The following is a 53,555-nucleotide window of genomic DNA, read 5'->3' as shown; positions in this document are numbered from 1 at the left end:
CCCCGTTAAATTTGGAGTTACAAAGAGAGATTAATTACCTTTGATAATATAAGTCATCTTTTTTCTAATTTTTTTCATATATATCATAAAAGAAACTATAAAAAAAAAAACAAATAAACAATCCAACCCAAAAAATATATACTCACGTAATGAAAAACTTCTTTCTTTGGTGAATAATTTTTCTTTTCTTATTTTTTCAGCTTCCTAACCAAAAAAATTAAATAAAAAAAATCTGTATATCAACAAAAAATAAAAAATATAATAATCTTTTTTTTTTAGCAAAAGATGCTTATAACATTTCATTCATAATCAACTGACTTATATATGTCAGTACATCAATAAAAATATTAGAACTAATTAGAGATGTAGCTATCCTTATAAAAACATGAGCTACCTCATTTTTTTGTTGTGGTAAAATATAATAATCTTTATAAAAAAAATACAATAGAACCCAAAAAACGCGGGCAAAGGCAGTCTATGATTGATAATAACAAACAAATAAAAACAACTGTATATAACAAACTCAACCTAAATTTTAGAATTTTATATATAAAACTCAAACTCTTATTCCATAAATTTCAGTTCAAGTAGGACTTAGAGAAGCGATAATCAACTTTGGATTCTTTACTACGCCATCTCTCTCATTCAATTGATGTAACTCTACTTTTTTTGTGTTGCGTTATCACTTCATTCATCATGATAGATGCAACATAACACTACAACAAAACTGCTCTGGAGCGTCGGTCAAAATTAGACGCTAAATGGCAAAAAACGGACTCTAACAGGTTTTAGCGTCAGCTTAGCATCCATGTCGTGGTAGACGCTTAAACGCTCGAAGTTAGACAGTTGCGTCCAGCAGACGCTATTTGGCATCCGTTCAATTAGACGCTACATTGAAGCTAGTAACATGTATATATGGCAGACGCTAGTAGCTTCGGTTATTGCGTGACGCTACAGATATATATCAGTCTCATAAAGTGTCACCTGTAGAGTCCACTTGACAGACGCTAACTGTAGCGTCTGCCCCTGATGGATGCTATGCGTTGGTTTTAGAATTATGTAGCATCACCTAACAATTAGCTAAGCTGACGCTTTTGTAATTTTTTTTTTTTTTTTTAGCTAATGGAAAGTCACCTAACAATTACTATTCATGCATTTAAAATATAAATTCTTATCCAAGACCAACTATATATATATATATATATATATATATATAACCATATAAAATGTCAACATAAAAGGTCTATATATCCATAAAAATAACCCACAAAATATATAACCCACCAAAATATATAACCCATCAAAGCAACCCTTAAACTTCCATCAAAATAACCCTCAAAGTCTACAACCATCAAAGTAACCCTTAAGCTTACCATCAAAATAACCCACAAATCTACAACCATCAAAATAACCCATAAAATCTACAACTATCAAAATCAAGCATCTTCCTCGTCATCAACCGATTGATCATCTAATTCATCATCATAATGAGGATGAGAACTATGACGAGAATGACCACTACAAGAGCCTGACTCCAAAGCCATCATGCGTCTACTAAATTCTTCAAACTTCATTTCCAAGTTTTGTGTCCGGTCTTGAGCTTTAGCAGCATCGTCTTCAGCTTTAGCAGCTCTCGCATTTGCCGCAGCAGCCGCAGCTCTAGCAGCTTCAGCATCTGCACGTGCTGCAGCAGCCTCGGCTCTAGCAGCCTCAATGAGTTGGTTATCATGTTCCCTAATGTGAGTTTCCTCTGCCTCATAAGTCAAGTGTGTGACACCATGAATAAGGTTTACAGCCAAGTGCCCAGTTCCATAACACCTTCCCCGAGACTTACCCCCAGAAACATCTTTCCATAAATGAATTCTCTGCGATCCATCAACCTCTTGAGTTTCACCAGTAACAACACCGTCAATTTGTGTCATTTTAGCAAGACGATCATGATATTCAGCCTGTAAATGAAAATATGATACTAACATCAATAAATCACAAGAGAATGTATTCAGATATAATGAGAGTACTCATTTGGTATATTGTCTTTATTTCTACTATGTATTTAGATTAATAATAACAACTTGAACTCTATATCAGTACAGAAATCACAATAGATACTTAAGTAGTTATATTGCAAGTTAAGTCTTAAGCTAGCTTTTATAGGTAAATACTTAAGTAGTTATTACTTATTAGTACAAAAACATTTATTTACTTATATCTTTGGAGCTCACCATAAATAACTATTGAAATTTTGGGGTGAGACACTATAATATTAGTACAGAAACAGGTCCTGATATAGGACAGCAACATGATATAACACATAACATAATCAACATCCAAGCTTAAGGAAAACAGTCCTTGATGTTTCTTCAAAAATAAAGAATACTACATGACAGATGATTAAACTATAAATAGAGAATCATATCTAAGAAAAACATGTATGGTTTGGTCATGCACATTTCAGGAGGAAGATTGTACGGTGTAACTATTATCGGCCAACATGAATATGGAGAACTAGAGGCTTGAGTGTAAGGTGTAAACCCATCAGAACATAAACCTAATCTTACATTTCTTGATTCGAGAGCAAAATCAGGATAAACTTCATCGAAGTGTTTCCATGCTTTTCCATCAGATGGATGACGCAAAATGTTTGGATCGCTTATGTTATTACGATGCCATCTCATTTGAGATGCAGATTCCTTCGAGGAATACAATCTTTGTAATCTAGGAATAATTGGAAAATAGAACATTCTCTTCTCCGGCACATCTTTGTGGTTTCCCATTCCTTTCCTTCGAGGAACATACCTAGGAGCTTGACAAACTCTACACTCGGTTAAATATATATCTTCTTTATAATATAATAAGCATCCATTTACACAACAATCAATCTTCTCAACCTCCAACCCTAATGTAGACACCAACTTCGTTGCTTGGTAACGATTTTGGGGTAAGCATTGTTTTGTTGGACAAACGTCAACAAGCATTTGAGCAAAATGATCTATGCATTTTTGAGGGACATGCCAATTAGACATAGCAGCCAAAAGCTTAACAGAAATTGATAATTTGGATTCCGAAGCTCCTTCATAAATGGGTTGGTTTGCAGAGATCAATTTGTTGTAAAATTGTTGAGGTTTTTCATTGGGTACATTAGTGTCACCATCTGTCTCATTTTCCATATTAGCATTCACATTGGGGACATTGGAAAATGGCCTAAAAGCATCATAAATCATCTCATTCATTGCTTCAAATTGATCTTCATCGCCATCATCCTCACCACCACTGTCTACGTCTTGATCCTCTTCTCCATGTTCAGTCCATATATAATAGTTTGGCAGAAAACCAAATTGGTACAAGTGATGTCTGACCTCATTAGTCGTCTTCAAGTCAATGCACTTGCATTTTATACAAGGACATCTTATCTCTCCATGGTTTAAAAATTGCGGTTGTTCCATAGCCTTGCTAACGAACTCTGCAACTCCACTAAGAAAGCTATCTTTCAAACCAAACCTATTAGGATTTATTCTATCATACATCCAACTACGATCCATTTTCTACATGAAAAACATCAAATTATGAACTATGACAAAACTAGTTGAGTACCTCTACCTTCGCACAAGGCTCAAAATTTAAAAACTACTTACCAAATGGATCCACATAACTAATGTATTAAACAAGTCATGGATGGAATTTGCTATTTTAAGATTAAAGCATGAACACAAAACTATTGTATCAAGTCATCAGCTAACAACGGAATCACATAGGAAATAAACCTCAGATGTAAGTACACCACAAAAATTATTAGACTATGAAACCATTGCATCAACTCATAAGCTAACAACAGAATCACATAGGAAATAAACTTCAAATGAAAGTAGACTACAAAAATTATTAGACTACGAAACTATTGCATCAACTCATAAGATAACAACAAAACCACATAGGAAATAAACTTCAAATGAAAGTAAACTACAAAAATAAATTTCAGATGAAATAAACTTCTAGTAATGTTCAAATTGTGTTGCTGAAACTCCAAGTTTTCGGACAAAAATTATTAATTTTGTTGTTCTGGATAGTACTAGTGTTATCTTGTGAAAATGGTTATTAACCTGAGTTTGAATTAATCAGGAGGTTGTTCTAGTTTGACCTTAATTTTATAGCTACTGCACTAGTTTCAAATAAGAAACAAGCTCAAGAGGAACATGGCAGTTTGAAAATTTAAATTGGATTGTTAGCGTTTTGAAAATTAAAAGGATGTGAAATTAGTAATTAAATGCTCAATGAAGGGTGGTCTTTGGAACTGTATATGTCATCTGTTATCGCTATCCTAACAAACTCCTCAATGAAATGGTTTTTTCACTTAAGAGATTGGGACCACTAGTGCAGGCAAGAAAATTGAGGGGACACAAGTAAGGGTTTGAAAATTAAAGGGACTTGGTTAGATATGGTTTTGGAAATTTAGGTAATAACACTGTCAGGACATACATATAATGATAATAAAAAATGCATGTTTAGATCAGTTTAGGTGAATTAATTTTAGTTAAAAGTAAGTTTTAGGTAAAATTATTTATACTAAGATACATTCACATGAAAGTGAACAATATATTTGAGTGTAAAAGTCACATTTAGAGACAAAAACTATAAATACTAGTTTGAAGATAGAATCAAATTCTAATCACTGTTAGAGACACTAAACATATCAAAAATCAATTATAAGTCCTAAAGAATCACTTTTGGCTCTCCCAAGGGACTTAATTGACCATTACAACTTACTGTTTCTCTGAATTTTCGGTGACATAATTTCACTATAATTTCCATTGATCAAAAGTATGATTTTTCCTCCTTTCATATTTTACGGTTACATTGTCTTTAGTAGTCTCTTGATAATTTCATTGATCACAATTAAAAAACCTACAACTAAAAGGTTACATAATTTCACTATAATCTTCCATTCAGTGAAATTACTATAAGTGAATCCAAACATGAACTAACTCAAAATTAAAAGACAAGAGATTAAGGAACACACTTGTTAGAACATGAAGTGCAGAAATTAACACAAACAATGTTGTCCAAAACTTGCACAACAAAAAACAGTTTCAATTAAACAAAAATGAACAAAATCGATTCAAAAAATAAAAATGAAAATTGAATTAACGAAATCAAAAACCCTAACTGAGAAAAATTAACAAGTCTCTATATATGTGTGAATGAGCAATACTCAACTTGGTAGTGTGACTGTGAGAGCTGAAGAAGAGATGAAGTTACTTACCTTGGAACCGCGAGAACGACGAATAACGGCAAAGAGATTGACGTTCTTGCACTACTAGAAAACACAATTTTAGCCTCCAAAACTAGCGTCGGCCCCCGACACCGACGCTAATAGAGTCGGCCTAGAGTCAGATTTTCTCACGCTAACCAATTAAAATTCATTGTTTATTATTTTAAAACATTAGCGTCGGCCTCACCGACTCTATAGAACAAAATGACTGATGCTGGGTGTTCAAAAAATTGGTAGAGTCGGCTCATCCGATGCTATTACTTTTACTTGAAAAATATTAATTCTATATTTCCTCTTTTTCTCTCTATTTTTTTTATTTTTCAGCAAAAACCTTTCCAAATTCTCTCATTCATTCATCATTCTCACGTTTCTCTCTTCTTTTTACCTCACTCACAATAAAAACCCTATTTTTTTTTTCTTCACTCACCAAACCCTCACTCGTTTGTAAATCTGAATCCCTAAACCCATCAATCAGAATCCTCTTTCTCTCCGTTCATCGTTCTGAGAATCACCAAACCCATCCATGGAATCCCTCACTCGTATTCGCTTGTAACCCTCGTTCCTCTTTCCCCTCAAATGTCACCAATGATTCTGAGAACCACTTTTGAAATAGCGATTCTCAAACATCAGCTCTTGTCAGATCCCATCGATTTGAGAGGTTCTCAAACATGTCTCACTCACCGACGAAAAGGTTTCTCAAAGGTTCATTTTCTATTGTGGTGAGTTAGTTCTCTTTAATAACTCTTATGCAAATAAATTTAGCCTTTGATTAATTTTACTTTAATCTGTTAAAATATATTTCAGTTTTTATAAAAAAATTAAAACTTCATATGATTTTTCTGAGGATTTAGCGGAATTCTTTTGAGTAGAAGCACATTGTTAGAGCATGTGATTTTTCTGAATTAGAACTGACTATTGTTTCTGTCACTATATACGTTACTGATTTTTGTTAGTGTTCATTTTGGCTGATGGTATAAACTTAGTAATTAAATAAACACAATGGTCCTTCCTGCAAAAAGAGAAAGTAAAAACAATCAAAGTGATAATAGTGTTTTTCATGTTACCATTGGCCGAATTCATCTCAAGGACTACTATGTGTTTTAATTAAATGAAATGAAAGACTACTATGTGTTAAATGAAACATAGACTACCATGTGTTTTAATTAAATGAAATGAAAGACTACCATGTGTTTTAATTAAATGAAATGAAAGACTACCATGTAATTTTTGGCCCTTGGTTGGGGATAATGTCATGAACCATTGACAAATTAAGATTTCAAGAAGGTAATGTCTAAGGTGGCCTTTTCATGGTTCAATACTAATGGTGTCTGAAAATATCTTGAAACACTCTTTTAGTTTTGTTTGTGATTAGCAAATTTATAGAGTGTTGCTTCTATTATGACCCCAATGGTTTGAAGAATCATTGATGCAACACATGATGTACATGTGGTTGCAAAAGAGTGACTGCCATGTTTTACATGCTCAAGGTTGAGGTTTATCAACCATATTCTCCTCAAGCTTTTTCAATCATTACGTGATGGTTTTGATAATATGGTAAATTAATTAAAGCTTTCTAATTTCATTATTGAGTTCATCATGGGTTTGGTTGAATTGGTTAATTGATTTGAGATGTTAGTTTTAAATTGGGTTCATTATCTTATTTTTTTAGTTTCAGTAAATTAGTGCTCTTGGGCTTTCCATCAATAGGTCTTACTAATATACAGCAGCCCCTAGAAACATACCACATAAGGTGGTTTTTAATTCTTATGTAAGCTGTATTTTAGATATTTGATATGTGCAGCATTATTTTGGTACTTCTAAGTTAATTCATATTCCATTTGGTTGAAGGCATTGAATTCTGCTTGTGTGGAAAGCTATTTGTGAGCTTTGGAAGTAAGTCAGATGCTTCACTTGTGAATACTAGATTTGTTTTTAATTATGCTTTACTTGTGAACACTAAATTTGTTATCATAACTCATATAAAGTCTAGTTTTCCATTTGGGTAGTTGTACTTCAATGGCTCTCTCTTTGGATTTTGCTAATTATGTAGAGTCATTTGTTGTTCATTTGTTGAAGAATCAAGAGATGAATCAATTGTTCTTCGTTATTGATTCGATTATATTTTTATCATAGCTAAAATCAAAATCATTATTTGCTTTTAGATCTTTTGACAAAGGACTATATAACTCCGATCAGAAGTTCACCGTCGCCTCTTACAGCACCACTGGAGTGGTAAGTTCTTTAAGTTTGCATTAATCAATATTATATTCGTATATGTATAATAATATATGTATATGTATATGTACACATGTTAATTTTGCATTATTAGAATGACATATGTTTTGACAAAGGCACATAGTTCATCTCATAATAAATAACAAAGTCTTTCTCATAGGAATTGATCAACTTTTTGGGTTTTACTATATAGGATATAAAAGAAGTGAAGAGGATCCTATTTTGCTTCAGTTATCTCATTGGTTACTTCATCTCATTGTTTGGATACACAAAGAATTGAACCATTAATTGATTTCTATCTCTATAATCAATTACAATCTTTTTGTTTGAATTTCTTGCTGTGATTGTTAAATTGAATGTAGCTTATAAACTGTTGTTCTTTGAAAGATCAAACTGTGTGACTCTTAGTTCATAGACAGAGTATTTTGGTAGCTTTGGTCTCTATTGGTTTCAGGAATTGCTTGTGTGTAACTGGTCTAGGAGACATTCTCTTTTTATTTTGCTAATTATTACTACCATATTTTTCCCACTTCACTAGTTCCTTATTTTTTTTTCTTTTGTAAATGTCATTCATTGTCATTTAAATGTTGATAATTATTGACTTATGTTATAATTAAGCAGAGAATAAAAATCTCAAAGATGAAACATCCTCTAAAGCAACCCTAGATAATGTTTGTTTCAGCTAGTTTTATATTAATATATCTCATTTTGGCTTGTTCAAAACAAAAAAAAAATTTGTTTCAGCTAATGAGGTTTATACCTAGCCTGTTTTTTTGAATTACTTTTAATTCCATTTATCATTGTCTTTGCTATATCAGTGTTGATTAACTCTGCTTTTGTTTTTTTAAAAACCGTTTTACCAGTCAATTGAATTCATAAGATATTGTCAAGAGTGTATGCACTCATACTCAAGATGCTACTCCTTTGATTCTCGGACAAGATTTTAGTGGGTCTACTACGCACGTAAGCTGGCTTTCATTTGTTTTATGATTGTTCAGCCCCTAGGATTTCTAAGCTTCTATGATTGTTCAACCCCTAGTATATCTTTTTCTTCTTTCATTTTTGCTTTGAGTATCGATGCCCATCCTAATTATGGTTTAAAATTAGTTCTCTATTTTCTATAAATTATCATTCACTTGTTATCAGCTAATTTATTTGACTGCGTATAATTAGGAAAGTGATCAAATATACAAGGAGCTAGGATTTGCGGACAGAATCACACTCATATAGCAGTGGAAAATAATGTTTGTGTACTGTCATTGGTAAAACTTTTCAATTTTTCTTCATTCCCTCATATTTTAATGATTTATATTCTTATTTCATCTCGGTTCTATTCTCTGTTCTACTTGGTTGAGTGTGTTGCTTGTTTAGATATCTTGTAAGATTCATAATTGATTAAGTGCTAGTCTACTATGTTGGAATTCTTGGTCATAGAAACAAAGCATCACTACTAATGTATGCTTTTTGTTTTATGTGTTGTTTTTTCTCTAGCTCTTTTCCTGTGTATTTGTTTCTGGTTTTCTGTTTTTTTAGGTGCAGGCTTATGGCGTTTTTCCCTTAGTGTATCCATCTGTTTGGGATTATTGCTGCTACTGGTGCTAGTTTAATTTTTGCTTTGACACTTTATTGGTGTTTTGTTGTAGCTAGCTGGGTGTTTTTAAGTTCTTTCTTCTAGTGTTTTGTAGTCCTTTAATGTTTCTTTGGTTGGGCTTTGGTCTTGTAATGGTAACGTTTTAGTACACCTTGTATTCTTAGGTCAAGACTTCTCATCTCTAGGTAAAAAGTTATTGTGGTCAAGACTTTGAAGATCTTGTTCACAAATGTTTCTTGTTTCTCAATTATTTCATTATGGCTACTATCTTTGAGATGTCATGCATGGGATGATATCCCGTAATCGTAACAAATGTCTATCTAGCATGATGGGAATGCAGGTACTGGATGCAATTGAGTTAATGCCATTTTATTTTATAAGATAGTATTAATTTATTTTGAATGATCTATTAAACCGGTGTATTTAAAGTTTTCCTAGATTCATAGGCATATTGGTCCAAGGATGCAGTATGAGTTATACTAATGACATTATTTTTGTCGCATTTCTAAGTTATCAATTGTATAAATACAATTGTGTTCTTGGCTTTCTTTTATGCCTTTGATTCTTTATCTTTGGTTTTGATGACCTTAATGAGTACATTGGTAGAGATTTTATGATTGTTATCTTTGGTTTTGATATTTTAATGAATATATTGGTAGAGATTTTATGGTTGTGAGAAATTATGGTCGAAAACTATGAAAGATAATAATTTTTTGATGTATTTTTAGAAATACAGGATAGGTTCCTTTCTAGGATGAGTTTTTTAAATTAAAAAATAAAAAACAAAAGCGTCTGCTTTAGCGGACGCTATATAATTCAGAAACTAAAATATAGCATCTATTTAGAGCAGACGCTACATTTAGTGTCTGTCAAGCGGACTCTAAGGGTGACGTTTTATAACACCAATATATATGTGTAGCGTCACCCAAAAATCGAAGCTACTAGCGTCTGCCTCATATACATGTCACTAGCTTCCGCTTAGCATCTAACGGGACGGACGCCAAATAGCGTCTGCTGGACGCAACTGTCTAGCTTCGGGCATTTAAGTGTCTGCCACGATGTAGACGCTAAGCTGACGCTAAGTACCTTGTAGCGTCCGCTTTTTGCCATTTAGCGTCTCTTTTTGGCTGACGCTCCAAAGCAGTTTTCTTGTAGTGTTGACGGAGGATTGTTCTTCGATGGCGGAATGAACGACGGATGGAGAAGGCGGAGGATTATTCTTTGACGGCAGAGTGAACGGTGGATTAGGGTTAAGAAACCATGTTTGCTTATCTCTGTATCTCTTTCGTTTTAGCAATTTGGGATTTGGGAAGAAAAGAAAAATTGTTTTAAGACATATATGATATAATAATAAATATAATGATTATAATATTGCTGATCAGTGGGAAAATGAAAAAACAAAGTGGGAAAATGAAAAATTGGGAAAATTTTGGCGCTTAACAATTAGTTTTTTTTATTTAATTTATTATATTGATCATTAGAGTCCGTCTGTGTAGACTCTATAAATTTATTAAAAAAATATAAAATGTTTGAGTCCCATTTAATAGACGCTAAGATGGGTTCGTTCTTTATTTTTCCTTAGCGTCTTCATAGTGTCTCTGAAAGTAGACGCTACCTATAATCATTAAATTAAAATAAATATTTATAATAGAAATTGCTTAGCGTCTATCTAGCAGACTCAAATGGGACACTTGTAGCGTCTGTGTCGTGGCCGACGCTACACTTTTTGATGCTACAAAGCAGTTTTGTTGTAGTGTAATATGTCACGTTATTATAATTTTGCACTTTACAATGTACTAACGATGTATGCGTCAACCATTAAGTTAACCTCTTCAAAATCTTTTCAGTGAGCGATGATTGTTTGACCGACACTTTCACCATGAGCTTTCATCGTCGAGGTTGACCCGTCCATTATTAATAATAGAAGTTAAAATGTGTGGTGAATCGAAGCTCTAATAACACTTGTTGGAAAAAATATCACCATAATAACCTAATACAAGGCCAACAGGTGATCATACTTTTCTGACACTATAATAACTAGCATAATACCCGTGCGTACCCACGGGTCTCGGCGTTGCCGCGTTATTTTTTTTAACGTACGACGAATATTGTATAGTACGAAATTAGTCCCGTTATAAAATTATTCACCATTGCAAAGATTGTTGTTGATCTGGTGTATGATAACTATAGAGTAAGGTAAGATTATTTGTGATAATAAGATCGAAAATTATATTTCTATCATTTTGAAACATATCGAAAACTATTTTACTATTTTAGGCATCATATATATATATATATATATATATATATATATATATATATATATATATATATATATATATATATATATATATATATATATGTGTATATTTATCAAAAACTTGTTTCTCCGTGTATATAATCGTTAACTTAAATTTTTATCAACAACATTTTATTATGTGTATAGTAGTTATTTTAAAAAAATTATTGATGACGACTTGTCACGTATATATAATAGTTATTTCAAAAAATATTATGGTCGATATTTTGTCTAGTGTATATCAGTTATTCATAAAAATTCATATTTAATTCATTCCTCAATAAAAAAATTAACATTTTGCAAAAGAGATTTCTATAATATAAAAATTAAAAATTCTATTTTAATTCATATTTAAGTATTAAAGATGACCGTGGAAAAAATTAAAAAAATTCAAGGCAAAAAATATATAAAAATTCATATTTAATTCATCCCTTATTAAAATATTGTTAGAAAGACTTGTATAATTTAATATACATGACAACAGAAAAAAGATTAAAATTTCAAATGATACACATGAGTTGATTGTTGCTCGAGAGATTTCAATAATTTACTAAACATGACACTAAAAATTGAAATTTCGAATAATACACATGAGTTGACTTAAAAGCATATGGAACAAAAGTTGTGATGAAAATTATTTGAAGGATTGAAATTTTCTGAAAAAAATCATAGGGACTAAAGACGAAATTTTAGACATCTATTTCTAGATATTTGACCTACTCAATTTTTAATACAATAATACCATATAATTATTACTACTTTCTGCAGAACTTTCAATTCAACATTTTCCACTTGATATTTATGACACCAATACTTTATAAATATACTATGAGTATAAATATAAGTTTCATAGTAATTATCAAAAAATAGACACCTTTATTCATATATGAGTAAAAAGATAGGTCACATAGTGAACCTCTAAAAAAAATTACGTCCTCATAATAATCACACAAAAAAATTAGATCATCGTATTAATATGAGTATAAATATGAGTAGAAACATATGTCTCATAGAAATCACAAAACTAATTAGGTCGTCGTATTATTATGAGTATATATAGGTCCCATATAAATAGTAGAAATAAAATGTAAAGTAATTTGTAGTAGAGTATAATGATTATAATAATATTATTTTATTAAAATTTGGTATAAAAGACACAATTGCCCTTATTAAATGAGGTGTCAAAAATGAAAAAAAAATACAAAAGGATAGAAAAGACATTTCATATGTATGTTCTTTTAATATGTTTATATATTACTAGCATAATACCTATGCGTAGTGGCGTTGCCGCGATATTTTTTAATGATAGGACGAATATTGTATAGTAATTAGTCTCGTTATAAAATTATTTAATCATTGTCTGGTATATATAGAGTAAGGTAAGATAACTTTTGATCATATGATCAAAAACTATTTTTCTAATATCATTTTGAAACAAATGGGTTAGTAATATGGGTTCATACTGACTTGCAGTTATTTTAGGTATCGTTGATAAATATATATCTTGTATGTTTTAATGCTCGTTTATTTGAATTACAAATAATACTAAATATTAAAGTTGACAAATTTGATGAAAAAATATTTTTGTTTATAATTAAAAAATTTATATTATTTACTTAAATTTTGCACCAGAATAACTTATTTTCCGGGTATAGCAGTTATTTAAATTTTTCATCAACAAAACTTTGTTTCCCGTATATAGCAGTTATTTAAAATTTTCATTAGCAACAACTTGTTTCCATGTGTATAATAGTTATTTTAAAAAAAATTATTATGACAACTTGTCCCATATATATAATAGTTATTTTAAAAAAATTATTAGCGAAATTTTATCTAGCGTATATTAGTTATTCATAAAAATTCATATTTATTTCGTCCCTCAATAAAAAATTAACCTTTTGCAAGATATATTTCTATAATGTATTAAAGATGACCGTGAAAAAAATTCAAAATTTTTAAGCGCAAAAATATAAATATTCATATTTAATTCAACCCTTTTTAAAATAAGTTAAACTGTTGTTAGAAAGATTTCTATAATTTACTAAACATAACAACGGAAAAAAATATTAAAATTTCGAATGATACACATATTTTGATTGTTGCTAGAGAGATTTCTATAATATATTAAACATCATGGTGGAAAACATTCAAAATTCCGAATGATACGCATGAGTTGACTTAAAAGCTAGCATTAAATAAAAGTTGTGACGAAAATTATTTGGAAGATTGAAATTTGCTAATAAAATTCATAAGGACGAATGGCGAAATTTCAGATAGAGACCATATACATCAGTTTTCTAATGAATCTAAAAAGTTATTTTTTTGCTTATAATAGTGACAGGCAGGAGTACAATTTTTAACAATAGTACCATCTAATTATTAATACTTTTAAAACACTTAATTCAACATTTTTTACTTAGTATTTATGACACCACTATTTTATAAATGTACTATAAGTATAAATATAATTTTTGTAGAAATCATAAAAAAAAAAATACAACTTTATTCATATATGAGTAAAAAGATAGGTCTCATAGGATTCACCAAAAAAATTAGGTCATCGTATTAATATGAGTATATATAAATGTAGTTCTCATAGAAATTATCAAAAAATATATAACTTTATTAATATATGAGTAAAAATACAGATCCCATATAAATAGTAGAAATAAAATGTAAAAATAATGTATAATAGAGTATAATGATTTTAATAATATTATTTTATTAAATGTATTATAATAATATTATTTTAATAAAATTTAGTGAAAAAAACAAAAATTATCCTAATCTATTAATGTGTCAAAAAATAAAAAGGGGTAGAATGATAATTTTATTAGTATGTTCTTTCTTTTTCTTTTTTTCACCACTAGTTTAATATAGTTTGGGGGTCAGTTCTAGCATCAATTGATTTCAGTTCCTCCCGATCGCAATTGCGGGATCGAACCGCAGTCCTTCTTACCAAAGTTCAGCATCAATTACCAATGAAGCAACCGGTTATTAGTATGTTGTTTTACTAAATGTATATGATTACATGACTTGTTGTTGTTACTGTGTAACTGGAGCTAGACGTAAGGGGACTGCCTTATCAAAGTCAACAACTTGATTTGGATTTCAAAGTATTTTGTCCACGTTACGTATCAATGCTCTTAAAATAGCTCTAGCTTCAATTCCTACAAACATATTCCCTTCAATCTTTTTTATAAGAAACATTTTAAAAAAATTACACAGATTAAGAAAATACATTTTACATAGTTATTTTCATTTAATACTCTTATAAATTTAACTATATTCAATTTATACCCTTATTTAATTACTCTTAATTCAACTAACTTACTTATTTTTAATATTTTCTCTCATAATAAATAAAGGCATAAGTGAAATTAAAAATTTAAAACATTTGAAACAAACCAAATTTTTTAAACAAAATATTTCTTATAAAAAGTACCGGAAACAGTATTATCCACAACATTTGCCAAATTATTGTAAAAAAAAGAAACAACAACATTTGCCAAATTATCGACACTAGTTTACTTTTTGATGACATTTCCATTATTTTTTCTTTATTTTTTATTTTGAGTAAATATGCCGAACTTGGTCTATGAATATTTGTATAGATAGTGTAGTTTCAAAAACATTGCATTTTTTCAATCAAGATATTAGACTTATGGTTAAGCATTTGGATCCTCGGCAGCGGTGATACCTGCTGCCATTCCTGTTGCAGTTTGTGCACAGTTGGATTATGGCATGCTCCATCTTTCCTTCAATAGCGCATCTAACCGTAGGTTGTGCTAGTGTTTTTTTTTTTTTTTTTTTAATTTTTTTATGTTCAATATTATATTTTTATATTAATTATAAATTCTTTTTTAGTATCTCATTTGATAGTAATTTTTTGGACTAAATTAATAAACTGTATTTTTGCGAATTATCTTCCTAGTATACCCTAATTTTGATCTACCAATAAATTATTTTTTTTGGTCAAGTAGCCTAATGACTAGAAAATCCACCTAAAGGTGAATAAGTGGAGTGTCCTGGGTTCGAACTCAGACTCCTGCACATATAGTGTGATGTCCCTACCAACTGAGCTAAGCTCACGGGAACAAAAATTTTTTTATTTTTATGCACACACTTTCTCTTTTCAAATAAATTTAATATATTATATACAGAAAAAAAATTAATATGTTATGTACAAAAAAAAAATTTAGTTTTCCAAATATATAACATTAACTAGTTTTATTGAAAAATATAAGAGTAATTGACAATGGCTATAATCAACAAATCGTAGATAGATTGTCAAGGAAAATTGGAGTTCGATAGTGGGAAAAAAAAATTTATCAGACTTTATTTACTCAACGGATGGACTCTGAATAACTAGGTCTCATTCTCCTGAGAACAAAAAGGTTAATAAAAAATACTTTGCATTTTTAAAAATAAATAAATGATATTTAAGAAAGGGTTTAAAACTTTCCTAATAAAGAATGATTCAGATTAATTAATCCTGATATTTAGTGAGTCCACCGGATCATTGCTTGTTAGACATGTTTATCCATTAGGGGGTGCTATCATATAAAACCGTAAAAATTTCCATCTAAATTAACAAACTTGTTGATTAAAAAAAAAAAGTTTGTCGAAATGTTGGAAACATAAATTTTAAGTTAAACAACCAATAGTTAATTGGTACGATGATGATTGACGTTGGACTTTGTATGAAAGACCACATTTCGATTCCCCATAATAGCGATCGGAAGAGCTGAAATTATTTGATGGTAGAACTGACCTTCAAATCAAATTAAACGATTTAATGAGCCGGATATTGATCGTAAAAAATTAAAAATTAAAAAAATTTGGAAGTTAAAAACATATTGGTACAAATAACAAATGGCAATCTGTCAGATAAAGATTCCAATGTGTCATTCCAAAACAAAAAAAACATATTAAGATAGGAATAGAAAACAAACACTTAAGTGTATCAATCTAATTAAAGAAGAAAAAAATTGGATAGATATGAACATTACAAAAAAAACCTCTATAAACACACTCTCTACATGCTTAGTTTCAAACCAAAAAAGAAAGAAAAAAAGAAAGAAAAAAAGAAATTCTCTTTCACTCAAATTCAAGATGTTAACAAAATCCATTCAATCATTGTTTCTTCTTCTCATTATTTTCATCTCTTCATCACAACATGCAAATGCATATCCATTATCAACACAATCAAGATGGATCATAGATGAATCAACAAATGAAAGAGTGAAACTTGTTTGTGGAAATTGGGCAGGTCATCTTCAACCAATGATCCCTGAAGGACTTGATAGAAGACCTTTAAAGGAACTTGTTGGTGAGCTTGTCAAGAACAAATTCAATTGTGTTAGATTAACTTATGCAATTTATATGTGGACAAGATATGAACATGATATTGTGAATGTTACTTTTAGTCATTTGGATGCACCTGAAGTTGTGGATGGTATTACTAAGTATAATCCTTCAATTTTGAAAATGACTCATATTGAAGCTTTTGATGCTGTTGTGAATGAACTTGGTAATCAGAATGTTAAAGTTTTGCTTGATAATCATGTTAGTGAACCTAAATGGTGTTGTCATGATGATGATGAGAATGGATTCTTTTTTGATAGACATTTTGATCCTCAAGAATGGATTCAAGGACTTACTTTGGCAGCGCAACACTTTAAGGCACATCATGCTGTATGTATATTACTTTCTTTCTACTTCTTCCTTTTTATACCTTTCTTGAGTTTTAGAATTCAAAGATTATCATTACTATTACTTTATTAATTAATACATTATTATTTTCACTTTATTAATTATTAGTATAAAAATTGTTGACAGCCCTGTTTAGTTCCAAGATAAATTGATTAAATGAGAGTTTTTGTGGTATTAACCCTCTGCTCAGGGGAAGGGGCTCTGGTAATCCAGAGTTTGCCTGTGAGGTTAGGAAAACCTAGCCAAAAATTGTTTCTAAACTCGGGTTCTCCTGAACGATCCGTCCTAGGAGAAACTCATTAACCACTTTTGTTGATAGAAATTCATCCCCTGAAGTGAATAAGTGGGGAATCCAGGGTTCGAACCCCAACCCTTACATATATAATGTGATGTCTGTACCAATTGAGTTATGCTCACGGAGACGCGTCCTTTCTAAATAGTATTTGTGTGGTTTAGGGTTTTGGAAATATATAATCAGTCCTTTTGATTATACCATTAGCCCTTTTATTAATGCTGAAAAAGATGATTCACTAATTGATAACTACTGGTTTTTAACAAGCAAGAAAAATTGATTAAATAAGAGATCAGATAAGCTTTTGTTGTGAACCAGACTTTCAATATTCAATAGAAGCTTTAGAATTGGAACAATATCAATTCGAAAAAATGGGGGTTAGAGACGAACTTTGCTACCGATAACTATATATTTGTTATGTAGTACCGAGATTTCATATTTTGAAGGTATGTCTGGTGTCCGACACTGATCTGGCACAGAAACATGTAGTTTTATTTGATTATTCTCTTTTGTTAAAATTATTATCAGTGTTGATGTGTAAGTGTTAGTGTCATCTTCGTGTTTGTCTCAATGGTTCATACTATATTAAAAACCCTTCTTGTTTTTGTTTTCTTATTATTACAGTATAAAGCTAAATCGAATGTAACTTAAATTCATAACATAACTTTGATTGGTTTCTATTCAATAACAGATTGTGGCAATGAGTTTGAGGAATGAATTGCATGGTCCACGCCAAAATCTAAAAGATTGGTACAAGTACATGAGCCAAGCAGCACTAGCAATCCATAAAGCAAATCCAAATGTACTTGTGGTTATCTCAGGTTTAAACTATGACACTGAGTTACAATTTTTAAGGAAAAAACCAATGAACATAAACTTGGGACAAAAAATGGTGTTTGAGACACATTTGTACTCATGGTCTGGAATTGGAACACTCAAATTGAAAGAGATTTGGTCTAAGCAACCATTGAATAGAATTTGTGCAAATAGCATTAGAGGTTTAGATCAAAGAGCTGGATTTCTTACTACTGGTGTGAATGCAGTTCCTTTGATCATGACTGAGTTTGGATTTGATCAAACAGGCTCTACAGTTGAAGATAATAGGTTCTTGACATGCCTTCAAACATATCTTGTTGGAAGAGATTTTGATTTTGGTTTGTGGGCTTTTCATGGTAGTTATTATGTTAGAGAAGATAAAGTTCAACTTGATGAGACTTTTGGTCTTGTTGATGCTACTTGGCATAAGCTTAGATATCCTAATTTCACTGATAAGTTCCAACTTTTGCAAAGGAAGAATCAAGGTAAGCATTCTTAGACTTTTCTTAAAAAAAAGTTCAATTATTTACATTGTGTTGAGCACAAATGAAGCACAGACACCGGACACGACACTGACATAGACATGTCGTCACCGGTAAGAACTTGAAAAAATGAACTAATTGAACGTAATTACATGTATAAGTGTCGTGTCGGTACTACAGAGAGCACGAGTCCCATCTAGTGTTTTAAATAGCGGTTGCAGTAATGGTTGTGGTCATGTCGTGATCTTTGATATTGTGAAGAATCATAGTCAAATGTTGCGACTCAAAACTTTATTTCGAACCCTGGTCCCATGCACTAGTTTAAAATTTTTAAAAAAGAAATGGAGATGCAAGAAATTATTTGATATTATTGTAGCACTGAAGACTTTTTTACAACCGTTTTCAATAGCATTTGAACTTTGTCACTTGAAATTATAAGGTCAAACGCTTACTACTAAAGTTGACGGGTCCTTTGAAATAATAGATACAATAGAGTACTAATTTTCCTTGTGTATTTTTCATGCAGATCCTACATCCAAACTCTCCAATTCATATATCATGTACCACCCTCTTACTGGTAAATGTGCACAAGTGAATAATAACAATCAACTTGAAATTGGAAGCTGTGAGAATCAAAAGAGATGGACTTATGATGGTTCAAAACTCCTTTTGAGTGACACTAAGAAGTGCTTAACTGCTTCCGGCGAAGGGCTTCCGGTTTCTGTTTCCGATGCTTGCCATAGAAGCAACAGTTCATGGAGAACTGCATCACTTTCTAAGCTCCACTTGGCTACTTTTGATCAATATGGCAAACAACTTTGCTTGCATATGGATTCAAATTCATCTGTTGTTGTCACTTCAAAATGTATCTGCATCAATGATGATTCTCTTTGTCTTGATGATCCTCAAAGCCAATGGTTCCAACTTGTTGCTACCAATGTTTAATTTGAGTTATGAATTGGTTGAAAGAAAATTTATCTTTATTGTTCTTTTTTATTGAATAGATCTATCAATGTATAGTGTTGAAATTTGAGGAATTTAGGTGAAACAATAGGAGAAAATAATAAGGAACAATAAAATATTATTGATAATGATGCAAAAAACCCTAATTACAATATTTACATTATTTACATGAATAAAATAGTATGACTACCTTGGTATTTATAACCAAGTGAATAAATTTAAATCTAAACTAAATCCCTTTATTATAGGGCTAAGAATAAACAAACCAAATAATATTATAATATTATAATAAACAAACCAAATCGAGATATTTTCTCAACAAATAATATTATTATATTTTCTATTCTAACATATAGCTTTTATTATTATGTTTATGTTTCAAGAAATTCAATCATATAATAAATTAATACATTTCTTTTTCTATTTCCAATTTATAATAGAGCTACTGAATTTATCAGATTATGTACAATGTTTGCATTTTGTATTGGGATTCAAATTTTGAATTTAATCTTGCATTGGAACCATGATTATCCAAAAGACACAACAATTATAGTCTCTCCTTAAAAGATCCTCATTAACTTTTATATGATTATTAAAGAGTTGTAAAATTTTGTATGATACAGGGTTCATTGGAATTTGGAAAACAACTTATTGAATGAATTGCATAATGATATTTTACAATGGAAATATCACAAAGGCTAAATTACACTTTTGGTCCCCTAACTTTCACAAATTTGCGATTTTGGTTCCCTAACTTGTCTCTGGCACCATAGCAATTATGCTCTTTGAAAATTGCAGCATCCATGTTGCACCTCACAAAACCTTGAGCTAATGCCCCTGTTGTCGTGTTGCCTCTTCCGCTATCATACATGCTCGTTTAATCTGTGAGGTGCATAACGTCCTTATTCAGTTGTGTCGCTTTTGCTAGCGGTACCAATGGTTGTATTTACACATCGTCCCAAAGCTTCTCATGATTCCTCTTCCAAATAATCCAAAGAGAGATAGCCCTATTTATCACTTGGTCATGTGTGAATGTGAGTAAATCTAGCAATTTTAAAAAAATGACACAAACCTATCCACTTCGTACACACACTCTACAATTAAGAACCAAAGTCTTGTTGCTTCTCATATTTCTTGAGCCATTGCACATCCAAAAAAATATAACCCAATCATTTTCATAATTACTTTGTATCAATGAATACAATTCTCGGAACAGTTTACTCCCTCATTTTGAAGCCTTTGTTAGTCATTAAACATCCTTTTTTTTGCTTGCCATAAAACCTTCATTTTTTGAGGAATCTTTAGTCCCCAAATTTTTAGTGAAATTAGGGTATCTTTGAACAACCTATGCTGGTATTCATCGGAGTTCTTACCAGCATGATCCACCTTCAAGAGATCCGTATTGTAACAGAATTTGTGGACTCACAACGAATCGGTGAAGATTGTGCGCAGTGGTAACGCCATTCCCTTGGTGATTCCAAAGAAGAAAATTCTTCTCACTAAGCTTGATTGTTAGAGAATGCGTAAGTCCAGATTTGAATGATTCCTTCATTATAGTTGGTAAATTCAAGGACGAGATTGATTTTTTATTCTTAATTCCTACGGTGGATTGTGCATCTTCCATGGATGAGGAATAAGAAGCTTAATGCATAAGCGAAAAAATGAGCCTAGAAGCTCTTTGATACCATGTTAGAAATCCTTAAACTGAATATTGAGTGTTTCTTTCATTGACGAAATTGATACAAACTTGATTCAGTTATAATGGTCAAAGGTTCCTAAATATAGAACTTCTTCCCTCTAACTAACTGAAAGTGCCACATCAGCACTGCCTAACTAACTCTACCACATCAGCACTGAGCCTAACTAACTTCCTAGCTCATAGATACAATATTTATACATTGAGATTGAGGCTATACTAATGTGTATACAATAAGTATACTCTAATAGGAAGGAAAACAAAATTTCCCCACTTGTTTGGCACTTTGGCTTTGGTTGATCAAGACTTCTATTTTCCTTTAATAACCTGAATGAAAATAAAACATGGTTAGTCATCTATATAAAATATAGAATCTGTTTGTTAAATCACGAAAAATGGAAAAGATAGGTTAAGAAATTCGAACGAGGAAGTGTTTGATAATGTTCACTCTTATGTGAAGGAAGCTTAGCAAAATATCCATAACATTAAAACACAGATTCAAAATGTTGGTCATAATGATAACCTTATTATGAGTAGGGAAAAGTTAGCTCAATGCAACTTAGACAAAGCCCTTATTTCCATAGCATAGCCAAAATCAAAACCACAAACACAGCTCATCTAATCTCTCAAACACAAGAATGAAGTGATATCTGAACCTATTCAGTTAGCACATCATGTTGTGGGCTACTTTAAAAATATTTTTTTGTACTAACATTGTTTTGCAGAACCAGTTGCTTGTCGAAGAAGTTACTCCTAATATGATCAGTGAGTGACAATGTCTATTCTTTGATAACTTTGTTGCCATCGTCTTAATAAAGATAGTATACTAGGTCTTGATTGTGAATATATGCGTTGACATGAACATTGTGATTTTGATGATTAATAAAAGATGTTTACGAATGACAAAGATGTAAAAAGCAGAAAAGAATAAGCCTCAATTTTATGAGATTTGGGTTTTTGTTGTTTATATTAGGACTTTTGTAAGTGGTTAAAAAGCTCTCTTAAAAATATATCATACACTCATAGTGTTTTTTACTCCCTTCATGAAAATTGGTTTTTTTTATAAGAAACTTTGACCAATTTTCAAATGTTTTAAATGTTCAATTTCACTTATGCCCTTATTTATTATGAGAGAGAATTTAAAAATAGTTGAAAAAAGAGTAATTAAATAAGGGTATACATGCAATAAGTTTAAATTTATAAGAGTATTATATGAAATAACTATGTTAAATGTGTTTCCTTGGTCTGTGTGATTTTTTCAAAATGTTCCTTATAAAAAGGACCGGAGGGAATATTTTACATGTAATTTTGCTGAAAATTATTTTGCCGTAATTTTTTGGGAATTGCATAATTATTTTTTCACTTAAAATATACTCTCTCCGTTCCTTTTTATAAGGAACACTTTGAAAAAATCACACAGATCAAGGAAACACATTTAACATAGCTATTTTCTTTTTTTGATAACTTTAACATAGCTATTTTCATTTAATACTCTTATAAATTTAAATTTATTTCATGTATACCCTTATTTAATTACTCTTTATTCAACTAACTTACTTATTTTTAAATTCTCTCTCATAATAAATAAGGGCATAAGTGAAATTGAATATTTAAAATATTTGAAAATTGGTCAAATTTTCTTATAAAAAAGACCAATTTTTTTGCCCTAAGTGTTCCTTATAAAAATGACCGGAGGGAGTATTTAGCATGCATTGAGAATTGCAATATACTCTTGACATTTTTTTTTCGGACTAATCCCACAAATCTTATAGAATTTAAATGGATAGTAAATTAAATTCTCCCTAAAAATTTTAATTGTGCTGCAATATATTCTTGTCATCTTTACCCTAACCAAAATGTTTTATATACTATAATCAATTGAGTTATGCATGAATAGATTCTTTTTTTTAAAACCAAAGTATCCTCCACGCACAACTGCAGAGACTAATTCTCTCGAGGTAACCGAGATCCATTTAAGGGGTTGACCTCTCTCAATAAATGTTTTTTCATACGCACCGGCCGGGCTCTCTCAATATATGTTTCTCCATACGGACCGAACGGGCTCTCTCAATAAATGTTTCTCCATACGCACCAACCGGGGATCAAATCAAAGACCAAATGATTAAGAGAACTAAGTATCTACCATGGTTGAAAATATTTTATATAATCAATTGATGGAAATTGAAAGCTTCCGTATTAATCGATTATGGATCTATATCTTTGCATTCCGCGTGTTTATATAATCTTTCTTTCAATTATATATAGATGGCATAACGGGTAGTTTTTCTTTGGTACACCTCATTTTTTTATTTTTTATTTTGGCATAGTCTAAAGGCTAGAAATTTCATTTTTAATGGTCAATGAATAATATAGTGGCATAGTAGTGTCATTTTATGTAGTTTGTGAAATCTCCAAATGATTTCATGCAGCAACAGCCACATTGTATTGCAGCAACCACAATGACCACAATCGCAATAACCGAACCGTTACCGCAATTTAAAACCATGATCCCAAGGTTTTCAAGAGAAATTATATGTTTTGGTTTAGGTTTTCAAGAGAAGTGGTAGCTCTTGGTTTAGAGCCTCTTACATAAGCGGGTGATAAAAGCTTATATAAGTATAACTTTCCAAGTGTTCTTCTTTATCCCTTTGATCTCTTTTATTTTACTTGCAAGTTATTTTCATTTTATTTATTTGTTTTTGTGAACTTTATTTATACTTTCTTATTTTATTTAAACTTATTTATAAGTGCTTATTTTTTATTGATTTTAAAGTACAAAATTTACCACTCTCGTGTATGTTTGGACTTTGGAGACATATGTTCAACACAGACTCCTAAGAATTGGAGTAGCTCAATTCTACAACTATCTTTTATCAAATCTCTCAAAAAATGAAATCTTAGAAGCAAGTTACAGACATATTATATATACATATTTGAGTTAGTAGCACGTTGTTACTCCTCTTTTTTAGAAAAAAAATTAAAATAAAAAAAAATACAAATGATAATATAAACACATAATTAAAGATAGCATTTTTTATTTTTATTTTTTAATTAAAGACATAGTAGCAAGAGAGGATACTTGAGTCCCTTAACCATTTGGTCCTGGGTTCGATCCTCCGCCGGTGTGTATGGAGAAGCATTTGTTGGAAGATGTCAATCCCTTAAATAAATCTCAGTTACCTCAAGGGAATTAGTCTCTGCAGTTGCGCGCGGAGAATATCTTTGGTTTACCGAAAATAAAGACATAGAAGCAAGAGACACAATTTCATTAAGAGCAGTAGAAGACATACCGGATGCAAGACCAAGCCTTTAAAATAAGCATGCTTTAGAGCAGCTTCGGCAGTAATCCTCTTGTTTGGGTCTAGGCAAAGCATTGTCTGTGGTGCATAATAAACCGACGTAAAAGAAAGAATTGCAAATGAGGCAAAGATAGGAAAAAACATTAAAAACTTGTAATGATCAAATAATTTGGTCCATAAAAAAAAATAACGTTTACATGATATCTAATTCTCCTTCAATGAAAATATATAAGCAATTTGAACTTAGGGTTCTAAAAGCATTCATTTTCAATTAGGGTACGTTATCGCATAGAAAGGGATCATGATTTTAAATTACAGTTACAGTCGTAGATCTAGTTGCATTAACGGTCATTGCGATTACGGTTGTTGTGGTTAATGCGACACACATTTCAACTATTGTGACGTGGAATGATTCTTAACTTTCACAAACTGTATCAAGTGGCACTACCATACCACTATACTATTTATCAACTATGGAAGAGATGAGATGTGGAGTCTCAAATTGTTCCGTAATAATTGGGAGGTGCTTGAAATACAAGGTTAAATGAATGTTAAAAGTAGTAAGATTTTTCATTATATTTGAAGTATTTGGGGATTTGAGAGATTCTTAAATTTTAACTTTTCATGAGAAAATTTAAACTAACATGTCTAAAATTGTCTGATGCAATTCCATATGTGGTTACGCTGCAGTCAAATATGTTATTAAAGATCACACCACAATTGCAGTACAATGCAGTTACGATAGCTACCGCATGACCGGCAATATTGCAGCAGCAATTGAAATTGGGGACTTTAATTTAAGAGCTTGGGGGTATTATTACAGCACCCTCACAAAAAGGGTTTGGCTAATGGGATGTACTAAACCTAAGGATCTTCAAATAAAAGTTAGAGAGAAAATGTGACTCACCGTTAGAAGATTAAGACCAGTTGGATCAAGATCATAAAACATTGTTGATAGGTCCTACACAATTGTAGAGAGGAACAAAGCATAGTTAGAATAATAGGAAAACTAGTAAAAATTAACTCGTATATTTGAAAATGAGAATTGGTACCACTGGTTCATATTTGGGATAGGTTGTAATGTTAGTACACAATTTAGTGATCCCAGGCCACGTTTCCTCTGTTGGGGTACCGAACATACTTCATAAATAGAAAAAAAAATGCTTTGTTGGTTAGATTCAAATGAAATAAAAAATCAATTGCTAGTTGGTCCAGTGGTGATTGGTGCTGGACTTGGTAGGGAGGACCACAGTTCGATCCCACGCAACTGCGATCGGAGGGACTGGAACCACTTATGCCAGAACTGACCTCCGAATCAGATTAGACGGTCCAGTTGACCGGATACTTGTGGTGAAAATCCAAATAAGAAAAAAAAAACAAAAAAGTGAAATAAATTGTTGTCTGAAATTACCTGAAAAACATTTCTAATTCATCCATCCAATATTTTCCTTCGAGTAATGGTTTTTCAAGTAACATCTCACCAAATATACAGCCCACTGACCAAATATCAATTGGAGTTGAATATTTACCACATCCAAACAATATTTCAGGTGCTCTATAACACAAAGTTGCTACCTGTGATAATAGTATAAGATATTTCTGAGCTTTTGAATAACTTTGCAAAAATCTATGTTAAAACCAAAACTAGATGTGATAATTCAGGGATTAACATAGATTTGGTTTTAACATAGATTTTTATCACATCTATTTCTAATACAAATTGACTTCTAAATGAATGTCCCAAATTGCAAAAAAATCTTATAAATGATCCCAAATTGCAATGTCAACTCATAAATTTGCAATGCAATTAGTATTCAAAATTAAATTTTAATAATTATAACTATGCACTAAAAAAATCCAATGGCTATGTACCAAAAAAAAAAATTAAATCCAATGACTTTTCATTTCGTTGTGTATCAAAAAAACAATGCACTAAGGGTCCGTTTGTTACATATTAAAAAATAGTGATTTTGATGCAAAATAATTTAGAGATTAGTTTTTAGAGATTTTTAGAAAAGTTGAATTTAATTTGTGTTTGTTTATTATAATAAAAATCACTTTTTTAAAATAAAATAATCTTTAGTTTGTTTGAATACAACTTATAAAAGTGATTTTTTTAATTACATATAACTTTCTGTAACAAACAGATACAAAATAATTAAAAGTGATTAATTTTATAAAAAAAATAATTTTTTTTTAAAATAAACTATAACAAACTGCCTCTAAAAAAAATAGATTACTGACTGTAGGAAAAAACATTAATTACCTTCCTAGTATACATCATGTCAGGATCTCCTAACTCTCTAGCCAAACCAAAATCAGCCAATTTGATTATCTTTTCAGAACGATCGATTAGAAGATTTGTTGGTTTCAAATCTCTGTGAATAATCTCATGACAATGGCAATATTCCACTGCAGACAGAATCTGATACATAAAACTCTGTAATAACACCAAAATTAATTAAAAATGAATATTCAAGAAACAATTACTTACTATATAATTGGAGAAAAACCTAACTTACCTTTATATTGATGGGATCATTAAAAGATGAACATGAACCATAGCGTTGATTCTCTTTAATGTATTGAGAAAGATTACAATCAAGATACTCAAAAACAAGGCTTACAAATCTTGTGCCATTGTTATTGGTTACATCCAATAATCTATACATAACACAAACGTAATTAAAATGAAAACTAACCTAATTAAAACTATATGAAAATTTGAATTTGAATTATTACCTAACAATGTTTGGATGGTTTAATTCTTTAAGAAACGAGACCTCTCTGATGATGGCAGCAGGAACAGCATCACCACTATTATGAATAAAAATTTGTTTGACGGCTACAACGCTATTATCTTCGACATTACGACATTGAAAAACTCTACCGAAACCTCCTTCACCAAGCATTTCAAGAAACTCAAAATTATCTAACGGTTGGATTTCATCAAAGAAATTGCGCCTTCTATTACGTCTACAAAACTTGCATGATATGATGCGTACGAACCTAATCAGTAATCAGTCCACCGCCGGTAAGAAATTCAATTAAATTAACTAAATGGATCGGGTGTTTGATGGGAGAATTATTAGAACTTACAGTGAATCGGAGTAGCTTGAATTGTGATCTCTCAACATTCTTCAAGATTTTGAAGCTTGCTTGTGCTTTGATGAGAAAGAGTGAATGAGGATTTGAGAAAGAGTGAGTTGGCTTCTATCAGTAACAAAATTTATGATGCATAAAATGCAACTAGACCTATCGCCCTAATTGACATAAAATCATTTGAATTTACATGCATCCAATAATATATTGACACATATATAATTATGTATTGTGTTAAAAGTGTCACATTCATTATATGATGTAGCAACATATCATTGATGGATGAATGTATGTTTAAAATAATTTTACACTAACAGTGCACAGAAAATCAAACTCAGATCATTTTATAGAAAATCAACACAATACTCAAATTCACAATCAACCATACACAAAAATCATAAAATTAAATCTAAAATTAGCCACACTGGTAAATCATATTATAAAATGTTATAAAAATAGTTCCTTGTAATTCTTTCTATTATCATTACTTCTTAACATTTAAATATTCTATTATTAATTCATAACATAAATCTTACGTGCATGAGTGTATGGAGGAAAACTCTTACCTTAGATGCTTCCTCCCACCAACATTGATTCTATATATCCTACAATGTTCAACCGCACGATCGAATGCTTAAAATATTTAAAAGAATAATAATTTTTAGTATAAGAAAGAGAATTGCACTAAAAGAGTGGTTGGTATAAATGAGAGATAGCGTAAGTTTTTTTTGTGAGTTTCTGTTGTTCTATTTGGCAAAAAGGAAAGCTGCAAACTTGTAGAATATGTGAAGTGTGGTTAATTAACGTATGAAAGTTGAGAGAAATAGTTGGCACAAAGAGTGGGGGTTTTTCTTGACTTTGTTTGCTCAGACTGATCTGATAAGAGAATTATATAGTTAGTTCCTCTTTTTAAGGAGTAGTTGTGCACATATATAGTGAAAGAGGGCGGGAGGTCGATTAATTTTTTAAAATATTATTTTATCATCGATATCTGATTTAATGGACCGTTTAATTTGGTTCGGAGGTCAGTCCATAGTCCTTAAGGATTGGTGAGGTTGATTAATTTCTACAGACCAAGTTATACTCCAAGCACACAAAGAAGTCGGATTGTGACGAGAACAACAAAACGATGCCTATGCAGCAAACTGAAGCCACCACGACCGTGTTGTTGTGGCAGACACATGTACCAAAGGCCAAAGACAACCAATTTCTCACCATGCGAAGTCCCTGAGAGCTAGAGCTGTCAAATGGGCTGGCTCGGTCCAGCCGGCCCGATCCGGTGGGCCACACTATATACATGGGCTAGCCCTACCCAGCCTAAGGGCTACACATTTATGAGCCCGGCCCAGTCCGTATGGGCCATGTTGGCTAATGGGACGGTCCGGCCCATTTCGTTTTATTTTTTTTCCATTTATTCGATCTTTTTATACATGATTTTGATACATTAGTTCCTCATAATTATCAATTTTATTGAGATATAATTATATGTAAGTGTAAATAATTTTTACATCAGTGCTAAATATCAATTAAACTCAAGTTTGATTCTTATAAAAGAAATTAAATCAAATTAATAAATTATAAACTTAATTTTTTTAAAAGGTTTTAGGTAAATATGACCCTTCTTATTATGCTTAGATATTTAACTATAGTTTTTAAAATAACTTTTTTAATTAGATTATAATTTTTTATGTTATTACTTGATATTATTTTATAAAAATAACATAATTTTTTCGATAATGGGTCGGTCCGAAGCCCGGTGGGCTAGCTCATAGCCCAGCCTATTTGCATTTGGGCTAATGGGTTTGGACCAAAAAGGTCTGGTTTCATTTGGGTTAGATTTTTTTAGGCTCGATCTACCCAAACACGTGGGCTAATGGGCCGACCCATTAGTCCGGTCCATTTTTTACAGCTCTACTGAGAGCCAACACGGTCAATGTCATGGGTGTACAGCCGTGGCAGCTCCAGACCAAATAAACTCTCCTTTAACTCGAAACACCTTACCCATGCCTCATCCAAACCATATAAACCTCCAAAGAAAAATAGTAATCCTCATTCATCATTTACATACATTCTTTCTTAAGAACCATCTACTAATTTATAACCCTCACTTTTGGCTAGATTATTAACCATTAAACACCACCCTAAAACGAAAAAGGAAACCCAATGCTTCAGAGCAAAATTCATCGTTTGATTAAAATGTAGGGCCTGTGCCTTTTAATATTCAGTCCTCTATTACTGATTGTATAAATTGAAGGGAATTACTATTGTCACTCTACTGGTTTCCAGGCACACACTACGAAATTATTAAAATACCTCCGTTCGTTACTTAAGTAGTGGATTCTACGTAGAAGAGTTTTTTTCTCAAAAAATTAATTTTTAAAACGTCCGCTACTTAAGTAGAGGATTTTGTCTACTACTTAAGTAGATAACTGGTAAAAATCTTGGTAGGGTGTTTTTTCCTCAAAATTTCACAAATTCGCTACTTAAGTAGTTAATGTTATAAAAAATAGAAGTTTTCATGCTACGGGGTATTTTTTTTCTCAAATTCCACATTTTTATAACTCAGCTACTTAAGTAGAAGATTTTGCCCGCTACTTAAGTGGAGGGTTAATAAAAATTTTGGTAGGGTGTTTTTACCTCAAAATTTCTCATTTTTATAATGTCCGCTACTTAGATAACGGAAGGGTAAAATGAAAGACGTATAGGACGCACGAGTAACCGATAGATGGCAAAAGTAATTCTCTAAATTTAAAGTAGCTTTTAATTATCTATAAAATTATAGTAGCATTCCTTTAGTTACTAAACAAATTTATCTAATTTGACATATTCTATAAACTAAAAAGTAATCCAAATCGGAGGTAATTCTAAAACCAATTAACATATATAATCTGAATCAACAAAGTATTATGACTTCATTGAGTGATTTCAATAATTTTAGATGAGATGGGTATAAAATAATTTAATTAGTATAAAAAATCTCTGATAGAAGGCAAAACTAGCGGTAAGTATATATAAATATTCCTTCCATTTCAAAATAAATGTCACATTTGCAAAAATAATTTATCTCTAATAAATTCTCACTTTAAGTTGTAATATTAATTGTTAATTTATTCACCAATGGTACCTCTAATTAATATTGTGTCACTCTCAAATTATTATTTTTTATATTATATTTATATTTATGATAAAGAAAATACATCAATAGGAGTATTTTATAAATTATTAATTTTTTATATTAATCATTTAGTTTTTTACGAAATTTTAACTCTTTTGTTTTTGAAACAACGAAATTTTAACTCTATGTACATTTCAACGACCAATTATATTAATCTATATGCATTTATTTTGACCGTTTAATCTCACAAGCAGAAATGACAGCAATAACCAATCGTTAGTTAATCTAGTGGTGAATCGGGTGATTGACGCTGAACTTGGTAGGGAGAACCACAATTCGATCTCTCACAACTGCGATCGAGAGGAAATTTGAACCATTTGATGTCAGAACCGACTTCCGAATCAGATTAGACGGTCTAGTTGACATCAAACAAAACACATTACCAAATATTCATGATTATTAACATTTTTTCAAAACTTTCCTAATTAGTATTAAGATTGTGCACCGATTAATTACTAATTAGTCAAGTTTTAATTTTTCTATATTAAAATAGTATACTACTAGTACTAGTTTCTCAAAAAAAAAAAGTATACTACTAGTAGTCTAGTAGTTTAGTGTGTATATAATAAACAGATGATAAAATTTTGCCATGAATCGCATTTTCCTTTTAAAGTTACATGCATGCATATGAACAAACTAGGACATATATATACAGTAAATAAAAGGACGTACTGTAAAACATTGCTGATATCAATATCAATATAATATACACGTGAGGGTGTGATATATTATATCTCTCAAATCCCAATATTTGTAGGTGTGGACGAAAATAATAAAGTCAAGAAAATGAAATGCTATCAGAATTAGGGAATGGCAGTTGGCCTTTTTAGTTTTGTTAGCTCGAGGACATTATATTATGGGCCTCTTTTTTTTTTCTTTTTTTTTTTTTTTTAAATTTCTATATTGAAATCATCTATAGATATATGTACCCTCTCTCACAATTTCTTTGTCAATTCTTGTATAATCCAAAACTCATTTTCTTGCTCACACATGGTAGTGGGTTCCACTATGTACCCACATCCTTCAAACACTAATATATATAGTGTTACACTATATTAAGACAATGATGTCAACATTTGGATGTATTAGATTTGAAAACTACATCTAATGATACATTATATTATTAGAGTAAATCATATTTAGACACAAAAAGTTGACATCATTATATAGAATTAAATATATAAAAATACAATCCATTCAAGTGTTGACTTGATTAAAAAATATGTAAAGAAGAAAAAAATTTACCGCCATAAATAATTTTGCATGGGAAATAAAAATTAATTTTAGTAAATACATATTACATGTAATTTTATTTCATTAATTTATTATATAAATACTCTCAAGGAGTTATATATAACATACATACCATTTTAAAATTTCAATCCGAACTATGAGTGACTTTGATGGGATTGTCCTGAAATACAACTTTGATGGCTTTAGCAATTAATTATGATGGCCTTTTAGGTGGTCCATCAATTATTTATTCTAAATTCTAATATCTAAACAGAAAAATGTTTGGCATAACATTTTGCAATAGCTAAAATTAAATTTTACGAAGTTGGCTATATGTTTGTGTATATTTAGGAAATTCAAAATGGACTATACTATAAAATCATGTGACTTAGGTGTTTGCTTACGTACTTAATTTCTTGGCTATCTCTTTTATCCTTATTAATTTGAATTATTTTTCATTTGACTCATTATCTTTAATTTGAGTACACCTTACTCAGTCTTCTATTCTATCTCAAAATAAATATCGCAATTTACCACTTTACACAGATAAAAAAAAAATGAAAATAAAGACTTTATTCAATTACACATTATATAATTATATACTCCGTCATTAACTCTTAGGCCCGAAGTTTTTGTACACGGTCCGTGTTCTTGAAGTTGAAATTATTATTATTATTATTATTATTATTATTATTATTATTATTTAATGGTAAAAAGTGATTGCTTAGTGTGTATGACTCGTTGGTTTTTTTAGAGTGGTTAAATTATAAAAAAAATTCATAGAATTTATTACTAATTATTACTCCTTCCGTCCCAAAACTTTAGTCTTTTTGGAGTTTTGCACGAAGATTAAAAATGATAAGTAAAGTCATTTTAATCTTACTTTATTAAGAAGGAGAAAATATATTTAATTAATGTTTTAACTCTTGTAAGGGTACAAATGGTAAAGTATCATTAAATGTGCATTGATTTCTTAAAATGACTAAAGTTTTGGGACAAAACTGAAATGGTAAAAAGACTAAAGATTTGGGACGGAGGGAGTACTAAAGAAGTAATAACCTACTCATCGCTTCCCATTATCTGGATATAAAGAACCCTTTTTAATACATATTTTATCATATTCGATAAATAAATTCTTGTCAAGATGAATATTACATGATTCATCTCTTTGATTGATATTGCGTTGATATTGTTTAGAATAAGTAATATAACATTCAAAATCCATTGATCCGATAAACAAGTACCTTTTTTTATTTAGGATGATAAATGACCTAATTAACTCAGTGCACTCAATTGAAAATATATATCGAGAAGAATAAGTTTAAAAGTACAAAATCATATCACTAGTGTTTCATCAGAAGGTGATCGATAGGTCTTGAATTCCTATCTTTTATATTATAAGCTTGTATACACAAGCAAACCCTAAACGCTAATTTGTTTTTCATGTTTTCACTCCATTTTATCTTGCATTTTTATTAAAAAATAATACAATTTTATCTTGACTAGGATTCGAACCTGCAACCCTTCAGTGCAAAACAATATTTCCAACCACTATGACAAGTATACCAATCGTGATTAAAATTATGTGCAATAATTAATAAGCACCATCAATTTTAAAATTATATCATATCACTTTTTTTATAAGCATATCAAAATTATTGTTGACTATATTATTCATCACGAAATATTTTTATGTCTTTCCTGATCAATGTTTTTTTTTCTACCGGATCATAAATTTAGAGAATAATTATCATGTGAGATTTGGAAAGTTATTACCACGTGTAATTTGGAAAGTTATTATCAAACTCAATTTTGCTAAATCAATTTTTTTTGCAATACAACCAAACACAATCATGGTCATGTCACTAATCACATCCATTATTTTGATTTTAACATTGCAGATTTAATATTAACCGATGATCAATTGATACAATATGCACTAGCAGACCAATTGTGATTTAAATTATGTACACAAAGTGTTAAGCTCCATCAACTTTCATAGGAAAGATTTCATATGACAATTAAGCACCATCAATTTTCATTGCACAATTTAAACAATTAAAAACCGATAATCTCTTATCTCTTATATTATAAGATTGCTAACATAAGTTAACCCTAAACCAAATTTTATCTCCTCTCATTTTCTCTTTCGTTTTATTGCAGCTTTATATTCAAAAAATACATATTTATCTACGATAGGAATCGAACATGCATCCCTTACTTACAATAAAACATTTCAACCGCTAAAACATGTGGTTCAATTATAAAAGAATTTAGGAATCCTAATATGTTAACTCTGTTTTCAATAAATTTTTAATCACAATTTTTATTTATTTATGGATGTCTACTTAAGTTTATGTTCTTGATTGTGTCTTTAATATTTTTTTTTACCTTTAATTATCATCAATTTTTTAACCTTTAATTATCAGCAATTTTTTTTAATAAGTAAATAAAACGATGGGGTTCCAAAATTATTTAAAAAATATATAAAATAAAAATATAAAATAAGCACATAAACAAATATAGAATAATTAGTCTATAAAATTCCTTATAATACTGTTATTGAAAATGCTCTTATAATTTTTGTATTTTATTTTTTATTGTTACATATTACAGCTAATTAGACTCATGCACCGCATGGGTCAAAGTTCTAGTTAGAGTTGTAAGTTGCAATAGTTGTGGAACTGTCAAATTTAGTGAATTTCTTTTCGCACCTTCTCACGTGCCTCTTGTGTATATATATATATACTACATATTTATTTATTACTTTCGCTAATTAAGATGTAAATATTTTCATCGTATTCACATTTTAAGTAGCAGATGAGTTAAAAAACAATCTAGAAAATATGGTGAATTAAATGTTGTTGGATTGATATTCGTTATTTAAGTAGCAAAGTTTGTTCGCAAGTTAACACGTAGATAGGAATAAATTGGTAATTTTACCGTGAGTGTATTTTGTAAAGAGTTTAATTGTTGTGCACCGTCGGTGTAAATTTTTTTTACACATACATCCAATGACGCGTTGCCACATCATTTAATGAATGTGACATATCATGTGTTTTTAATGACCATACATGATGTGTCTGTATATTATTGGACGCATGTGCAAAATATCTTTACACCGACGGTGCATATAAATTAAATTCTTCTGTAAAACATATTAGGAGGCACAAAAAAAATCACTTAAATTTTATATATAGTAGGAGGCACACAAAAAAGTTTCTTAAATTTAAAGAAGATAAATGCTGTATTGTATGTATCTCACTAAATTTAACGGTCCCTATATATGATTGTGGATGAAGGCCAAATCATGCAATTGAGTGAATATAAAACCTTATTTGTCAATTGAAAGCAATTGATTGAACATGAAATTAAATTGATTGAATATGAGTAGGTACACTAGAAGCCTCCAAAAGAGATTTTTATCCATACATTCATGCTGATCGGTAAGATCCTCATATATATTATTAACATGATTAGGAAATATAATGTTTGTGTGTGTATGTTGAGAAGGGACATGAATTAAGAGTCATTCAAAATTAATAAAATAGAATCAGTGCACAAATATTAATTTAACTAATAAAAACATCAAAATTGTTAGGTTAAATGTTGTAACACCGATTTAAATTCTAACTCCTTTATTTATGTGTTTAAAATTCAGGCAGTTAATATCATTTCGTCTATTTATTATTAAAAAAACAAACAAAAAGAAAAACAAAATCACACCTATGTATCTTCCAGAGTTGAGAGTATTGTTTACAAAGTAACTGGTTCATCCATATATATGCTCAAAATTCTTTTAACTTATTTGGATTAGATTTAACTACTCTCTGTGTCCATATATATATATATATATATATATATATATATATATATATATATATATATATATATATATATATATATATATATATATATATATATATTAAGAAAAATTGATATAGTGACCAACAATGAATTTCTTCAAGGGGGTCTTGGTCTTCTTATGTATGTGGTCAGAAGTTCGATTTTTGGCTCATGCGTATAGAGAAAATTCGGTTGGGACGGGAGATCCAGCCTTTGTACCCCACAAGCTCCCGACGGAGATTAGTAGATTTTCGTATTAATATATGAGTATAAATATAGGTATCACAAAAAATAGTAAAAAACTGAAAACTTTATTAATAAGAGTAAAAACATATGCCTCGCAGAAATCCCACAAAAAATTAGATCCTTGTATTAATATATGAGTATAAATATATGCCATGTAGAAATTATGAAGAATGGACAACTTTATTAATATATGATTAAAAATATAAATCTCGTAGAAATCAGAAAAACAATAGGTTCTCCCATTAATATCTGAGTATAAATTTAGGTCCTACATAAATTATTAAAGATCAAGAAACCACCTTAAGAAAATATTAAAATATTAAAATTAGTTATTAAAATATCTGACCAATGTATTGATGACACAAAATATTAAAATATTAAAATGAAAGTAACCACCTCAAGAAAAATATTAAAATATTGAAATTAGTTATTAACTTTCAAATATGACACAAAATACCCTTGAAAATGATTGTGTCAAAAAATGAAAAGGGGAAAATTGGTGATTTCATATGTGTATCTTCTTTTTTCCTTCAAAAAAAAAACTATCATCTTTTCGTATATTGTAGATGTGTCATTATATTAATTCGTCGGTCATAATTATTAATTTTATGCGGATTTCTATATGTTATTTATTTTAATTTTTCTACTAACTTTTTTTAATAAAGACACAAAATACCCTTGAAAATGATTATGTGTCAAAAAATGAAATATGGGCAAATTGGTGATTTCATATGTATCTTCTTTTAATATATTGTAGATACCACCATAAAAATTATAAATTAAACAAATTCAAAAATTATTTCCTTTTACAAAGTGATAATTTTTTATAAATAAAATCACTTTATAACTCATAAATAATTTTACTACTTTATTTATATTCAAAAAAAATACATTTTGTTATTTTCTTCAAAAAATTTATTTGAAAAGAAAGAATTAATTTATAAAATTAATTTGTAATTTTGATTATAAAACACTATCAGTTTTTTTTAGATCATCAAAACACTATCAATTTTGTTATTCATTTTATTTGTTGTGTAAATGTTAATTTTATTTATTAATTATCTCTTAATTTTTTAGTTACACTATCAATTTTATATGTTAATCAATTTCAATGTTGCGGAATATATATGACATTTTTTTTGTTAGTTACACAAATGAATAACTATTTTTGATGTTGTTAACATTATTTACAATTTGAATAAATGATGTGTTGAATATGTTATTGTGTTGTTGGAGTTTGTTTGAAATCTCACATTGCTTAGGTTCCCGGACGCTTAAGTGTATAAATATGTGAGGGCAACCTCACCCTTTGAGCTAGCTTTTGGAAATGAGATCCAAACATATTTAACATGGTATCAGAGCCGGGTTAAGGACTGCAATATGGGTTGACCCAGGACCACGCTAGGCGTGAGGGTGGGTGTTGAATATGTTGTTGTGTTGTTGGAGTTTGTTTGAAGTCCTACATTGCTTAGGTTCCCGGACGGTTAAGTGTATAAATATGTGAGGACAACCTCACCCTTTGAACTAGCTTTTGGGTATGAGATCCAAATATATTTAACATGATGTTAAAAAAAATTATGATTAGAGGTCCATTTTTAATATTTGCCCTGCACCTCGAAAATCTCGGAATCGGCCCTAATGAATAGAGCACAAGTGCACAACACAAGCTATGTCACACACACACACACAAAAATCCAGCATAAACCTCCAATTGTATCACATCATTATCATTATCAATTATCATCATTCATTACTTATAGGCAACTTATATGAACATGAAACCAAGCCTTCTTACAGCAAAAACGCCAAATATCTTACAAAATCCCAACCCTTGTTTCACTGTCAAATAATGCTCATAAAAAAACTCATGTCATAATCTTATTGGTTCACCTTATGAAAAGAAGAAAATTCCACAACTTGAGCATTAAATGATGCCAACTATATTTCCAACAAATTCTGAATGCTCATTAAATGCATTTCAGACATATCACAACCATCCATCCATACCTCTCACATTCATCAGTTTCAATATGTACCGCGTGACTAACGCAAGATTATCATGCCCAAAAGGAATTTACTAAAACCTCCACCACCCCTGAGTACTCGTTTAAGATTATATATATCATCATAAATTAAAATTAGTTAGGTAGGGATTTGGTAGGAAGAATCACGGTTTTGATTTCTCGCAATTGTGATTGGAGGGTTTGAAATTACTTGAAGACATAACTGATCCCATATCAGATTACGATCCAGTGGACCGGATATTGGTTGTGAAAACTAACAAAAGTTAGTCATGCAAATCATTTATTGAAAAGAAATTTTTTTATATGTAGATAAAATGATAAGTCATTGTAATTTCTTCTTTAGGCAGACTTATCACGATTCTGTGATTACACCCTCTTTACTCAACCACCGCAAAATGAGTCTTTCTGCCACTTTGTACTCATTGTGGCTTCCAAGATGAATCATTCCTTCATTGCATTCGGTACTGTGAGTTTTATTGTAGCCTATGAAACCACATTGGTTTTAAATATGGATTTCTTCTCAAATATGGATGTGTGCGATTGGCTCAAGTTTGGTGTACAGGTTCACGGGCTCTCACTTTCTCGGCTGGTGATCTGGTGGTTTTGTAGACAACGCAACCTGATGTGCTTGAACAAATGAGACTTGGTCCTTATGTCGGGTCTCCTTTAACATCCGAGCTATAGTCGAAACCATTCATAAATTGCTTCTCCATCGTTTCTAAAGACGAGTTAGTTAATAGATATATCAAGTGGAACAATAATAACTATTCTTGTGACATTCTTAATGTGGACAAAAGTTGTCTCAGTCCTCCTATTCGTTCTAGATTTTGCTGCATTATTAAACACACATTTGGCCACTATCTTGCAGACTTCTCTAGCTTCATTCAAGGGCTATATGACATTTTGCTCGCTGAATTGTAGTATGTATGCTATCTACAAGGGTCTCTTGAGGGCCTAAGACATGAATATTGATGAACGTATCTGCTACTTTGATTCTTTACACCGTACATGTTAACCTCATCAAAGGTTCTTAAGTTAAGTATCATATTCATGTTGTGTTGATTCAAGACATATATGAGCTAGCTTCTCTCTCAAACCAATGTTTTTCTTTGCTAAACTAGAAGCCTCCTTAGATGCCGGCTTCTTGACTCATGTTTTTTATTAGAAACGACGCAATGGGAATTTTCTTTCTTCGTGAATAGTTTTTCTTTTTAATTTCTTTTTCTTTTTTTTTTGGCTTCGTTGATAAACAAAAAGAAACATGAGTCAAGAAGTCAAAATTTGAATCCCGATCATGGAATCTGATATGATAATTTCAGCATTTTTATTGGTTGAGATAAAATTTGTGAACAACTATGTTTTGTATTTTAAAAAATAAATTACATAAATTTCAAGACTATTTAACTTAATAAGTTTTTTAACTCATGTCATAGGAGCATCTTAAAAAAAATTAAGTATACTATAAGATACAACCGAAAGAAAAACAATTGCAAAGACTAATTTCTCATTTATATTAAGTTATAAAAGGTGTTCTATATGATTATGAGAAGCATAAGATGAAAGTGTTTAGGAGCGTCAACTTAATAGAATATCTACTCAATCTTTAATATTATTCAGGTACTCTTAATTAAATTATAAAAAAAAATTGTTAATAAACCATAAATTTTTAAAATATGACAAAATAACTCGCCTTACCATAATTAAAATCATTTATTTGAAAATTAGTTTTAAGCGTAAAAAAAAATAATCATTCTATAAAAAATAGCATCATCTTATTTCTCATTTTTTTAAAACCTCCTATTGATAAATAAATAAAATTTTAATAGGTAACTTCAAAAATGCTACTTGACAATAAAAAAAAATCTCCTAAAGATAATTCTATTAAAAAAATTAACAAATAAAACTTAAATTTTAAAAAATGGCAGATATCTACACATAAACGTGCAAGCTAAAATTTAAATTAATTTAAATATAAATATAACAATTAGATAAATATTAGTATTATCAACAAAAACCTACTAACAAAACCTTATTAATTGTAATAATAATAACAATAAAACTTTCTCATTCCACTATTCCTTTTCATGTTTTTCAGACTAGGGGAAGAACAAACATGAGTCAATACCCGAACCACAATCCTTGCCTTGTGTTAAGGAACCTAACCCGACCCGATCCGACAATTCTAGATACCCTTACCACCATGCAAGGAACTTTTTTCCCATGAATGGTTCGTTCTTGACTCAAACACACCCCAATAACGCGCGCACGCGCCACCAATTACAAGTTTTTTCACTACAAAATATTTTTAATAATAATAATAATAACAAAAAAAGTGAAATAATGTCACGTGATGAACACACGTGACTCTTAACTTTCACATTGAAGTGCAGCTTTGATTTTCTGAACGGTGCAAGAAATGAGATTGTTAACCGTTTCAACTGACTCGACAGTGAGTTTTGCTGTTGGAAGACTATTCACAAGGATTTGAAACGCTACGGTTAAAAGCGAACCGCTGACTCGTGCCTCACCTCCGTTTGCAGTGGCGTCCCCATTCTCGGAACCACGGGATCCAGGTCCATCGGGGACAACGGCAAACCCAGATGGTAGTAATGCCACGTAAGCTGAATCGCCACCATTCATCACAACATGCATGGCTGGAATATCGACTGGTGCGTAGACTACAAGCGACCCTGCCTCGTCTATGCATGTTTCTTGTAGTATCAACATGCTACTCTGGTTCGAATTCATCGCCTACAAAATAAATAAAAAACATAAATTAACAAATTTTAAGTCGTACATGAAGTGATAAATACTGGTATTGAAATTCATACACAATAAAATTCCAAATAAATTCAGGTGAATGGTTCAACTTGATAATATCTATTTTACTAGTTAAACTATGTATACGTTTGGCATCGCTGAAACTATACCAGACTCATGATAATTTACATAATTTTGTAAAAACCACGGAACGTAACTTTTGAAAAATTATAGAACACGGTGATTTTGATAGATCCTCAGTGATACCAAACATAGGCTACGACTAAAAGAATATTAATAAAAAAAAAACACATTAATGCAAAATACAAAAAAAAATATTATTATGGTAAGATAAATTATGAATTGTCATTTTCTTGAAACTAAATCAACTAAATCCTACCATGTGATGAGCTAAGTCAAACCAAGATACTACTACAGTACAACTTTTTCTTAAAATAAGATTATCAATTATAGTATAAAAAATTATTTAAAAAATAGAGATAAAAGAAGTGATTTGATTAAACAATGCAATGTATATGTATGTAGGGACCATGAAATAGAAACTAGTAAAGTGACAAGGGTCCTGTATTTTGACTTGTAATGCATATAAAAAAGCTTATCTTATTGATTTCATCATCAAAGTTTGTGCTCGTTGTTCCTTAGAAATTTCTTTCCTTGTCCTTCTCAACTTTTCAACCTCTCAAAATACAAACACTAACGACAAACAAGTGTTTCATTGACATTTCAACTTTGTAACAACTTGCAAGTCCCATACATAAAAAGTTGTCATATTTCAACGTTGTCACAACTTGCATAGTTGCACTAACAGTACTAAAAAGGACCATACAACTTCATTTTGAAAAGTACACAATTTTCTAATTTTACAGTCTTTAATTATTTTTTATAATTTTAAAGCTCTTAAATATTTAACTTAAATTTAAATAAAGAGACCTCTTATGAATATTTGTGAACTATTTTACACTCTTTCAACAAGTACACTTAAAACATTGAGTTTTATAATAAGAAGAGTTTGACTTTTCATGTCATATAAAAAAATGGAGTTAAAGTTGGGTGACATAGCAAAAAAATACGGTTGTAATTGATTGACAGTGTAAAACTTTAAATCATTGTATATTATTTTTTCTCTAAAACATTTATGTGAATATCATCATGATTAACAAGAATCTACTTAAATTTTAATAAATAAAAATTTTAATTAATAAAAAAAATAATCCATTTTTTTATTAAGTCCTAATGTGTTGTATAAACATAAACATTGAGTAAAAAATGTGTCTTATATAAATATTTATTAAAGAGAAGAGCATTATTATTATTATTATCATTATTTCATATATATGTTGATGATATATAAAAAGAGAAAGAGAAAGAAACTTACACTAGCACGAAGAAGAGAAACACAGTTTCCATGATCTTGTCCTTTGGCAATATGAGCCATCTCTTGCATGGGACCACCGTTAGATAGTATATCCCATTCACTACGGAGCCTCTCGTCACGCAGAAAATCGAATAGTCTTTGAGGCGAAACGGGGAGCCAAACCGACGTGGCTGCGCTCAACACAATCCCCGGTGGCTCGCCAGGATCGTCAACGCTCTTCCGTGTCATCACCCTCACGTCTTCGTCCACATTTCCAGGGCTAAGCTTGTTCCACTTGTGGACTGTTGAGGCACATACCCCTGCACAGAAGTTGTTCGTCATACGTTGTGCTAGCTTGAGCATGCTTCGCCTTCCGCCCGCTGTTATTGCTGCCAGACAGTCATAAAAAACCAATTTGCTACAATTTAGTGCTAATCAAGCATAAAAAAAATATATTTATGTGTAGCAAAGTTGTTATGAGCAGTACCGGAGTGGTCTCGAGAAGGTGCAGCGGAAGACATTAATATGGCAAGGCACTCACACTGGCGTTGTAGGGTAGCGACCCAACGTGCCGCGCCAAATCCCATACCTGAGCTCAACAATGGTCTGTACAGCTGGTGTACTTGATTTTCCTCATACTCTGCATGTTCCACCCATGTCACCTGTAAATTCATCAATGCAAAATTACTACTTATATATAGAAGAAAAATGTACATGAAAAATAGTCACATAGCACTAACATAGATCATAAAAAAATATAAAGCTATGAAGTCACACTTTCACCTTAACTAATTTTTATTAACTACTACCTGAAGTCTTTAATATAAGAGAAAACTTACTTTTTAGATACATTGAGTAACTAATGTATTTGGCCTATATACAAGTCAGCTACATTATTTATTCAGTATCAAAAAAGTTCTCTTATATTAAGGACCACATGAAGCAAATCTGACCTATATATAGGCCAGATACATTAGTTACTGAGTATCAAAAAAGTTTTCTCTTATATTAAGGACCAAAGAGGGAGCAACATAGATCACAAAATAATATAAAGCTATGAAGTCACACTTGCACCTTAATTAATTTTTATTATGCAAATCATATATTTCAAATATAACTTGATAAATTTTAATTTTTCTAATATATTAAATAGAAATCATATTTTTCATATACAACTTAACATAACATTTTATTTAAGTTTTAATTTGAATAATGTTTGTTTCCATATTTAAGTTTCCATATACTACTAACTATAGTAATATGATAATTTATATGATGAGTGATGAGAGATTGATCATCCCAATAGAAAGGACAAGAAGTATCTCTCATGGACCATGTACATAAAATAGGGTACTATTGATAAAGTCAAGCAAGATTTGTAGGAGCAATGGAAAATGTGAGAATCAAGATTTACCAATTTAAAACACCTTAAACAAATACTCATAAGAAAAAGACAAAATAGCCAGTCTCTCTTATGTTTGACTCAAATGAGTATACTATTTTATATATACAACAAACACATTAGAGATAATAGGCCAAGAACTATGCTAAATCCAAATCTCGTGACTTAAATAATGTTTGCATGGAATTAATCTATATTTATATAGAATAAAAGATTGGAATAGAAACTCATATATATTATTTATTTATAGAATCAAAATGCATGTACAAGATTACAAGGAAAAAATTGCTAATTTAGTTAATATGTTCAAGGTACAGAAATTCAAGTCATAGAGGCTTCTATGGTTAAAATAATGGATTAATCACATGGGGGGGTACTATTATTTAATGATTAATTGTTGAAAATATTAAGATTGGGATTTGTTATTGTTAATTGAGACAAATGAGAAGCATCCTACTCAGGTGCAATGCAATTGTCTAAATTCTTTGAAAAGGGGAAAAATATTATTTTATAGTATGGGAATTATCATTGACAGAATAGTCACTAGACTAGCTAAGTTACTTTGAACAATGAGCTTATTTAATTAATTAATTGCTTTGAAAAGCAAAATCCCCTTGATTCCTTGCCCTTGTGTTTTGCTTCACTTCACTTGATTATTGATTATTTTCAAGTACACTCTCTTGATCCTATTCCTATAATCCTATTATTAATGGCACTATAATTAAAAGAGCCATTTTAGTTAGCAAATGTGTTACAACAATTTTTATAATGGAAGACATATTCGATGACTAAATTAACTATTTGAACATAGTCGACTTAGATTAGTCTCATAGCAGATCTAAATTGTGAGGTTACCTTCATGTTTATACTTTATTGAGGAGTGAAGACTATAATCATAGTGGATTTTAGAATAAAAAAAAAAATCCACTTGGCAAATTAAAATAAATTTAAGGAAGACATGAAAGTAAGTGATATATACTATAGTATAGTTGCATGGTAAATATTAACTCTAACTCCCCCCAAAATAAAATAAGTCCAGAACACAACGTATGGAGGAATGTAAAAATCATTTTTTACTATCCACAAAAAGATGTGGAAACTAAAAAACATGAAATGTAGGGATTATAAAAACCATCAAAAACACACTAATAACAAGAAAAAGAACATTTTTGAAATTTAACCCCTCCGTCCCAAAACTTTAGTCCTTTTGGAGTTTTACACGGAGATTAAGAAATGATAAAAAACAATAAGTAAAGTCATTTTTAGCCTTACTTTATTAAGAAAGAGAAAATATATTTAATTAATATTTTAACTTTAGTAAGGGTACAAATGGTAAAGTATCACTAAAAGTGCATTGATTTTTTCAAAGGACTAAAGTTTTGGGACAAAACTAAAATGGTAAAAAGACTAAAGATTTCGGACTGAGGGAGTAATTAATTACCTTGGAATAACCATTGGGCATATCTTGCACAACACAACCAGAAGGAAGCTTCCTACAGTTCATAAAACTTGTAGCTCCAGAAGTTTCTCTTATGCTATCTATGGACACATCAACCACAGCCCAAACCCCTTCTGCATGCTGCTTGCAAAACCTAAGGAAATTTACCTCGCGAACCGGAACTAAAGGCGATAGTACATGAAGTTCAGCTTGCATCTGAAAACACAAATTTTATTCACACGGTCAAAAACATCAAAACTATAACCATTTTGCTAGAGCCTGTGAAGCTATGACACGGCAAAAATAGGGTGTGTCCGTGTCCGAGTCCAGGCTTCATAGGCTAGAGCTAATGTATAAAAATATCAGTGTTGTCGATTGTGGATTGTGGATTGTGTGAAATAGTAGTTTGTTCAAATTCCGCTACACTAGCTGATATTACGCAAAACGGTAAAATACATGACAACTTTGACTTACTAGTTGAAGTGCACCATTTCTAGTTCCATGTATTCCATTTGCTATCACTTCATTTGTTGAGCCTCTTGCAATGATGCAAGGAAACATCTCTATCCATCGATTCTGTCGAAACAAAAGAACTAAAGTCAGCTACATAATTTTAGTTCTACTAAGAATAGAATAAGAAAAGTACTTCAAGATAAAAGGTAAGCAAATGTAAAACCATCATACTCATCAAAAACTAAAACAATTTGCAAATTTTTATACACACCACAATGTTCAAGAAAAAGTTCTGTGACCGCAATCAGGACCACAATATCGAAGTTTTTTATATTTGTGTGACCAATTGAGGCTACATCGATGACATTAATTAATTTAACCACTTGAGAAAAGTGAATTGCAAATTTCGAAACTCACCGAGTCCATAAGAGTCTCGACAAGGGCCAAGCTATTGATAATGACCGTACCGGTCTCTCTAGAGGCCTCGGAGACAAAACCATTGGGCTTCAAACCAATGCAAGGAGTGAAAGTTCTCATATATTCCTCATGGTTCAAAATTTCCCTTCCCCCTTCTATACTCCTAATCCAGAGAGGCTCACTAGTTTGTGCCATCTTAACCAACTCATCCATAGCAGTCAAAGCAAGTTCAAGAAACATAGACCTTTCGACCGATCTATCAAATCCACCGACCAAAGGGGTTTGTCTAGTCGAAGGAGACACAATGGCCAACGGATTATTAGACATTCCAGCACTAAAATCAGGTAATGTTGATGAAACATTGTTCATCACATTAAAACCATTGTTGTTATTTCCACCAACACCAAGCTCTAAACTCGAGTTCGGTAATGAAGAAATTGGACGGCCTAAAAACTTTCCAGCAAGTGCACAAACTCTATCTAGCTCATCCTTCAACCTTGCATTCTCGATTCGAAGATGTTGTTCCTCAAGTGAAATTTCACCGATCATAGCCGGACCACCGCAATTTGAACATATAGGATTCCTCATTGCATCCCTTATAGACATATTTTCAGCTCTTAGCTTATCATTCTCTTGCCTAAGCAAATTGTTCTCATGCCTTTCCAATTGAGTCTATAGTACAATTGTACAAACAAAAAGTTAGTAACAAAAAAAGCTTAAAACAACAAAAACCTCAAAAAGAAATATAACAAATATAACCATGTCAAAAAAAACATGTGAAAAATGAAAATGACTTTTGTTGTCACATACCTTCATTTGTGTTCTTCGATTTTGGAACCAAAACTTAACCTGTCTAGTTTCCAAACAAAGTCTTTTGCTAAGTTCCAATCTTTGCTTCTCATCTGGGTGAGGACACTCCTTAAACAAACTAAAACATCATTTGAAAAAGAACAGAAAAGAAAAACATCATTAGTAAAATCTAAATAAACCTTAAAAAAAAAACAAAAACACAAAAAGTGGAAGAAGAAAAATACGCTTCAAGCTCTTGAATCTGTTGAGGAGTGTGTCGGTGATATCTCTTTTTCCTAGGTGGTTTATCATCAGCATCTTGTTCATCACCAGAAACACCATCCAAGTTATCACTACCAGATCTACTTTGTTCTTCTTCTCTACTTCTTCTCAAACCATTTTGCTCAAAATTTTCATGCATTGATCTATTCACATCTTCTTGTCCATCAATATTCGTTTGCTACATATTTTTTCATCAAACAAATCAAAAGGGTCATAAAAAAAAAAAACACAACAAAAGTACTAACAAAATTTTAAGGATACTAAGAACACAAAAACAAAACAAGAGGATCTAACTCACAAGTGCAAGTGATAATCCAGGAGAGTTGAACATAGATTTAGCCAAAGCAGGAGTTGTAACAAGACGAGGTTGAGAGAAAGAACCAAATGGCATTCTTTCGTTGCTGTAAGAAATTTCTCCTATGTTGTTGTTTCTCACACCTCCACCACCACCACCTGAATTGTTTTCTACAAAACCCCCAAAACTCATCAAATCACCCCCTTTTTTGTTTCTTCAATAAAAAATCACCAAAAGTCAAAAAGTTCAAAACTTTTTCAACCCCTTAATCTCTTTCTTTCTCTCTCTTTCTTATTATTCACCAAAAGGGTATCATTGAATCATCAAAAAGTACTGAACTTTGTAGCAAAAAAAATGAAAAGACAGGGAGATTGTGGAGACAAAGGGTGAAATGTGAAACTCCAATGTCTCAAAAGTTTCTCTCTAACAAAGGAGAGAAAAAAATGCTGTCTTTTTTTATGACAATTTTTTTTTTTGGAGAGAAAGAAAGAGAAAAAAGGCAAGTTTTTTTTTGCTCTTCGTTCTCAGTCTCTCTCTCTTTAGTGACCCTTTTGAGAGAGTAACACTGTGACACTCAGAAGAACTTCAGGGTTGGCTTGAAATAATGAATCTAGTGAAATTTTGGGTTATATAAGAAAAAGAAATAAGAACCCTAGAAGTGTTTTTTTATCATTTCTTGCATGCTTTGATGCTTGACTACTGTTATATGGTGTTTTTCAAAGGAAAAAAAGAAAAAGTACTTTTTTTTATTATTTAGAGAAAAGGGTTTGGATTTGTTTAGGACAAAGAAATGGTTATACTATTTTGGAGAGAGAGAAAGAAAGAGGTTGAAGATAAAACGTAAACATGTGGACTCATTGAAGCCTTACAAATAGATAGATCCAAAAAGGGTCGGTTGACTCTTTGCACTGTCATTGATCTGTTTTTTGTTTGAACTGTATTATCTCTATATCTCTATAAAGCCTGTGAATGACGGTGAAATTTGATATGTGACTTTTTGATTACTTTTTGTGAGGGGGTATATGAAAAAGTAAACCAAGTTATAATGATAGAGTACTTTACACATTGTTAGGGTTCAGATTTGATCCATGGAGATCAGTGGTTTTTTCTAGTTTGTCTAATGGCTAGAAAATCCATCTTAAGGTGGATAAGTGGGATGTCTGGTGTTCGAACTCCGATCTCCGCATATAATATGTGATGTGCTTTACCAATTGAACTAAGCTCATGTGGACAGATTAATGGTTCTTCTTCCATGAAATGAAATCAGATCAGATTTCTTAATGTTACTGGTCTTGGGATTCTAAATGATTGGAGCAAAGGATTTTTAATTTGGCAGTAATAACTATTGTCTATTGGATTAAAGGTTTAATCAAGGGATTGGATCATTTGTCCATGAGCACAGCTCATCTGCAAAGATATTGCATCTAATAATTAATCTATATGTATAATTGGAGTTTGAATTTTAAAAATTGGAGTTAGAATCTCTCCATTTTTTGGTAATATAAATGTAAAAATGTGATATTAAGTGGGTCCAAATGTCATTTATACATCCCAAAATATTTAAAAACTTTGGTAATGGAAGAAATGGAAAACATAAGAAATGGAGAGGATCTCAACTCTAAAAATTGTATTTGTTCACTTAAAAAAAAATGAAATTTTAGTCGTTATTTTACTAGACAAGAATAAAAAAGTTGGATCATTTGTAGTTTGAAAACTCTAATTTTTTTTTTGGAGTGGTTAAATATTCGTTCATATACTCGTATTCAAATTTGTGTCATTATTGACTTCATACATTTACACGGTTAAGGTTTGTGTGATCGTCGATGAACAAAAACTTAAGATTGTTAATTGTTAATTTTAATATTTAAAGAAATGGTCATGTTAACAGGTGTTTTAAAGACACGTGTTAACGTATATAAAATTATAAATTTGCATTTAATAATATAAAAGAATTTAATATTTAAAATGTATAATGCACAAATTTCAAAATAATATTAAGGTACCTACGTATACATGTTACTTCCTTCGTCTATAATTATAAGCACCCTTTAAAGAAAAAATTTGTCCCTAAATATAAGTCATTTTTCAATTCCCTAGACACATTTATTATTACGTTTTCAAACATAACCCTATTTTGCATTGAAATACGTAAAGTTAACTACAAATACATCTTTTCACAAAAGACAATATAGTAATTGTAATGCCCAAAAAATATACATTTATTACACTACCGACTTTTCTTAATAAGCATGAAAAATTGCAAATGGGACTTAGAGCATCCACGATGAAGATATTCATTTTTGAGTACTTAATTGGACATCACGTGTACACATCACTCATTTATAATTTTTTAATAATAGTACCTAATAAATACTCAATTCCTTCAACCCAATATCTCTTAAAAAGTTTTAAATGGGTTCCACCAATAACACATTCCACCAATATACATAATTATAAATGGGATCAACAAAAACAAAATATGTACCACTTCTTATTGTAGAACCAGTACCTATTAAGTACTCTTTGTGTTTTGCTCAATGTGGGTACATAATAGGTACTAGTACTTAAAAAAATAAGTACCCACCATTGGAGATGGTCTTATATTAAGGAACGGAGGTAGTACTTGTCACTAACATTTTCTTAAAGAAATTCAAAATCATGCTTTTTTAAAAAAAATAAATTCACAATTTCGATCAAAAAATTGTGAATTCTCATACTACAAATGTGTGCAACTAGGGATCCGAATTTCGTGCAGTCAGGTTGTTGGTGCAGTCGTGCATTCACGCTATTATAGCCGTCCGATCAAGATCAGACGACCATGATTTAAAATTGGTATTAATTGACTGCATTTGTTTAAACCGTCCGATCACGATCGGACGGCTATATAGTGACTGCACGGAAAATTCAACTGCATAGAATCCATTTCCGTGCAGCTAGTGACCGGCGGTCAGGTTCCTTACGCTATCTCACATTTTTTATGTTTTTATAAAGCCTCTTGCTAAACGGTGTACTATGGCACTTATTAAGCATACTAAAAAAGTAAATTAATGATAAAGTTAATACTAAAAGGTAAAAAGATAACTTTTTTATGTTTTAATGTATTAAATACATAAATTTCAAGATAAAACTTTTATATTAGTATATTTAACTAGTGTCCCACCGACGAGCATTTTCCTTTTATAAAAGATTGGGTCAAGTCTAAAAAAGCACATATCATGATTTGCTGAAAATATTTATGTCGCACATTTACTCCCTTCTAATTTTTGTTTCTCTTGTATTTTTCATTTTGTGATTTGATTCTCTTCATTTCATCTGTTTCCTTTTACGTTTTACCATTTAATTCTCCATTCTTAAATCGATTTTCTATAGCAATTGACATAAGTGGTAGGTGCTTGGATCTCTTAATCATTTAAGTTTGGATTCGACCCCTAGCTAATGCGTATGAAAAAATATTTGTTGGGATAGGTTGTTGGAGATTTTCCAAAATATATTTGAAAGGTTGCAATGTTTAATTTGAAATTCAAATTTACATTTTTGAAAGTCTTTCAAAGGTTGTGTCCCTTCATCATTTGACATAAGTTTCTCTATAAATAAAGACACTTAGGAGGTAAAAAACACACGTCAGAAAATCATGAGTTTTATTAGTCAAAATTCTACCAATATATATATATATATATATATATATATATATATATATATATATATATATATATGAGGAGGGTTATATTGACTCCAAGAGTAACTCAAAAGAGTTACTCCACATCCTAACCCTTTATTTTGTTTTAATCTAATGGACCAATATTAATCATCATTAGTAATTATGTGACCTCATGTTTCTTAATTTATTTCAATTTATGGTTTCCATTTATCACTTTATGTATATTCATTTTTTCCTAAAATATTAATACAAGAATCCAAAATTAATTATTGGTAAAAACAAAAACAGAAAGAAATGGTGCTGTTTTTTCCCACATTTTTTTCTTCTTATTTTTTTTTTATAAATCGGATATTTTCCTCTTCCAATTTACTTTGATCTTGATCTCTTGCATAAAAAAAAAATTACTTTGATCTTACACTAGGACGTATGGCAATCATTAATTTCTTTTGGTTTTTTTGGTTGATAAATAAGAAGAAATGGTGAATGATTTTATGATAATCAATGGAAAAGAAAATAATGATTTATTTTTTTCAAAAAAAGAAAGACTTTTTTTTTGTTTACGATGACCGTGGATCGAACCCATGATCTATAACGTACTACCCAAATACATCATCAATAGACCAAACCTAGTGACTTTAAAAATTAAATAAATAATACTTTTGATAGAATAAAAGGAAATGTAAATATAGAGTAATTAAAGGAATCCATAAATATTGTGAGAATAGTTAAGAAACATGAGGTCACATGATTAATAATGATGATTAATATTGGTCCATTAGATTAAAACAAAATAAAGGGTTAGGATGTGGAGTAACTCAAAAGAGTTACTCTTTGAGTCAAAATAACCCTCCTCTATATATATATATATATATATATATATATATATATATATATATATATATATATATATATATATATATATATATATATATATATATATATTCTTAAATCATTTATTCATTTTTCTAGTGCACGAGAGTATTTGAGGAAACTTTATTCCGTAAAATATCATTGATCGATATGTTTGATATGTATGTGCAATCCATGTCAAGGTTTCCAAAGTATCCTGAAGGGAATTTGCTCATTTGCATCCGGTTTACATAAACTTATGGGGGCGAATCGAACCTAAAGTTTAGTGTTTCCACACACGCTTTGGAATTTATGTGCATCATCATCATGTTCGTCTTCATCATATTATTGTTCGAGTATTGGCAGCAGTCCCCCAACACAAAATGTTTTCACAGAGGTTAAACTCTTAAATGAATCTCAGTTACCTAGAAGTGGGTTAGTCTTTGCAGTTGCACGTGGAGGATACATTTGGTTTACCTTAAAAAAAAAGGTCTTGCTAACGAGTGCTCTCGGAGCACTCTTTAAGCATTCCATTTAAAGAAAATTTTTATTCAAAAAATTAAACAAGGTTTTCTAACTTAGACCCTAGTTAGGTCTAAGTTAGCAAGGTGCACCTTTTGAGTTGGACAAAAATACCCTTTTTTTTTTTTTTGAAATAATAGAGCAACTGGGGCATATATGTAATTTGCATCATCAGAACGCGCGCCCCCATGACTTCTCGCGCCTCCCATGCAACAACAACAACCATAACATTTTTTAAATTTCTTCCAAATTTCGACCTCATTTTACGTGCGAATCAAACACCGATTTCAAAAACTAATACCGGAAACCTTTGTAAAATTGAAAAACGATCAAAATCCATATAAGGAACGTCGAGTTTCGTTGAGTATTGAGGGAGATCGAACCGGGTCAAAATACCGGGTCGCACGACCCGTTTCTGCATAAAACGGGTGGGAGGGACGATGAACAGTGCGCGTCGCCCACGCCCACTCTCACCGGCGGCGCGTGGGGGCGCGTGCGGCCTCAGGGAGGCTCTATTTTTTTTTTTTTTATAATAAAATAATAGATAATATTCTGGAAATTTTGATATATTGTATGAAATTTTTGGAGACCCGAAACTATTTTTAGTTAATTAAATGACTAAAAAGGTAATTAAAAATATTATAATTCCATAAAAAATTTCCAAAATTTTATGTAAAGTACTATGAATTATTTAGAACCCTCTTGTGTACCTCACTCTCCCTAGTTCAAGTCATGAAATTATTTTCACAAATTCCGCTGATTATTTAAAACCATTTAACAAATAATAATAATAATTTCATAGATTTGTACTCTGAAACCAATTGTTTTTTTATTTGTTTCTAATAAAATATTAGATAATATTCTGGAACTTTTGGTATATTTTATGAAATTTTTTGAGACCTGAAACTATTTTTCGTTAATTAAATGAGATAAAACGGTAATTAAAAACTATTGTTTGCTTCTGAAACCATTTAGCTGGAAGAATGGTTTCAGAGAGTTATACTGTGAAACCATTCTAGCAGTAAAATGGTTTCA

At 30.7% G+C, this 53,555-nt stretch overlaps 3 protein-coding genes and 1 long non-coding RNA gene across 4 annotated transcripts; 2 read left to right on the top strand and 2 right to left on the bottom strand.

The window, feature by feature from the left end:
- Positions 1 to 5,596: 5,596 nt before the first annotated feature.
- Positions 5,597 to 9,772, top strand: LOC123899550. The gene is made up of 5 exons (XR_006805664.1): positions 5,597 to 5,985; positions 7,115 to 7,159; positions 7,429 to 7,498; positions 8,365 to 8,464; positions 8,675 to 9,772. It is a non-coding gene; the product is annotated as an uncharacterized LOC123899550 (long non-coding RNA).
- A 6,679-nt stretch (positions 9,773 to 16,451) lies between these two features.
- On the top strand, positions 16,452 to 19,705 carry LOC123898439 (glycosyl hydrolase 5 family protein-like). The gene is made up of 3 exons (XM_045949385.1): positions 16,452 to 17,088; positions 18,090 to 18,699; positions 19,223 to 19,705. The coding sequence occupies exons 1-3, from the start codon at positions 16,507 to 16,509 to the stop codon at positions 19,639 to 19,641; spliced, it is 1,611 nt and encodes a 536-aa protein (XP_045805341.1). The 5' UTR covers positions 16,452 to 16,506; the 3' UTR covers positions 19,642 to 19,705.
- A 1,604-nt stretch (positions 19,706 to 21,309) lies between these two features.
- Positions 21,310 to 27,326, bottom strand: LOC123896191 (cell division control protein 2 homolog). The gene is made up of 7 exons (XM_045946610.1): positions 27,177 to 27,326; positions 26,921 to 27,094; positions 26,066 to 26,229; positions 25,707 to 25,794; positions 25,562 to 25,615; positions 24,646 to 24,732; positions 21,310 to 21,682 (listed from the first exon to the last, which is right to left on the bottom strand). The coding sequence occupies exons 1-7, from the start codon at positions 27,324 to 27,326 to the stop codon at positions 21,665 to 21,667; spliced, it is 735 nt and encodes a 244-aa protein (XP_045802566.1). The 3' UTR covers positions 21,310 to 21,664.
- A 12,973-nt stretch (positions 27,327 to 40,299) lies between these two features.
- LOC123895506 (homeobox-leucine zipper protein ANTHOCYANINLESS 2-like) lies at positions 40,300 to 48,462 on the bottom strand. The gene is made up of 9 exons (XM_045945878.1): positions 47,495 to 48,462; positions 47,160 to 47,374; positions 46,936 to 47,053; positions 46,126 to 46,797; positions 45,730 to 45,831; positions 45,259 to 45,471; positions 42,903 to 43,077; positions 42,437 to 42,804; positions 40,300 to 41,031 (listed from the first exon to the last, which is right to left on the bottom strand). Exons 1-9 carry the CDS (start codon positions 47,681 to 47,683, stop codon positions 40,648 to 40,650), a joined length of 2,436 nt encoding a protein of 811 aa, XP_045801834.1. The 5' UTR covers positions 47,684 to 48,462; the 3' UTR covers positions 40,300 to 40,647.
- Positions 48,463 to 53,555: the final 5,093 nt, after the last annotated feature.

This window comes from Trifolium pratense, linkage group LG7 (assembly GCF_020283565.1).
Source record: "Trifolium pratense cultivar HEN17-A07 linkage group LG7, ARS_RC_1.1, whole genome shotgun sequence".
Lineage (NCBI taxonomy): Eukaryota > Viridiplantae > Streptophyta > Magnoliopsida > Fabales > Fabaceae > Trifolium > Trifolium pratense.
The sequence above is the reverse complement of the archived record's forward strand: the minus strand, read 5'-3'. Positions and strand labels throughout refer to the sequence as shown.

Coding starts and splice junctions, on each gene's coding strand:
- LOC123898439 (XM_045949385.1), top strand. CDS start 16,507: ATGTTAACAAAATCCATTCAATCATTGTTTCTTCTTCTCATTATTTTC. Junction 17,089..18,089: donor ACTTTAAGGCACATCATGCT/GTATGTATATTA, acceptor ATTCAATAACAG/ATTGTGGCAATGAGTTTGAG. Junction 18,700..19,222: donor TTTGCAAAGGAAGAATCAAG/GTAAGCATTCTT, acceptor TTTTTCATGCAG/ATCCTACATCCAAACTCTCC.
- LOC123896191 (XM_045946610.1), bottom strand. CDS start 27,326: ATGTATAGATTATTGGATGTAACCAATAACAATGGCACAAGATTTGTA. Junction 27,095..27,176: donor ATGATCCCATCAATATAAAG/GTAAGTTAGGTT, acceptor GTGTTATTACAG/AGTTTTATGTATCAGATTCT. Junction 25,795..26,065: donor GAATTAGAAATGTTTTTCAG/GTAATTTCAGAC, acceptor CTATTTATGAAG/TATGTTCGGTACCCCAACAG.
- LOC123895506 (XM_045945878.1), bottom strand. CDS start 47,683: ATGAGTTTTGGGGGTTTTGTAGAAAACAATTCAGGTGGTGGTGGTGGA. Junction 45,472..45,729: donor GAAATGGTGCACTTCAACTA/GTAAGTCAAAGT, acceptor TTGTGTTTTCAG/ATGCAAGCTGAACTTCATGT. Junction 41,032..42,436: donor TTTCTCTTCTTCGTGCTAGT/GTAAGTTTCTTT, acceptor TTTATTTTGTAG/GCGATGAATTCGAACCAGAG.